Raw genomic sequence first — 56,171 nt, 5'->3', positions numbered from 1 at the left:
TTTTTTTTTTTTTTTTTTGGTGTGTGTGTGTGTGTGTGTGGTTCTGGGGATCAAACCCAGGGCCTTGTGCATGCAAGTCAAGCATTCTACCAACTGAGCTCTATCCCCAGCCCTATCTTTTGCATTTTGCCCATCATTTATTTATAGTTGGTATCTGTGTGAGAGTCCGTCTGTTCAACTTTATATTCTGCCATAGTGGGACTGGAATTCCCTCTCAGTTGAATTTTTTTCATTAACAAATAAAAATTGTACATATTTATGCTCTAAAACATGATATTTTGATATATGCACACAATGTGGAATGGTTAAATGAAGCTAATTAACATATCCATTAGCTCACATATTGAGCGTGTGTGTGTGTGTGTGTGTGTGTGTGTGTCTACTGTCAGCAGGGCTATGGATGTGGCTGCTGTCGGCAGAGTAGCTTTGCAAATTAAGATTTAAAAAAGCAGTGTCATTGTAAACCTAGTCCAAGACAGGTAGAGAAACTACTTCCAAGAGTTCAGGGGCACAGAACTCATTCCAGTTCCTTCCTTCCTGTCAGAACCTGGCCAACCTCTGGACAGGCAGAAGGAACAGCTCCCACCTGGCCTGGCTTTCTACTCTCAGGTGCCCATGTTTCCTGCACTCTTTTTTTGTGGGGGAGGGGTGTACTGGGGATTGAACTGAGGGGCACTCGCCCACTAAGACACATCCCCAGCCCTGTTTTGTATTTTATTTAGAGGCAGGGTCTCACTGAGTTGCTTAGCACCTCACTTTTGCTGAGGCTGGCTTTGAACCCACAATCCTCCTGCCTCAGCCTCTGGAGCTGCTGGGATACAAGCACGTGCCACAGCACGGGGCTTGTTTTTCTGCACTCTTGCCCATCATGTTCCTAATGTTTTACCACAAGTTCTCCATAAACTTATGGTTTCACCTCCCCCTTTAAGTATTTCACCTGCAGTTCTCACTGATGATATGACCGTCAGATTTGTTTTACTTTTTTTTTCCCCTTTTCTTTTTCATTCACTGGTAAAAGAAAAATGTGCCAGGTGCAGTGGCGCATGTCTGTAATCTGTAGCTCAGGAGGCTGAGGCAGGAGGATTTCGAGTTCAAAGCTAGCCTTGCCATTTAGTAAGACCCTAAGCAATTTAGCAAGACCCTGTTTCAAAATAAAAAATAAAAAATGCTGGGGGCATGGCTCAGTGGCTGAGTGACCCTAAGTTCAATCCCTGGTACCCCAAAAGAAAAAATCAATCAGTAAAAGAAAAATGCCCCAGGCATAAAGAAAGATAAAAACAGGTACCCTGTAGTAACTCAAATCACAGGTGTCGAATGCCTGTAATCCCAGTGGCTCAGGAGTCCTAGGCAGGAAAATTACAAGTTCAAAGCCACCCTCACTAATTTAGCAAAGCCTTGAGCAATTAAGCGAGATCCTTTCTCAAATAAATAAATAAATAAATGATTTTTAAAAGGGGGTACTGGGGATGTGGCTCAGTAATTAAGTAAATAAGTGCTCCTGGGTGCCAAAAACAAACAAACAAACAAAACAACACACTACACACTACAAAAAAAAAAAAAAAAGAGGAGACAGAATAGGATTATCTTCCAGGCTATTTAGGGGGCAGGGCTGTCAGAGAAGTTGCTCAGTGAGGAGACTGGGAGAGGCAAGGGGAAACCTGCAGTTTGTAAGGAGAGCTGCAATGTTAGGTAAGAATTACAGCTCCCCGCAGGTGTAGTTTTAGGACTACACTGAAACGCCATAGGAATGCAATCTTAACCCCTTCTTCACCAAACTCTCCAGTGCAGTCTATTTATTTAAATAAATGATAATGGAAAAGGTGATCACTTTATCATAGCTAACTTTATACCCAACTAGTATTTCAAATACAGCATAGGAAAGAGAGCTATTTAGAAGAGCTCGTGAGCCTCTCTTTCTCAGACTCATTACAGAACAACTTAAGGTACCTCCATGTTTGGTTTGTTCAAACATTTAGTTGTAGATATCACAGAAAGCAACCCTGAGAACCATTCTCACAAAATTTCCTGCAGATAAATAAAAACCATCTTGGTCCCTAAGGAGAAGAAAGGCCTGGAGATGAGAAAGTCCTGTTTGGTATTGGTTTCTGAGAGCCAGGGTAGGTGTTCAAATACCTGAGGAGGAAGTAGAATAGGAGAAGTACCAGTGAGGCGTTGAGTAACTTCCCACAAGACTGAAGTTGTGTTATTCAGAATGAACAGACTCAGGGATAAGATTAAGTCTTTAGAAGAAATAGCTATATTAAGTAGATGAAAATGCAGATGACCCTGATTGATCATTACACATTGTACACATGTATGGAATTATTACACTGTACCTCATAAATATGTGCAATTATTCCATGTTAATTAAAATGCTTATTCACTAAAAGAGGAAAAGGAGAAGAAACCTACTAGTGAAGACTCAAGAAAGTGGGTATCTGGGCTGGGTTGTGTCTCAGCAGTAGAGCGCTTGTCTAGCATGTGCGAGGCCCTGGGTTGATCCTCAGCACCACATAAAGATAAATAAACAAAATAAAGATAATGTGTCCAACTACAAAAAATAAATATTAAAAGAGAGAGAGAGAGAGAGAGTAAATATCCCAACTCTTTGAGAGTAAAAGAAAAAAGAAAGGTAGCAATAAGAGGCATGGATGTGTTAACAAACTTGATTGTTATATCAAACTTGATGTGTATATCAAATCATCATGTTGTATACTTTACATAATGTATCTGTCAATTATACTTCAATAAAATTGGAAACAAAACCAAAAACACCCCATAATGACCCAGTGCTAAGAATGGAAGTGGAACCCCAGGCTCTGGAAAGAGAACCCGGGGCCATTCCAAAAGCTCAGATTGGGGGGAACATGGCTCCCATATGTAACCGGACAATCAAACACTTGTGGTACTATTTTGTAAGCGTTAATGCTGTTTATAAACCAGAATTATACACACAGTGACTGACCCCTGTGTTCATTATCCAAATGGCACCCATACTCTGTAGTTAGACAAGCTTCCCAGGATTAGCAATGAGGGTCAAGTCAAGCAAATCAAAGAAGAACATTTCTTCCTAAAGTGACTTAGACTCATGAGGAAGGGCCCTTTATGACACACTAAAATACACACATGCCAGAACTTCTTTCTATGAGTGTATGTCTTCTTTTTTATATAAATTATGATAAAATACACAATATAAAATTTATCTTTGCAACCACTTTTCAGCTTGCAGTTAGTTGAATGACATTAAGTGCATTCATATTGTTGTGCTATCATGTATCTTCCTTCTCTTTTGTTCATTTATTTTGGTTCTGGGGATTGAACCAGGGTCTTTATACATGCTAAGCATGCACTCTAGCTCCAGCTCTCTTATGGATTTACTTTTTTAAAAATTTTTTTTTTTGTAGTTGTAGATGGACAGAATGCCTTTATTTTATTTGTATATGGTGCTAAGGATTGAATCCAGCGCCTCGCACATGCTATGCAAGCGCTCTGCCCCTGATTTACAGCCCCAGACCTGGATTTACTTTTAAAGAGTTCATGAAGCACATCAGGGTTTTGTGATTCACATGTGATTCTCATTATTGAGAACATTAATTATGGTTACTCAGGGCTTTTCTAAGTACCTGCATGTGGAGAGTTCCTATCACTGGGTCTGGTAGGATCTGTTGCCAGCCCAGTGTTGGGCCATTGGAGCAGTTCAGTGTACATTTGTCTGAGAAGCAGTACTATCAAGGAGTTGAGAGCATGAGTCCAAAGCCAAACTGCAGGACTTGTTGCTCAGGTTGTGCCACTTACTGACTCTAAAACCTTGCAGAGTTACTTAATTGCCTGTCTCCATCTTCTCTTGATTCAAAGGTGGTAATAGGGCTGGGGTGTAGGTGTAGTGGAAGAGCACTTACATAACTTGAGTGACATTCAGATTTCTCAGTTTTCCCCAGCACTACAAAGAAAATAAATGAATAAATAAATTGGAAGTACTCATAACTGCCTTATTGGGTTGTGGGAGGATTAATTGTGAAAATGCATAAATTCCTTACAATGGTGCCTGACATGTCAGTGCTGTAAAAAAGTTAGCTGTATTATTATGAGAGGAGAAGGGAAAGGAAAAAAAGAGAGGTGAAGCGTGGAACAATGGTGAAATTTCTTTGAGACATTTCTGGAGAGAGATGGAGCCAAGTCAATACAAGAAGGTGGAGTCAAAATACAGCCAAGCCAAATCAGAGCAGAAGCAGTTTCCATGTGCTGTAGAGCAGCATTCTGTGATGCTGACCTGGCCCCAGAGGAGAGCAGGTATAGGGTCCTGCTGGCACTGCTGTGATGGTGCACTCACAGGTTGTTCCTGCGCTTCTGAAGCTAGAGACTCACAAGAGACACCAGGGGAGAGCCGTGGGTGTTCCTGGGAAGCACTGGGCCTCCCACTGGATGAGCTACTTCAGGGGTGGCAAGAGAAGTGTACTGAAGTGAAGTTACTTCCAGAAGTAACATAGGAGTAACCTCATACTACCACTTCCTGGAAAGCTAGGTTGGGCTGCAGGCTCTGCATCTGAGCATACTTTGCCACTGTTTTCAGCACAATGCACCCAGCTTTCTCCTTAAAAGACATGGCAGAATGAAAATGGTCCTTACACACATGGAAAGATAATCTCAACAGCTTGGGAGGCTGGGACAGGAGGATTGCAAGTTTGAGGCCAACCTCAAAACTGAATGAGATCCTGTCTCAGGACCAGTGAGTGATGTAGCTCAGTAGTAATGTGCTCCTGGGTCCAATCCCTTGTATCAAAAAGAAAAGAAAACATGATCAAAGTAACTCTGATGAAAAATAAAACTCTAATTTAGAGATCTTTCTCATTTAACAGAATGTCAAAAACTCCAAAGATTGTCAATACACACTGTTGGCAAGGCTATGTACAAACAGGCACCAGCACACATGGCTAGTGGAAATACAGAGCGGCACAGCTTGTTTGGAAAGGGATTTGGCAAGACCAAGCAAAAAGCAAAAACACATATACATTTGCCGTTTGGTCCAGCAATCCCTTTAGTAGGAATCAATCTCAAAGTTATACTAGAAAACAATATGAGATGACAGCCTTGCCATGCTATTTATAATAACAAAAGACTGGTCCCATGCCTACAACCTCAGAAGGAGGAGGCAGGAGGGTCAAAAGTTCAAGGCCAGGCAATTTAGAGAGACCCTGTCTCAAAACAAAATACAAAAAGGGCTGGGAATGTAGCTCAGTGGTAAAGCACCTCTATGTTTAATCCCCAGGCAAAGGGGGAGGGGTGACCAAAAAAAGAAACAAAACACTGCAAACAACCCAACTGTTCATCAACAAGCATTGCTTGAATAAACTATGGGACATCCAAACCGTGCAGTACTTTGCAGCTATTAAAATTAAATATTAGTGGGGCGCGATGGCACATGCCTGTAAACCCAGCGGCTTGAGAGGCTGAGACAGGAGGATCGTGAGTTTAAAGCCAACCTCAGCAATGGTTAGGTGCTAAGCAACTCAGTGAGACCCTGTCTCTAATACAAATAAAATACAAAACACAGCTGGGGATGTGGCTCAGTGGTGGAGTGCCCCTGAGTTCAGTGCCCAGTACCAAAAAAAAAAAAAAAAAAAAGAATATTACACCATATATTGTACCAAGATATATTATTAAGGAACAAAAATTAAAGGTGCATTTACTCCTATCTTTCAAAAAGAAACAATGGACAATAAACCCAAATTAGTAAAAATGATTCCCTGTAAAGGGAGGCAAGAAACCCCAAGAAAATGACAGGGATGGAAACTTGAACTCTGGATATATCTTTTCTCATATTAGACTCAGAAATCAAGTGAATGTTTTATATAGGCAATATTAACAATTAAGTAAAAAGCATTCTATAAAGATTAAAAACCTGCCAGGCATGGTGTTGCATGCCTGTAATCCTAGCGGCTCTGGAGGCTGAGACAGGACAATCACGAGTTCAAAGTCAGCTCAGCAACCCAGTGAGACCCTGCCTCTAAATAAAATACAGAATAGGGCTGGAAATGTGGCTCAGTGGATCAGTGCCCCTGAGTTCCATCCTCAGTACCAAAAAAAAAAAAAGGATTAAAAACGAGGTGGCATACACCTATAATCCCAGTGCCTCCGGAGGCAGAGGCAAGAGGATTGCAAGTTTTGACCTCTTCTCAAAACAAAAATAAAAAGGGCTGGGATTGGAGCTCATGAACCAGAGCACCTCTTGGTTCAATCTCCAGTATAGGGAAAAAAAAAAAAAACCAACAAAAAAAAACAAGGCTTATGTTCCTAAACTGCCTGCACATAATCAGAAATAACTGCATCTGGTCATCCTATAGTTACAGTAAGTGGTATAGAATTGAGACTATTGTAACAGAAGTTTCCACTGAAATAGCTCTGCAAAATCAACATGGATACTTGGCTAAGCCTCTTTGGTAACTTCTAAAAATAAAACATCTTCAGCAGTTTATGCCCTGTGGCCTGATATTTATTACACCATGTTATAGTCATCTGAACAACAAAGTCATTTCCTAGCCACCAGACTGAATTTTAGAAATCTCCTGAATAAATAACTTCTATGAATCTAAATGATAAGATACCAGTCCTGCCAATGCTCCATGCAATTCCTTCACAAATAAACTTGTTAGATTTTGCTTAATGCAAAAATGTATTCAGCATTTTCAGTTATTTCATTTCTAAAACTCCTGGAAAAAGATATTTATATATATGTATTGTAGAATGCCTATAGGCATGACAGCCTATGCAGCTAAGTGGTTTTGTTGTTGTTTGTTTGGAAAACACATCTGTTGTCTCAGTGTTTGTGTCCCCCTGGAATTCATAAGTTAAAATCCTACACCCAAAGTGATAGCATTAGGAGGTAGAGCCTTTGGGAGGTGATTAGGTCAGAAGATGGAGTTCTTGTGAATAGGAGGGTAATTTATTTATTTATTTATTTTAGCTGTTTTTATTTATTTATTTTATGTGGTGCTGAGGATCTAACCCAGTGCCTCACCTGTGCTAGGTGAGCACTCTACCACTGAGCCACAATCCCAGCCCAATAGGAGGGTTCTTTTTTTTAAATATTTATTTTTTAGTTGTGGTTGGATATAATACCTCCATTTATTTATGTTTATGTGGTTCTGAGGATGGAACCCAGGGACTTGCACATGCTAGGCGAGCGCTCTACCACTGAGCCACAATCTCAGCCCTAGGAGAGTTCTTATTAAAGAAAAAAAAAAAAAAAAGATCCAAGAAGCCCAGTGTGGTGATACACTCCTATGGTCTTAGCATGTAAAAGCCTGAGACAGGATATCGCTTGGGCCCAGGAGTTTGAGGCCAGCCTGGGCAACAGAATGAGACCTTGTCTCAAAACAAACAAACAAAAAAGGCTCAGGACAGATCTCTATTCCCTTCTGCCACATGAAGGTAGAGAAAGGAGGCCATCTATGAGGAAGCAAGCTTTCTCTAGATACTGAATCTGCTGGTACATTGATTTTCTACTTCTAGCCTCCTGAACTTGAAGAAATAAATGTCTGTTGTATACAAGCCACTTGGTACTTTTATAGCAACCTGAACACACTAAACAACAGCCTTAGAAAGGAATCCTGGTAGTCATGTCTGATGGGTACAGATAGTGAAGACCAGCCACAGCCTCTGGGCCTCTAATGTCGTGGCTAGAAATCGGCCCACTGTACTACACAAGAGAGCTTCTTAGAGCAGAATCCAGATCCAATCACTCCTCCTCTCAGAAAATGTTAGTTAACTCCATTCTCTGTGAAAATAGCCTAGTGTTTGGTGCTGCTTCTTATCCCTACTCATCTTCTGCTCCAGCTGGAGGGAGATGCGGCCTGTGTACCAGAGTATGGGCTTTGGAGTCAATCCAGCCTCATTAAGCTGCCATTTGGCTGTTCATTGACTATTTGACCTTGGGGAAGTCACTCATCATATTTGAGTCTCAATTTTTCATCTGTAAAATGAAGAAAGAGCCACCCAATTTTTAGAAGCTACAGGGAAACAAAAAGGAGATTTAATGAGACAACATGCATACGCTGCATCCAGCATAGTCATAAACTATTAATGTTCTCTCAGTACATACCCGTTTTCTGCTCTGTGGCCCCTTGCCCTGTAATCTTTTCCAGATTCCTGGAAAACATCCCCCCACTGCCAACCCCCACTTTGCTGCCTATGAAGAAGCTCTCAGCTCTTCTGCCCTGAGCTCACAGATCATTTGTTTTCTCAGGTGGATTAAGGGATCCTTCCTGATAGCATTTTCTCTCCATCTTCCTTACCTGATAATTACTCTTCTCAAACTGTAAATTCTTGGAATCTTCCCTTATTCTTTTCTTCCTTCTCCAAAGCATGTGATCCAGACCTTTAGTTGCTTCTGAAATTCCAAACATGTTTAACTGTGGCCATTCCTTTCGGGCATGTAACAAAAATAAATTTGGTGAAGAGTTTTTCTTATCATCTAAATATTTTAATGTTAGTGATCATCTTTGGTGGTAACAACTAAGATTATCTTGAGCTTGAAATGCAAATATTATATGAAGAAAATATTTGTGCTAGAAATTGTTTTTATGGAAAATTCCCTAAAAGCAGCCTGTAATTTATCTCATTAGGTAATAATTCTAAAAGGCATGCATTAGGTTTGAAATTGCCCCACAAGTAGTTTTCCTTACTTTCTTTCTGTAAAATTGTCAGTGATTTTATTTTACTTCAAGATGATAATATTCAAATAAAAGTGATGCCCTGTTTCTGATGCCTAAACACTGTGCAAAGCAGTGTTTAGTTTACTTGGATTTTAGAGGATAACAGAATAGACTAAAATTTCCAAAGTCACTTTGAATGGTTCAAATTACCTTCCATTTAAGCATTTTTATGCTTATGATTGACTATGGATTGACCATTTTCTGTTTCAAAAGCAAAACAAGTTCCAAAACAGGATTTCAATCTTTGCTTTTATACTTCAACCTCTGCATGATTAGATTTCACCAAGAGACTCTTGGGAAAAGTCAGTTATCTTTTATATTATTCTGTTGAGTGGCAAAATTTTAAAAATGCTTCATATCTAGAGATCTGGGAGAAAAGGTCTTTGTGGACTACTGTTGCTGGCGATGCTGAACATATGAAAGCACAATTATTCTTCAATATGTTAAATTCCAGCACATTTCTTAAAAACTTAATTAAAAAGAAACTCTGTAGTTCATTCAAATGTAATTGCAATATAACTTTAAAAACAACTCTTACAGAAAAATGCTTGGGAAAATAAAAACTAAACAAACATAGTCTACTCCGAGGGTAGCTTGGGAGAAATTTAAATGGTGTATTACCACTTATTTTACAGAGAAGTTCTCCAAAACTCTTGAGAAATCCTAGATTGTGATTTTAAATTAGAAACTGTCAATATTTTTCTGTGGGTAATCTAATAATTAGGTGAACAGATCAATGGAAAATAATGTATGTCTTTAAATTATCTCATTGAGATATCTATGGGTAACAGGGTGTGGTGGTGCATGTCTGTAACCCAAGCAACTTAGGAGGCTGGGGAAGGAGGATCATAAAATTTAAGGCCAGCCTCTGTAACTTAGTGAGATTTTGTCTCAAAATAAAAAATAAAAAGGACCAGAAATATACCTCAGTGTAATGACCCTGAGTTCAAACCAGCACCAAGAAAGAAAGAAAAGAAAAGGAAGGAAGGGAGGGAGGGAGGAAGGAAGGAAGGAAGGAAGGAAGGAAGGAAGGAAGGAAGGCAGGCAGTGAAACCTACTGATTTCTTTATAAGGTAAGTATATAAGAACTTTTATTTATGTATTTGTTAAGCAAAGAATAGTTTTTACGTCAGTTATACATGACAGTAGACTGTATTTTGGCAAATCATACATACATAAAGTATTTGGTATTCCACTCTTGCAGTTATATACGATGCAGAGTTACCCTGGTTGTGTTTTCAGTTAAAAGGTAGGAAAGTTATGATCGATTAATTCTGTTGTCTTTCCCTTTCCCCTCCCCTAGTTCTTACTTTAAAATGAGAAGTTGAATCAATGTCCAAAATCTTTTTCTTCACACACACACAAAAAAGGAGTCCTCTGTGCTTTCATGTTGTATTAGTTCCTTAGTGTTGCTATAACAAAACAGTCATTTTTGAAACAGTGGCACTTGACAAGGACGAGTTGTGAGAAATGCATTTTTAGGAAATTTTGCCATTTTTTGAACACCATAGAGTATACTCACACAAACTTTAGTTTCTATGACGTCACTATATAATCTTATAGAACCCCCATTGTACATCAGTGGTCTGTTGACTAAAACATGGTTATGGATCATATGTACCATAAACTGGGTGGTTTAACTACAGAAATTTACTGTCTCCCAGTCCTGGGGATTATGGGTCTGAAATCAAGGTGTAGGAGGAGTTGGTTCCTTCTGAGAGCTATGAGGTAAATCGACTTCGGTCCCCTCCCTCCGCTTCTAGTGGCAGCTAGCAATCCCTGGTGTTCTCTGGCTTGTGGAAGCATCATCCCCCTCTGCCTTCAGCTTCACATCGTGTCCTCCATGTGGTCAGTGACTATGGTCCCCCTTTTTATAAGGATACTATGTATTGGATCAGACGCCCACTCTACTCAAGTATGACCTCATCTTAATTATATCTGCAATTTCCAGATATTTCCAAATAGGTACTGGGAGTTAGGATTTCAACATACGAACGGGAGCCATAACTTAACCCCGAACACATGTGCATACATTTATCTTAGCAGATATCAATGAGGCATTGTATAAGGGGAGACCCAGAATCTCTAGACCTCAGATTCCTCACTGCTTAGGAAAAGTGATTGTGACTCCCCTCATTCTCAAGATGAGGAGTCTCCAGGAGCCTGAGGACTGATCTCTCTTGTTAAATATGCTGAGAAGGAAGAAGATTTGACTTTACTTCTGACCAGAGAAATACATGAAGCGGTGCTGTCCCTTTACCCGCTACCCGTATCAGTGAAGGAGTCCTTGGTTTAACTCAATTGCAGCCCTTATGAAGGAGCAGCACTCCATTGCCAGTCTGGTAGTGGCACCCAAGTAGTCCCCGCCTCCTTGCTAACATGGCACAACTCCACCTCTCCCACTCCCAGTACCTGGGCAGTTGCCATTCAGTTTCTCATTCCTGGTTTCATCATCATCCTCTGATTGAGCAGCATGGTGGCCAACTCACATGCAGGACTCCCTTTCCCAGGCCCTGCACAGTTCTCCCAAGGCCAACAAGGGGCCGGTTTTAGCCCAGGCCTTCGAACCCCCCCCCAGGCAATGGCTGCTTAACCACACATTTAACAGTTCCTCCTATCACATCTGAAACTCCAATAAACATATCATTAAAGCCATACATAATGTGTTCCTCATTCTCAGAAGGAAATTTTCTGCATTCCAACTTTTGGAGCAATGCATCTGTACAGCCAGCGAACCAGATACAGAAACATTCTGGCAGTGACTGCTCACCAACATATGCTATCAACATATCACAACATATTTACTAGAACCCAGTAGAATTCCTACACACAGACAAGCTCTCAGGGTCATGTGAGCACAGGATGAGAGAGGTGTTTAAAGGAAAAGAAAACTAAGGTGGCCTCTTAAATGTGTGATGAGGAAAGAATGTCAGTCCAGTGGGGGAATCAGTGTAAAGGCTAATTTCATGTCCACGTGGCTGGACTCTGATCCCACTTGTTTGGTCAAACACCAGTTAGATGTTGCTGTGAAGGCATTTGATTGGTGTTGTGAATAATTATGACCAGTTGACTTCAAGTAAAGATTACCCTCAGTATCGCTTCACGGAACCAGTTGAAGACTTTAAGAGCAAAAAACAGGTTTCCTGGAAATGGAGGAATTTTCCTGCAGTATTAACATGGAAACCTTGCCTGAGCTTTCATCCTGCCGTATACATTTTTAACTAACCAGCCCCCACAATCACGTGAGCCAATTTCTTAAAATATTTCTCCCTCCTTCCCCTCCTCTTTCAAGCGATAGATTATGAAATATAAACTATTGTCTATTTTTATCTAAAGAACTGTGACTTATATAATCAGATTCATTCTCTTCCTCTCTCTCTCTCTCTCTCTCTCTCTCTCTGGTACTGGGGATTGAACCTAGAGATCCTCTACCACTGAGCTACATTCCCACATTCCAGCATTTTTTTTTTTTTCAAGACAGGGTTTGCTAAGTTGCTGAGGCTGGCCTCAAACTTGTGATCCTCCTGCGTCAGCCTCCCAAGCAACTGGGATTACAGGTGTGCTCCACCACATCCAGCAGATTCATTCTTAATAGTGATCAAGATAACAGGATTAGTTGTTTGAATAAGGGATTAGCAATTAACTCATTGAGAGTTTAGAAACAGAATCAATTTTCCACTCTGGGTTGCAAGGAAAAGAGAAAGAAAATGGCATTTGACAACTCCAGGTTTGTGTCCCACTTAGAGATTTTACTGGTAAGGCAAAGACCTAAGAAGGATGTCTAAGATATTTCTTAAAGCTGCAGAGTTCAGGGCTCGAGGTGTAGCTTAGTGGTATAGTGGGTGCTTATCATGCATGATACCCTGGGTTCAACCCCAGCACCCTTCAAAGCTACATAGCCCAGATCCAACCTATCTCTACAAATAAACACTTAGAAAACTCCTATCAACAAGCTGTAAGCATAAGGTGGACTTCCCTTCCATTTATGCACAGCTTTGAAAGGATATAATAAGTAGGTTATTCTAGCCTTACATAGGCAATGAAATGAATTATGGATGACTCAATGGATGGGGGAACAGATAAAAATGTAAAACATCTGGGCAAAAAATAAGCTAATTAAATCAAAATTCAAAAGACATGCATCAGATTAGGGGGTCTATTTATTAGCAATATGGAATAGAATCAATCATCTTAATACCTAAAGAGATCATAACATCCAATAAGAAAACCCCCAACAGATAACTATGCAAAAGTTTCTACCATAGAATTCTGAAGAACAGGATAAGTAAACAACTGGCAAACATTAAAAAAAAAAATCCAGCTTCATTAATAGGTAGGAGATACGAGTCATAAACTTTATCTCATCTGCTCTCTTCTGCAACCTCAAAGTGGTATTTTTATCCCCATTTTACAGATGAAGGGGCTGGGGATATAGCTCAGTTTGTAGAGTGCTTGCTTCGTATGCACAAAGCCCTGAGTTCAACCCCCAGAACCACAAAACAAACAAACAAACAACAAAAACCCAGGTACTTCCATTTTACAGATGAAGGAGGCACAAGGTCACATTACTATGAAGGATAGGGTCAGACTAGAACCCCCATCCTCTTGGAGCACGATAGCCACCCCACCATGTTGCCTGTGCAAATGTTCGGCAGTCAGTAAAGAGGACACCTGTTAGCCATGGCCAGGTAAGTGTGTGAAGAGAAATCAGTATATGGGACATAACTTGCAGAACTGTAGCTGTAACATTAAGTTAAATTTCACCTCTGGGAAAGAGATAATGAAGGGCATGAAAAGCTTTGAACACCTTTGCATCAGTCCTGAACACATAGGAATGGAAATCGTATCTGGTTGTAACTGACATGCTGAAACTCCCCCCTCCCATTTTTAATGGGGTTAGTTTATCTTGGAAATAAGTAGCTGAAAAGAGATTTTAGTATTCCCTGATACAAAAATTAAGACCACAGGAGCTGGACATGGTGGCACATGCCTGCAATCACAGCAACTCTGGAGGTTGAGGCAAAAGGATTGCAAGTTCCAGGCCAACCAGGCCAACCGTTATGGAGACCCTGTCTCAAAATAAAAAATATAAAGGTCCAGGGATATAGCTCAGTGGTAGAGTGCCCCTGGGTTCCATCCTGAGTACCACACAAACAAAGGAATTAGGCTATAGGGACTTGCTGATATTTTAAATCATTGCAAAATAAAGGGAGGGGAAAGAAAGAGAGGAATGGTAATAATTTCCAGCACAGTGTGAGTGTCAACAGCCAGAGGTGAATTATAAACCTTAGAGTTTTCTGCTCTCTGAGTCTTTCTCCCAAGACATCACATGTCCCTTGGAATTGATAAATGGGCTTAATATGGTCTTGTCTAAAAGCAGAAGTTTATGTGTTGAAGGCTTTGTTTTGTTTTGTCGGGTTCTGATTAGGATGTTAGAGCTAGAAGAAGCCAAGATGTGGACTCCAATACAGTGTCAAGCTCCTTGGTTTTTTTTTTTTTGAAGAGTACTAGGGGCCCAAACTCTCCCAGGTGCTACTGCAATTCCAAATGCTCTTCAATCCTAAGGCTCCTCAACTAGGCATCATAAGTTGGTCTCCCAAGCTCTTGGGTCATCTCGTTATCTCACCCCAGGGAAAGACAGTCAGGGACTCTGCTGGAACCACCTTTCCACCACTGTGGCAACTAAAGGCCCTTAATTAGTGGCTTGAAGGCCTGAACTTTGTCCATTGCCTTGGTGAGCCCCTTTCCTAGCTCCCTTTTCTGCATCTTATTAAAATTGAAAAAATATAGTGTCCCCTTAACCAGCTAAGACAGAAATGAGACAAAATCATCGTTATATTGCTGATTCTAAGATTCATTCATTAATTTTAATCACAATAAAATACACATAAAACCTACCATTTTAACAATTTTTAATGCTGATGGCATAAAATACATTGTCAGTGTAGTGTGACCATCACCCCATCCGCCTCCAGAAACCTGCACTGCAGGAGGGATCAATCCGGAGGACTACTATTTTCAACTTTGGAAAGGGAGTTCCATCACACAAGGCAGAAAGCAACTACTCAAAGCAAGCTGTGGAACCGGTTTGCAGAGAGATTTGATCAAAGGTGGGAGAATGCAGAGGCTCCTGTTCTGTGTTCTGGGGAAGTCCTGGCATTATGTTGTCCTTGCAAAATTGGAGAAGTCCAATGCTAGGTTGGAACAGGAAGGAAAAGGAAGGGCTTGCCCTGAGCCTGGTATTTATAATCTGCAGCCCTGTTGTTTGACCAGAGGCCAAAAAGTAATAGGTTCAATATTGCTATAATATAAACAGTCAGAACACAAATACCAACTCATTGACAATCTGTTTGTTAAATCTGACATTGATATAGTGCAGGATTAAGATTTTTCACGTGAATTTCCCATCCAAAGAACCTCTAAAGAATGAAAGATCAGAGAAAACCAGCTGAAACCCAATGGGGTAATGCAAGTTTGTAATCCCAATCCCACTGACACTGGAGGCTGAGGCAGGAGGATCATAAGTTTCAGGCCAGCATTCACAATTTAACAAGGCCCTAAGCAATTTAGTGAGATCCCAAATAGAGTCGGGAGATGGAGGTGGAGCTCAGTGATAATGTACCCCTGAATTCAATCCTCAGTACCCCTAACCACCAACAAAGGGAAGCAGCTGAGAAACATGGCAAGTATTTGAGTTGTTCGTTGATATCAGCTCATTCATTGACAAACACTTTAAAGGGACTGGTAGGTAGTTGCACATTATAGAAGTGGCCTCACTTTGCTCTTTCAAGAACCCTCTGAGGTAGGCCTGATTGGCCACATTTTATAGGTTTAGTAGCAGGCACAGTGCTAACAGCAGCCTAGTGTGTGGGCTTTGCAGCCAGGAGGGCCTGGCCTGGCTTCATCAGTACCTGTAGGGCCACCTGCAGAAGGGACTTCATGAGCCTGCACAGTGGCACATGCCTGTAATTCCAGCACTCGGGAGGCTGAAGCAGGAGGATCATGAATTCAAAGCTAGCTTCAGCAAAAGCACGGCGCTAAACAACTCTAAATAAAATAGAAAATAGGGCTGTAGATGTGACTCAGTGGTAAAGTGCCCCTGAGTTCAATTCCTATTTCCCAAAATTAAAAAAAAAATTCAAAATTAAATAAAAAGGACTGAGGATGCAGCTCAGTGTTTAAGTACCATGTGTTCAATCCTGGACACCAAAAAATAAATAAATAATTTTTTTTTAAAAAGGAGGACTTCATGACCCTGAGTCTTACTCTCCACACTTCTAAAATGAGGCCAATAATAATATGCACTTCCTCTCCACCCTTCTGACGTTTGATAAAGTCTCTGTAGACAGCTGCTTTGAGCAGTTGTCTTCTGCCTTGTGTGAAGGAACTCTCTTTGCTCGAAGGGTGCCATTAAGCTCAATGCCCGACAAGCAGCTGGCATTCAACACACATCATGCATTATTACATATATGCACTGGTCTCACTTAACAATCCTATGAATAATACATTTTTAATATGCTCATTTTATGGATGAGAACACAGAAGCTCAGAGAAGTTAAACACTAGAAGGAGGGTTCAAAGCTGGTATTGTTTCTGATTCCAGATCTCCTCCATTTCAAAGCTGCCTATGGAGCTGCAACTCTGGTCAGGAACCCTTCATATGAAAGCTTGTTCCTCAAGAAGTCCCAGAGCAGATGCAGCTGGGGAGGACATAACAAGAGCTATGCTCAGTGCTGGGAGGTGGTTTGAGCCATCTTAACTGTGAAGCAGCAGCCGCTGGGGTACAAAACCCACACCACCAACCCAACCCACACTCACCTGCACACTCTTTTCCTGTGTCTTCACACCCTTTTCTCCATTTTTTGGCCCCTTTCACTTCTCTGATCCTCTGTTTTCCTATCCACAGCCACATTCTCCCTCTCCACTTATCTCTAACTTTTATCTCCTTTTTTTGCTTAAATTGGAATAGAATTCAATATTCATTCTGCATTTATTTATTTATTGGTACTAGGGATCAAACCCAGGGGCACTCTACCACTGAGCTACATCCCCAGCTCTATTTATTTATTGGTTTGTTTACTGATTTATTTAGAGACAGAGTCTCCCTCTATTGCTTTGACTGGCCTGGAACTTGCAATCCTTCTGCCTCAGCAACGTGAGTTGCTGGGATTACAGGCATGGCCACCACATTATGCTTCATTCTGTGTTATTAAACAGGTGTTAAATTCTGAAGTTTTGAAAGCAAGTGAATTGAATATGTAAGCCAGGCTTTTTAAAAAGCCTAAAGAAATCAATGGCTTGGATCGATGGAAGGATTTGTTATGAAGGAAGCAAATCTAGCAAAATTTTCATTGTGGAATCTAAGTGGTGGATTGATGGGTGTTTACTGAATGATTCTTTCAACTTTCCTGTATGTTCTAATTGGACGCTAGCATGCCCAGAACCAATGACTTTATATCTGTCATTTTCAGGTAGCTTTTGTATTGAGTAGCTTCAATATAAAAATATTTTTTCCTCCATCATGGCAGAGAGCATTTATGTTGAGGGGGTGCAGGGAGGCAGGTTCTCAGTGTTTCATTTGGAAGGGGAAAAAATCACCGAGAGGTTCGCCCAGGGCTGGCAATCAAGCAAGGCTTCTTCAGACAAAGCCAGGCAGAAGCAGGCTCTGGGGTTTTCTGGGAGGAACTGCTACCCTCACCAGAAGCTTTGATGTCAGTGAGAGAACGTGAGAACTGAACTGAATTAAGTTGCCCAAGCTTTTGCACACAAGAAACAGCCATAGGCAGGTACCTCAGAGAACACCAGCCATCCCCACACACTGCTCTGGATCATAAAGCTGGGCCTCCAGCCACAAGAGTTGCAGAACCAGTCTTGTACCCAGGGACTGAAGACCTTTCTGGAAAAGATGATAGTAGCACCTTTGGCCAGAGATGGTGGAAAAGCTCGCTGTGTAGTCACTGCTGCTGGTGTCAATCAGTTAAGCTGCTTCTGGATGTTTTTTTCTGAGCTGTATCTCCACTAATCCTACGAATTCTTTTCTGACTACAGCCCTAACAGGAAACACCCGCAGTAACATGTGCCTTGATGGCTGGGGGAGGGTATGCCATAAACTAGCCTCTCTCTGCCAACACACATGAAATAAGAGATTTCCAAGGGGTTTACAGGGCACTGCAATAAAGACATATGCATGGCTTTTTGGAGCTTCAGAATTGAAATATAAAAATGGCAATCAGAGGGAACTGGTTAGATCAATTACAGCACATTTCTACAACAGAAAACTGTGCGGGCCCCTTAAAAAAAAAAAAAGGAAATGGGAAAGGAAGAGGGTTGGAGGTAAAACTCAGTGGTAGAGTATTGTCTAGTATGCTTAAGGCCCTGGGTATTTTTTTTTTAAAGGAAGAAAAACCTAGGTGCTTTAAGTATTGATAAGAAATAATCTCCAGGCTATACTGTTAATTAGAAATAAAAAGAGATCATAACAGCAGTGGGTAATCTGTAGTATGTGCCTATCTGTGTGGTTGAATGTGTGTGTGTGTGTGTGTGTGTAGTTATAGATGCAAGACTATCTTTGGCTGAATGCACAAGAAACAGGTTGGTTCAGGAGAAGGGGACTGAGTCAGGGGTAAGATCATATTGGTTGGATACTTTCCACTTTCTGTGCTTTTTAAACATCTTTTCATGTGCATGCTTTCTATATTTTAAAAAATAAATTATTTGTAAAAAGTAGAAACAAAACTAGACTGAGTGCAAACGGCATGAAACTATATGTGTGTTCAGGTCTACCAAGGTCACTGTTCTGTGTGAGATATAAGTCCCAAGTAATTAATCCAACACTGGGTAAGGAGGGTGGAGATCAGCTCCTGTCAGGGAGTGGGGTGTGCTGGGGACATCCCACCAGCATGCACAGGTCTATGCTGGAACTTTGTCCTCTCTTGCTCTGAATCTCCACTACTACTACCAGTACCTGCAGCAGCTTCCCTTGGACATTTGCAGCGCTCAGAATTTCAGACATCTGGTTTGGTAAGAAGGGAGAAAAAGAAAGAGTGAAATACAGCCAGATTGGAGTTTGCAGTGGAAGTTTTGGTCACATTCATAGTGTGATGTTTTCAGGTGTTTCCCTGGGGGTTAATGCCCTATTGTCTCCCAGGACTCTGGCTCTTGGGAACGTTAGGCTCTAGACTTCGATGCCAAGCTGCCTGGGATTTCCATACTGGCTCTACCATTACCTCTATGTGAGTGTTGGGACACGATAAATTTTCTAGCTGAGTGCAGAAGGAAGCTTGTAATTCCTGAGCCTAGGGAGGTTGAGGCAAAAGGACTCCAAATTCAAGACCAGCCTGGGCAACTTAGCAAGACTGTGTCTGGAAAGAAGGAGGGATGGATGGGGATAAGAAGAGATTAATGCTACTAAGGTCATATGGTCATTGTTAAAATTTAGCTTTCAATAAGTGTTGCCTCGTTTAATAACATCATGGATTCTGGATCCAGACTGCCTGCATTTAACTCACGACTCTACCATTTTACTAGTTTTGTGACTTTGGGAAAATTACTTAGTCTGTGCCTCAGGTTATTCATCTGTAAAAGCAATAGTCCCTATATCATAGGGCATTTATGAGACGTAAACAAGTTAATACTCGTTAAATGCTTAGAGCAGTGCCGGGCACATAGCAATTTTGAGTGGCATAAGGCCTTAACCCAACCTTTTATTTTTAATGATGAAAAATGTGGTCTAGAGAGAGATTTGCTCACAAGGGAAATGTTGACTAGTGGCAAAGTCAGAAACAAAACCTTGTAAGTCTCCCAACTTGCAATCTAGAATATTTTCCACTGTTTACTTCCCACAAAATTATTTTCTTGCATTGTGGCATAAAATTAGAAAGAAGTGAAGAAAAACCTGGTTTGGAGTTCAAAGTCAGCTCAGGGGTCATAGCCAAGTTTCCTAAACCAAAAATCTTCTCTCTTCCTTAGGAATATGTTGAGGACAATAAAATGTACTTTGGCACTGTTGTGGTAAGTAACCTTATGTATGTAAACTGCATGGAAAACAATTTTTCTCAATAAACAGTAATAACAGTAATGCTAATTAACAATAGGTGATGGTGTGGTTACAATTAAGATTCCCACAACTGATCCCAGCAATTTGGAAGACTGAGAAGGATTCCAAGGCGAGGCCAAGTCTGGGCAATTCATCAAGATCCTATCTTAAAATAAAATCAAAAGTGCTAGAGCACTTGCTTAACATGTGCAACCCTGTTTTCTATCCCCAGTACCACACACACATACGATTCCCATATCTGTGAATAGACAGATTCTATTCCTCTCTTTCAGAGGCTTGCAAACTAACTTGCCAAATCATGACATGGATAATATGAACAATACTTTCAGATTCATTTGAGTAGTAATTATGCTATAATAAATGGTAAGTATAAGTTCAAACTTTCTAATATTAGGAGCAGGAATTTATGAAATGTGACTAGGAAATATTATGGTAAATAAGACTAGTTTCTAAGTTGAGAAATTATATTTCTTTTTTTTTTGGTGGGGGAGGGGGTATTGGGGATTGAACTCAGAGGCACTCAGCCACTGAGCCACATCCCCAGCCCTATTTTGTATTTTATTTAGAAACAAGGTGTCAATGAGTTGCTTAGTACCTCACTTTTTGCTGAGGCTGGCTTTGGGCCCTCAATCCTCCTGCATCAGCCTTTCAAGTCTCCGGGAGTACAGGCATGTACCACCGCACCTGGCGAGAAATTATATTTCTGATTAAAGGTTAGGTGTGGCTGGCCTGGTGCTGTGTTGCATGCCTGTTGTCCCAGTGGCTCAGGACGCTGAGGCAGGAGGACTGAGAGTTCAAAACCAGCCTCAGCGACTTACTGAGTTCCTAAGAAACTCAGTGTGACCCTGTCTCTAAATAAAATACAAAAAAGGAGTGGGGATGTGCCTCAGTGATTAAGTGCTCCTGAGTTCAGTCCTTGGCATCAAAAAAAAAAAAAAGTTTAGGTGTGGTGTCATCAGGAAAATACAAATGAGAACCAAATCCACATTTACTAGAAAGGCTAAAATGTGAACGAATTGGCAATACAAAGTGTTAGTAGAGTGAAACATCTAGAATCCTCAAAGACTGTTGGTAGAAGGGCAAAATGGTAAAATTGTTTTGGAAGCAGTTTTGTAGTTTCTTGTCAAGTTGACCATGATTGTATTATATTTGTCATGAATTGTGCTTTAAGAGTATTTAATGGCTTAAAATACAACTAATTTCTTTCTTTCATCTCTTATGGTTTCTGTGGGTCAGAAGTTGAGACAGGGCACAGTAGAAGGTAGTCTCCGCCACATCTGGGCAGAGCTGGAAGACTGTGAAGCTGGAGGAATTGTCAGAGGCTGTTCATTCACAGGACTAGTAAATTGATGTTGGTGTTGGCTGGGGGCCATCATCTGAAATACCCGTATATGGATGTTTCATGTGACCAGGGCTTCTTCACAGCACAGTGCCTGGGTTTGCTAGGCAGGATTCCACAGAAAGGAGCAAGAGGAATGGAAAGATGCGGGCAGGGGGCAGGAGAGAGATCTCTGAAGGCAGGGATCATGTGTTACCCATTTTTAAATCATCACAATGTCTTCAACCTTATAAGCAATCCTATTGTTTGACTAGCACATTTTTCAAAACAGGTTTGTTAGTCTGTGTTATGATTAATTTTGTGTGTTGGACCACAGTGTCTATATATTGGGTCAAACATTATCCTGATTGTGTCTGTGAAGATGTTTTTGGATGACACTAACATTTAAATTGGTGAACTATGTAGTAAAGCAGACTACCCTTTATAATGTGGGTCAGCTTCATGCAATCACTTAAAGGCCTAAATAGAACAACACCCCCACCCCCACCCCAGGCCAGAGGGAAATTCAGGCATTCCACCAGCACAAGTCTTTTGGGCTTGAAGGACAACACTGGCTCTTTTCTGGGTCTCTAGCCGGCTAGCATACCCAGGAAATTTTGGACTTGTTACTTTTCACAATCACAAGTCAATTCCAGAAAATAAATCTCTTTATAGAAATTTATACGTCCTATTGGTTTTGTTTCTTCTAAGAATACTAATGTAGTCTAGTTTCCCAGTATCACCAAAAGCACGAGCTTCTTGTCTAGAAGTCCCTGCCCTTGGTTGATAACTGCAAATGGGATTTTCATGTAAAATAGTTCCCACATTACTTCTTCATAATAGACAATGTGCCTCTAATCTACAGCATTTACATGTTGGTCTTAAAGCCTTGCAGCAAGGTGGCAGTTCCCAGCCGTTTTCTCAGGAGGACGTGAACAGGAGCCATTACATGGCTCATCAGTAATCTGTGGCGAAGAAGCTGGGCTCATCAGCGCAGAAGTAAATCTGTCATTACTGGAGAATGTGAATCAACTCAAGTGAAACGGGGTTCTGTCAGCTTATAAAACTTAATTATGTTTTTAACTTCATAAATTAGTTCAGGTACAGACGTTCGAAAATACCCAATTTCCAGCTTGAACCAAGAGAAAATTAATTGCCGAAATGCAAACTTCTAGTGAGTTAAGAAATCATTGGAATTTCTCAACTGTGTCTCCCAACCAAGGCTTGTGCTTTAAATTTGTGTGTGTGTGTCAGTTCTGGGTTAAAGTTGCTCAGTTTCCTTTTATACAACACACCCCAGAAAATTCTACATTTTCAGAATAAGGAAATCTACCAGGAGAGGAAAAAAAAAAAAAAACCCACTCCAATACGTGGCTTAAGTTTCTCACCCTGGCGGAGTTAAAAAAAAGCACTTCGGCATAAGGACAAAAGCTCCCTTGTTTAAGCGCTTTGCCAGCTGCACTTCAACTAAATATATCCTGGACACAGTGTTTTCATTTCTCCACCCCTCTCCTGAGCCAATCACATGGTGACAAACAGCCCCGAGGCCTCCGGGGACTGGCACTACAGAGGTACGCCTTGGTTACAGGGCTCCGCACTCCTTCCCCAGCCCCTGGCTGCTCCCGGCCGCCCGCTTCCCCGGGCGGGAGTTGGAAGCCCGCGGCAGGCGCACTGCGGCTCTGCTGGGAGAGGCCTTCAGGGGTTAAACTCAGCCGCCTCTGTCTGGAATTCATGCACCACCTGGGCCGACAGCATGAATGACTCATTGTTTCCCCCTTCGAACAGGCTGAGCAGTGCTTTTCCGTGTCAATAACCGAGGCAAAGTAAAATTGTTTTTTTTTTTTTCCTTTTCTTTTCCCCTTTCAACATAACCAGTTTTTAAAAACTGAATATAGAAGTGGGAATCTGGAGAGTGTATTTTCTTGTGTGGCAACTGTAGCCAAGGTTACTGCCTTTGAGCTGGTCTGCGGGGACAAAGGATTTAAATTTACTGTCTACAAACAGAAAGGGACCCAAGGCGCCTTTTATTGATGGCTTGTATCACGATTCTACAAAATGAAGTAAACTTAGTTTAAACCCTTCGTCTGTCCAAAGCTGTGGTCTGGTCACCATTAGTGTAAATAAAAATTTTGAGCAATAAATTTCCCATAGCTAAATGTAAGGTATGCATCAAAGTCCATAAGTGAATTTTCCACATCCCTATTTCTAAAGCCGTGGATTAATAATCATGCCTTAACGCAACTGAGGGCTTGGGGAGGGCATCCTTCCTTGTTTTTAGCTACTTTGATATTCCAAGAGAAATGACTGATTGATATTCCTGGACTATGGGATCTTTTTATTCGCCTGGGGATGGAACCCAGAGCCTCACATGGGTTAACAGAGCTATACCTGCTGCCCAAAGGGATCTTTGCCCTTGCTTAAGTGCATCTCAGTCCAAAAGCCTGAAAACCACAACTCTTAAAAGATATTTCACTACCTTTCTGCAAGGGTGTTTTATATCACCCACTTTAAATGCTCGTTTCTTTGACCTCTTCCTTTAATTTGCCCACAGTTTTAGGTGTTTAAAGAAAAAAATATATTAAAAAGAAAATTGTGGGGAAAAAAAGAAATAAACGCAAAAGAAAAGAAAAAGAAAAAAGTCCTGTGTGGATTTGAGACCTCAGCTATTTACTCAAGTCTGGGAGGTTAGCCTACAGCAGAGTACTATCTTCATCAAATTAGGAAGAGCCCCAAATAGATTCTACATCACTCTGACTTTGAATATGGACAAGGACAGTGATATTGAAAAAGAGAGTAGACACAGGACATGGAGATTAAATAAGGTGCTTAATAAAATGGCAGCCAGATTTCTTTATTTTAATTGATATCAGTCAGTTCATGCAGACTTTAAATTTATGCAGTAACAGGAGACTGATTTGGCTTTGGCTGGTTTCATGTGATAGAGGGATCTATTCTACCCCATAAATGGAAATTCATGCTGATTCTGAATTAGAAAGACTCAAAATAACAAAAAACATTTCCCTGTCTTTCAAATTCATGCTATAATTTAGCAAATTGAATATCTTTCTTTGATTGCCAATATCTTTAAAATAAAATCAGGTATCAAAATATTTGCATTACCATTTTTGAAGCTAATGAAAACCTCCAAAGATCAAACATGACTCTGTTTTTGTAGGACACAATTATTGCAGCATGCCTACAGAAGTGACAATGTTCAAAGCTTCAATTTCTCACATCTGACCACCAGTAAATGTGTGGTTCTCTTTTTCATCATATACAACAAATCTATCTGCCAGCCAGGCACACTGGTGCATGCTTGTGATTCTAGCAACTCAGAAGGCTGAGGCAGGCGGATCCCAAGTTTGAGGACATTCTGGGGAATTTAGCAAGACCCTGTCTCAAATTAACATATAAAAAGGACTGGGGATTTAACTCAGTGGTAGAAGCACCATTGGTTCAATTCCCAATATTAAAAATAATAATAAATAATAATTTAAAAATTTATTTGCCCGAGTCCTTGTTCTTTCTATCACAGTGGCTCATGCCTTAATCCCAGCAACTCTAGAGGCTGAGGCGGGAGGATCTTAAGTTTGAAGCCAACTTCAGCAATTTAGCGAGATCCTAAGCAACTTAGTGAGACCCTGTTTCAAAATAAAAAATATAAAGGGCTGGGATGTGGCTCAGTGGTTAAGTGCCCCTGGGTTCAAACCCCAGTGCCAAAAAAAAAAGAACACAATCCTACTATATGCAATATGGTCTAGAAACCAGAATTAAATTTTGGCCAGCTGCTAGGCTCTTAGAGAGATGCCTTATTTCCATTTTCTTTTGGTCAGTAAGGCTCCTTGCCCTTCCTCCCTACTGCGTCTTTTCATTGAAAGGAAGCTCTCAGGATTCTCACTTTGCTTGAAATCCTTTTCTTGTGAGTGATGGTTTGCTTTCTCAAGTCGAAAGTAAAGGTGATTTACATGGCTGAAAGTTCTTTCTCCAAGTGAAAGAACTACTTCACCACAAGATTTTATTTTTGGTACCGGGAATTGAACTCAGAGGCACTCAACCACTGAGCTACATCCCCAGCCCTATTTTGTTGAGAGACAGAGTCTCACTGAGTTGCTTGGTGTCTCGATTTTGCTGAGGCTGGCTTTGAACTTGCTATCCTCCTGTTTTGGCCTCCCGAGCTGCTGGGATTATAGGTGTGCTCCACTGCACATGTCTCAAACAGGACTCTTGTTCAAACAATGTAAATCTAAGCTATGAGAATTTAGGGGGAAATCATAATTTAAAAATTCTTCGATGAAAACAAAAGATTGACCAGCCATAGTAGCACATGCCAGGAACTCAGGAAGCTGAGGCAGGAGAGTCGCATGTTCCAGGGCAGCTTGGGTAACTCAGCGAAATCCAGTCTCAAAAACATGGGGGAGAGGCATGGGGAATGTAGCCTAGTGGTAGAGCACACCTGGGTTCAATCCCCAGTACCAAGAAAATCAATTAATAATAAAAAAATGAAAAAAAAGCTTTATTAAACGAATCTCTGAAATTAAAAACAATGTAACTTCTGACATTGTTTTGGGTTTTTTTTTTTTTTGGTCAATTAATATTCTGCTTTGCATGTGCACCTGTATTACTTATCTCACTGGTGTTTAGAAAGATAGTATTTATTTAGATGGTAATTTTGGTTAGATAAGCATTGATAGCAACAGGACTAATGATTTTCTGGCTTGTAAATTGGGCAAAAAGGTTTTGGTTCTACACAACAAACACCTAACACATACACATAAATTGCTGTGACCAACAATGAAAAACTGAGTTATCTGCGTGAACTGAGCTTTGAATCCATGCATTCTATTCCTTTGGTATCCTTGGGAACAAAAGGCAAACATGAACTTACTGCACTGATTTTGCCCAAAATTGTGGCTATAAAAATCTGAGTATTGAGTTGGACACAGTGGTTCACGCCTGTAATCCTGGGGGCTGAGGCGGAACGATTGTGAGGTCAGAGCCAGCCTCAGCAAAAGTGAAGCGCTAAGCAACTCAGTGAGACCCTGTCTCTCAATAAAATACAAAATAGGGCTGGGGATGTGGCTCAGTGGTTGAGTGTCCCTGAGTTCAATCCCTGGTACAAAAAAAAAAAAAAAAAAGAATCTGAGTATTGTGTGCACACCCAACCAAATGCACCAAAGATTAAAAAAGATGTTCAGAGTGAAATTGAAGGGTTTGACTAATGGTGGTAATATGGGAAATTTGTTTAAGTAGAAGGTTTGGAATCAGCCATTTGGTGAACTTGTTTTTCCTTCTACCCACTGCTGCTCCTCAAATAGTTTTGGAGTATCTGCCTTAAAGCCAAAACCTCAAATATCTGTACAGTGCAGGAAGATAATAAGCAAAGCAGATGAATTTAAGAAAAATGAAAATGCACATTTTATATGCCTAATACACAGAGACAGTTCCTCATTTTCAGTAATAAATGGGTTCCCACCCATTATTCTTGAAAGATGCTTTAGTCTTATTCTCTCTCTCTCTCTCTCTCTCTCTCTCTTTCTCCAAGAAAAATATTGTGCAAACTCAATATAAATGACACCTCATCCCAAGTATCAATCCGGGAGCAGTAGGGAATGGCAGAGGATGTGACAAAGCAGAGAGCTCGTGTCCCATTTAAAATGGCAGCTCTATCTCTGTATCTGGTGCCTGCTGCCACGTGGAAACAGGCCCTAGAGTTGTTATATCTTATTCATCAAGAGAAGCTGAAGTCCTTGACTTAAAATACAATTGCTGAAATTGGACTCAAGTTTAAAAAGAGCCAATCAAACATCAAACAGATGGCAAGCTGGACTAATCCTGTGGGTTACCAGTTTGAGATCTCAGATCTACCAGCTGTGGTGGGTCTGAGGCAAGAGGATTGCAAGTTCAAGGCTTCCTTTAGCAATTTAGCAAGACCTTTAGGAAGTTAGCAACGCCCTGTCTCAAAATAAAAATTAAAAGGATCAGAAATATAGGTTGGTGGTAAAGTACTCCTGGGTTCAATCCCCAGTCCTAAAGGAAGAGAGTGAAAGAGAATCTCAGATCTACTCATATATGTACCCTGTTGTAAAGTACTGAGAACCCAAAGATTAAACAATATAAGATCTTTGACTATGAAAAAAAGTTTATGAACTAGAAAATTAAACATGACTAAACACACAGAACTATGTGTGTGCTATAATGGAGTAATTACCAAGTGATCTGAGAGCCCAGGAGACACCAAATCAGTTGGTGGGTGACCAGGGAGGTGGGTCAGGGAAGGATCCAGCTCAACTGTCTTGCTAGTTGAGTCAAGCAAGCAAAAACTGTGGAGAGAGGTGGTCCAGGCAGATTATCAGCATTTGCTACAACATACGGCTTGAGTCTTTTGGCAAAGATGATAAGGTGGGATGTCAGAAGCAAAGGTGTCTGAAGGTCAGGATGTGATGGGGAGAAGAGGTCCCCTTGTCAGGCATCCTGAGTCTGTAAGTGAAGTGGGAGGACTAAAGAGTGAAGACTGAACTCAGAAGAATTTTGAAAACCTTCCCTGTTTGGCATTTCTTAGATGCATTCTTGTGGTCTGGTGCAGCATGCAAATTCACTTCAGCATCTGCTAGAAATTAGGTTTAGTTTCAAAGAAACCAAGAAGTGAAAATGTGAATCAAAATAGAGAATTTAACCCTCAGCCTTTGGTTATACACTTCTCCTGGCTTCCTAATATTTGATTCATTATTGCATCCATGGAAAGGGTGGGTCATCAAGGTGCAAATTTGAGTTTGGAAGAGCTGGTCTTTGTATTTTACAGGAAATTTATATTAATAACAACAATCTAATAACTGTCCCTTATACAGAAAGCGGGGGGGGACTTACCACTCTTCCTTTCAGCATTTAGAAAAAAAAAATTAAGTGTAATTCTTTCTCTTCCCCTTTGAGAAGTATATAAATCTTTTTAAAGGCTAAATAAGCCCCCTGCCAGCTTTACAATCTGGGGATGACTATCTTAGTGACCCAGAGGCTTTCTCTTTGAAATGTAATCACCAGGAAGGTGGTGTCCCTATTTCCCAGCTCTCAGGAGAGGTAGGATCCTAACTTAGAAGGGTGCTTTGCCCTAAGTTACAAACCTAACTTCTGTTATAAAAATGTTTATGTTTCCTTTGTGTAAAGCTAATTACCTAATGTAAAACACCAGCTACCAATTACCAGGTGATCCCCCCACCCCCTGCCCAGTACTGGGGATTATTGAACCCAGACCTTTGCGCATGCTAGGAAAGCACTCTACCACTGAGCCTTCACCTCCTCTCACCCTACCAGGTGAATTTGAATGAATTGTGGGGAACAAATGGTGCTGTCAAGTCCTCTTATTTGGGGATTTGATGGTTTATCTCCAGAATGTGTGTGGCAATAGTATAGATATGCTTAGGTATGTGAAAGTGTGAGATTTGTTTCTGTCTTTGCAATTGGATGGCTAGTGTGTGCCTCACATGTTGCCTTAGTACTTACTTGATTTTAAAAAACAAAAACAAACAAAAAAATCTGTTTTGTTTTACTTTGTGAAGAGGCTTTTGAGGTTGGCAGAAGGTTTATTTGTTTTGTTTTGTTGTACTGGGGATTGAACCCAAGGGCACCACTAAGCTACATCAGAGAGATTCACCCAGCACCACCACTGCCGCCTCTGTGGTACTGAAGATTGGACCCAGAGCTCCTAGGCAAGTAGCTCTACCACTGAGCTACAACGCCTGTTCTTTTCATTTTATTTTGTGTAAGGGTCTTGATAAATTGTCCAGGCTGGCAGGCTGGCCTCGAACTTTAGATCTTCCTGCCTCGGCCTCCTGAGAAGCTGAAATTATAAGTGGGCACCACTGAGCTAAACTCAGGAGATGTTTTCACATACTTTTACCACTGATACCTAAAAAGTCTGTTTTCAACAAAATTCTGTATACAAAGAGGGGCATATCATAGGTAAATATACTTTTACATGCCTCACTGAAAGTGCTGCACTTAAGACATCATGTACTCCCTGCAATATTTAGAGAGGCAGTACAGTATAGCACAAGGGCAGCCTTACATGGGAGCCCTCAGTCGGCTGGTTCCACTGCTTACTAGCTGTAGTACTTAAGGCCATTACTTTATCTCCTGGTTTTCTATCTTATAGACAGAATGGGGGAAAACCAGGTCTCTATAGCACAGTGTTTGACAGAGTCAAAAACCGTAGAAGATATTAATTAGTATATTTATTAACATTATTTGTGGTTTCTTACAAGCAGAAACTCATCTGGGATATAAAAATGAAAACAAACTTCCACGGAGCACAATAGAGTAGGCCTATAATCCCAGTGACTGGGGAAGGCTGAGACAAGGAGAATGCAAACTGGAAGCCACTCTCAGCAATTTAGTAAGACCCTGGTTCAAAATTTTAAAAAGAAAGAAGAAAAGGCTGGGGATATAGCTCAGGGTTAGAGCATCCCTGGTTTCAATCCCCAGTGTTTGTCTCTCTCATGGTTCGTATCCTCAAAGGAATAAGCAACCTAATAGTAACTAGAATAGTACAATAAGATCATATCTGGGTATAAACTATCTTTCAAGAAAAAGAAAAATCAACAGGTATTTTTAAAAGGTGGGTGTACACAACCAGGGCACCATTAAACTGACTGAACTCCGTGTTAATTATATTATTTTCTATAAACATAACCCAGGTTAAATCTCAAGATTTCTTTTTGGTACTGAGGATTGAACTCAGGGGTACTCAACCACTGAGCCCCAGTCCCGTCCCTATTTTTTTATTTTATTCAGAGTCAGGGTCTCACTGAGTTGCTTTGCCCCTCGCTGTTGCTGAGGCTACCGCGCCCAGCTCTCAAGACTTCTTTTTTGAACAAGAAAAACCAAAGTTCTTATCAAAAGAAAAGACGGCTGGGCATGGTGGTGCACACCTGTAATCCCAGCAGCTAGGGAGGTTGAGGCAGGAGGATCAAGAATTCAAAGCCAGCCTCAGCAAAAGCGAGGTGCTAAGCAACTCAGTGAGACCCTGTCTCTAAGTAAAATACAAAATAGGGCTGGGGATGTAGCTCAGTGGTCAAGTGCCCCTGAGTTCAATCCCTGGTAACAACAACAACAACAACAACAGCAACAACAACAAAAAAAACACCCAAAGTTATCACAAATTTGAAGCCCAAAGCCCTGTCACGCAAAGGCTGAGATCATGGCTAACACACCTTGGGGCACACCCCTGAATTTTCTCCCAAACAGAACATAACTGAAAGGACTTTTGTAATGTTATAATACTAAGTAAATATTGACACTGAGCACACTTCAGGCCAGCCACACAATTCTTGCTTTCTGCTAAGCTCAATGGCGTGCAACTGGCTTTGTTCCTGGCCTACTAAAACAGAACTTCGAGGCCATCTTGAAAACAAAACTCTGGGCTATGGGGGCGGGGGAGGTGGTATCTAGGCAACAGAGGCGCGCCGCACCGCGCAGCCGCAGTCTGCCGCGCTCCACCGCCTGCTGCGTCGGCTGGGCTGACTGCGGCAGTGGAAAATTACCACGGATTCCTCTTAAAGGAGCCTGAGCGTTTCCTGCGCAAGGCCCGTGTGCTCGCTCTTGTGTGCAGCTCCTGGGAAACCAAAAGGCAAAGCCGAGTCAACCATTTATCTTCCTAGAGGAAATAAATTTCACTTCGAAGTCGGTTTCCAGGGCAGCCCTAATCTATAACGGCAAATAGTGTTGGAATGCACAGGCTTACTTAAAAAAAAAAAGTTAAGAAAAACAAACAACAACAGAAAAACAAGACCAAAAAACCCCAAAAGAACCCAAAATGTCAATTCTGGTGCAGAAAAGACAGCAGCTGAGCACAGGAAGGAGACAAAAGGAACATTTCACACTGCAACAGGGTGAGAATGAATGGATTTTGAGGAAAGAAAACTCATTTTGACAGATGGGTTGACAAATTTAAGCATACTAAAAGTTATCAAAAAAAAAAAAAAAGCATAAACTTCACAAGTAGAGCAGAATCAGAAAACTTATTTTTTCCTAATGAATTAATTTTTACAGTAGGATAAATCCATAATTTTTTTTCTGCCCCTTAGTAGTTAAAAAGAACTTGCTTCAAGTTGGAAATTTTTATGATTTACAAGTTAAACGGTAGTTTTTGCTGTTTTACTTTTCTAAAAGAACAAATAACCCAGTGTTCTGAATGTTTGCAATGTGAGCTAGCATCCAGGATGTATTTCACTGCACTTCGTTGTTTTGGAATTAATCTCCTTACCAAACAAAATTTACTGGAAGCCCTCCTTGAAATAAAATAAAAAAGAAGTATCTGTCTCCCAGAAGTAAATGTCTTGATACATTTCCAAAGATGAAAGATCGTCCTTCGCTCCGTTCCTCCTCTGACGGTAAATGTATCTTGTAAACAGCCATCAGGCATACCCTGTATTCTGCATCCTCGGTTTCAGGATGGATTCTCATGGAATTTGGAGGTGATGTTCTAGTCTTATCATGACCCTAGCAAACTGACTTTCCATTCCCGGACTAGGCCATATTTCCCCATGCTTCTCAGCCACATTAAGCCACATTACATCTCTTCGCTAACCCTCCTTTTTTCTCCCTAATGTAAATTCTCTGAAATTCCAATTGCCACTTAGTAAGTTCTGACGTTTGCTTGATAATTTTCAGAATGCAGGGCTGTGTTATTTGAGTACTAAGCAAATATTTTGCATGTGTTTAGACACCTAGGACAGTGCCTAAACAGTGTCTAGCCTGTGATTTTCAAGTTTGGATGTTAAAGAAGGGAATATATATACATACACACACACACACACACACACACACACACACATACACTTTCTAGAACCCTAGGGAAAATTAATTACGGGTAACAAGAAGTGTGCAGAACCGTCACCCTGTTTGTAGCTTCAGGGGAATGATAACTGTGCCTTTGAAACAAAAATACAGGCAGCAGTTGGTGCCTGCATTTTTTTTTTTTTGGCCTACATTTGCTAAAAAAAAAAAAAAATACCCCCAAAGATGAAAACGCCTCCTTTCACATAAGATGGTGTTTCTAACTTCTAAGCAGTCATCTTGTGCAAAGCTTAGTCTCCAGTATTAGGCAACGGCTGCTGAGCTAGGTATTGCATTTAGTGGTATGTATTCTTATCATTTTTCCTCTGCAGGGGAGGGGCATTTTATAGGTCTGTAGGGTTCCTAATAGCCCAGAATAGCCTCTCATCCTGGGAGAATAGAGATAGAAAAAAATAATAATAAAAATAAACAGACAATTCAGATGAACTTACTGGAATCCTCCTTCTCAAACCCAATTCTGTTAAGTACTAACAGACCAAATTACTATAATTCAGAATCTAACTCTGATGTTTAAAATATAATAAAAGAATATTCAAAGAGAGCAAAATGCTTAAATATATGTTAAAAATTTTAGCAAGCAGTTGGGTATGGTGGTGCATGCCTGTAATCTCAGTGAAGGGGAAGCTGAGGCAAGAGGATCCCAAGTACAAATCCAGACTCAGCAATTTAGTGAGGTCCTAAGCAACTTAGTGAGACCCTGTCTCTAAATAAAAAGAAAAATAATTAAAAGGGTTGGGGATGTGGTTCAGTGGTGAGTGCCCCTGAGATCAATCCATGGCACTAAAAAAAAAAAAAAATTACCAAGCAGCTGGGTGCAGTGGCACATACCTGTATTATCTGTGAGACAGGAGGATCACAAATTTGAGCTCAGTCTTTGCAATTTTATGAGACTTGGTCTCAAAACAAAATTAAATACACAAAGCAAAACCAAAGAGGTAGGGTATAGCTACGTTGTAGAAAGCTTCTGGGTACAATCCCTAGTAAGGCAAAAAATAAATAAACAAAAAAATAAAAAAAATTAGCAAGCAGAGTTGGGAGACTTTGATATCTATGTAATAAAGATGATAAATTGCACTGTTCCCAGAATTTTATAAGAAGAATTTCTGAGTCTGAATGCAGGAAGACATGGTTTGGAAATTCAGCCTTTAGGTAGTATTGCCAATAAAACAGTGTCAAATTTGGATTTCTGGTAAACAACAAATAATTTTCAGTATAATTAGTATTGGGAAATTCTCATGCTAAAAATATTGCTTGTTATCTGAAATTCAAATTTAACTGGGCAACTTGTATTTGTATTTGTAAAATGTGGAAATCCTACTTTGAGGGCTTAGAGAAGGCACCTATAATTATGGTTTTCCATCAACCTTAGAGTGGCAAATACCAAAAAGCTTCCAGTTCAAGGTTCCAAGCTGAGAAGTGAATGTGACAAACACAGCACACAGGTATGTTGCCCCCAATAAATAGTGGATGGCTTCCAAGTGCAGCGCAGCAAAATATTACATGCACTTACTATTAACTTGTTCATTCATCCATTCATGCAACAATTATTTATTGAGTGCCTGTTATGTGCCAGGCATAAGTTCTGAGAAGAGTTATGATAAAGTAAAAATCCTTGTCCTTGAACAAGGGCACTTCACTTTCATCTTGTGGACTAACATGTAAAGTGATAAATTGTCATAAATGATATGTGATCACTCAGTTTGCTCAGAGAGCCACGGGGCGATCAAATTGACCTGATCCGACTAAGGTTGGGAGTGGGGACAGAAAGGGACTTTGATGAGCTAGTCTCAAAGGAGACTAAGCTGGCAGAGAAGTTGGGAAGGACACTCACAGAGCGAACTGCACATGCAAAGGCAAGAAGAGTTTGAAGAAATTTTGAAAAAGAAAACAAGACAAAACAACCATCAACTGCAAAAACAGTGAAAAGTGAAAGGTAGAAGTTTGCTGGAGACATCTGATAATATAGGATGGGGTCATATTATAAAGGCCAGTCTACAGAGCCACACTCTTGCGTGGACAAGGATAGGGAAAATGGGAGAGACCAGTAAGAGACATTTTCAGTGTTTTTTTTTTTTTTTTCTTTTGTTATGGGGACTTGAACCCAGAACACTGTGCAGTGAGCTACATCCCCAGTCCTTTTATTTATTTATTTATTTTTAAAATTTTAAGACAGGGTCTCACTTAAGTTGCTAAGGCTGGCTTTGAATTTGTGATCCTCCTGCCTCCTGAGCTGCTGGAATTACAGGCCTGCACCACCACAAAGGCCATGGGGAGTCTGAGAGTACAAGGAGGAGAAAGGAGGGCCAGCCAAAACCCCCATGGGAGGAGATGCTGGAATTTAGATATGTACAGGTTTTTTGGGAGGGGGCTATTTTTGTATAGGGGATGATTATTTTTTTTTTTAATATTTATTTTTTTAGGTATAGATGGACACAAGACAATGCCTTTATTTTTAGGTGGTGCTGAGGATCGAACCTTGGTCCCGCTCGTGCTAGGCTAGCACTCTACCACTGAGCCACAATCCCAGCCCCTTAATTTATTATTAAACAATAAATACTTTATGCAAATGGTTAGACATTTTCCCCAGAAATACAAAATAATACAGTGAAGAGCAAATCTTTCCTCACCCAAACCATTGGTTGTCCATCAGAGGCAACCACAACCATCTAACTAATATAATTATATTTTTTCTTTCTCTCTTATTGATTTAGGGTATTGGGGATTGAATTCAGGGGTCCTTAAACACTCATCCATATCCCCAGCCCTTTTTATTTTGAGACAGGATCTTCTTAAGTTGTTTAGGGCCTTGCTAAATTGCTGAGGCTGGATTTGAACTTATGATCCTCCTGCCTCAGCCTCCTGAGCTGCTAGGATTACAGGCATGCACCACCATGCCTGGCTTGAATTTAAATTTTTGCTGGTGGTAAAATTCCTCTTCAAAGGTTTTATATAAGTTTACACTTTCATCATCAGAATAGTAAGGTTTGAGTTGAGTTTTGATGAGATAGGTAGAAGTTTACCAAGCAGATAAAGAGAACAAGGAGTATGTTTAAAGGGGAGACTGACAGAAGGAACAGAAAGCAGCTCAGGGAACTAAACCAGAGGCTGGAAACCAGTTAGGAGGCAACTGACCAAAGGTAAAGGAGGCACTTAGGGCCAAAGGATTAAGGAAGCAAAAGATTAATAACCACTACTATCAACTAGCCGCGGTGGCACACACCTATGATCCCAGATACTTGGGAGGTTGAGACAGTTGAATTCCAAATTTGAGGCTCCCTTGGCAATTTAGTGAGACCCTGTATCAAAATAAAAAGGACTTGTATCCCAGTGGTAGAGCACATGTCTAGCAAACAGGCGGCCCTGGGTTCAATCCCCAGTTCTGCAAACAAATAATTAAAGCATAAACAAAGAACAATCATTACTATCTATTGAAAACTTATTATGTCAGGCATTTTGCTAAGCACTCGATACTGTTCATCATCTAATCCTCATGACAAAGAAAGAAATTTCACCATTTTACAAAGAATCTGAAGCCCAGACACTGACTTGTCAGAAGTCATATGATTTAAAGGTAGAGCTGGTAGAGCTAGAAAGCAACTCTGGCTTTTTCTGACTCTTAAGCCCCATTTGTTGTTGTTGTTTTCATGACATTGAGGATAGAACTCAGGGCTTCATGCATGCAAAGGCAAGGATTCTACCGCTGAGTCACACCCCTAGCCCTGTCCCCATGCTTAACCACAGCTCCACAGGGCCTTCAGAGAACCAGGGGCAAGGCTGTAGGACTATACGGTATGGGGAGGAGGGAGAGATCTGGGGAGACTAGAGGTAAGATTGTGAGCCCTGACCCTGCTGGAATGTGCCCCAGACTTGCCAATTTACCAGCCAAGACTTTGAGGTCTGAAGTGCAGGATATGAGACAACCTAAAGATTGCCTCTTTCATTTCTGGCAGGGCTGAGATAAGGGACAAATCTACAAGACCTTTTCTTTTCTCTCCTCTGTTGTAGGGACAAACAAGGCAAGGCACCTAAGATAGCAGGAAACAGTTTTATTTGGCTGCAGCCAGGTTCAGAGGGTACAGCCTTTGCTGTAATCAATCAATCCCCTGAACCCTAAGTTCAGGGAGTTTCAGAGTTTTATACCCAGCATGTAAGGGGAGGGGCTCAGAAGTTCACAGTCTGCAGAAGTTCACATAAAAGCAGCTTTTTCTTTCACTGTTCTGGGCAAGTTAACTCTTCAAGGACAACACCTGAGAAGGGGAAAGCTTCTTCTCCCCTTTCTTTCCTCCCCCTGCCAGCTGTTACCAGGGAGCCCATTTGTAACTTATCTTAAAAATGTAGACATCTCTGTGAAATCCCAGCTCAAGGCCAGAGGCCTTGTTTGCACATTTCTTCAAAATACTATACTGGATACGTTTGTGAAAACTAGTAAGGGGGTGTCCAGCACCTGGAGTGCTGGTATCTTTTCGGCCAGTGGCCAAGTAAACAGGGCAACACGAACTCTATCTACACTGGACTCTTTCACAGAGACTCTTTAGCTGAAAGTCCTAAAATCAGCCATGGTGAAGATTTCTGGTAAGGCCCAGTTAAGATTTTTCAGTTGAGAAAGACAGTGCCACTTCACCTCTTTTTTTTTTTTTTTTTTTTTCTTTTAATTTACATTTTTTTTCATTATTGTTGTTATGATGGACAAAGTACNTAAACAGTCTCATTCTACAGATATACAGCAATAAACATGATATACAATCACATCTACATATAAATGAAATAGTTAAAAGGAAAAGAGGTTCTGTATTGTTAATAGACTGAACAATAAAGAGTCTTTTAAAAATACTTGAGTTAACATCTATGTCTGATACTTATTGAACATATACATCCACATAAAAAAATAGTGCAACAAGGGCTGGGGTTGTGGTTCAGTGGTAGAGCATTTGCCTAGCATGTGAGTGAGGCACTAGGTTCAATTCTCAGCACCACATATAAACAAATAAATTAAATAAAGGTCCACCAACGACTAAAAACAAAACAAACAACAACAACAAAACAGTGCAACAAGAATAGATAATTTACAATTTTCAAAAACAACAATATTGATTTTTTTAGAAGAGTATTGGCAATCAAAATTGGGTAGAATTGGACCTAAGATGGATTGCTGATTTGCAATTATTAGAAGGCTCCAGTTAGAAGTTTCCATAATTAAATAATATGGAAAAAGCAAAATATACCAAAGAATCTATAAAAATTCAGATTTCTTGTGAACTTTTTTTATAGAAACATGTTAAAAACTTTTGTACTGAGTGTTCATGTAAACTTTATAAGAGTGAAAAATGGAAAATTTGGTATCTAATAGTAAGAGAATATTTAATGGTTAATTATGATATATTGATGTGCTGTTTCTAAAAATCATGAAGTTTCTTTTTAAAAAAATATTTATTTTTTAGTTATAGGTAGACACAATATCTTTATTTTATTTTTTGGTGCTGGGGATCAAACCCAGGGCCTTGTGCATGCAAGGAAAGCACTCTACCAACTGAGCTATATCCCCAGCCCAATATCTTTATTTTATATGTATGTGGTGCTGAGGATCCAACCCCGTGCCTCGCATGTTAGGCCTCTGAGCCACAACCCCAGCCCCATAAAGATTCTTGTTGACATACGAAGATGTACATTATATGTGACTAAACACAAAATTTGGGTTCTAAAATTATGTATTGTATTTTAAGGACATATGGATGGGCTAATCATTTTTTTAATAGTGGTTAATTCCTAGTAGCGGCATTTTGGGTGCTTTTTCCTTTGTATATTTTGTGTTTGGAGCATACTTTGCTTTAGTAATATTAAATAAAACTTTTTTTTTTCTTTTTCATTTTTTTGGTGCTAGGGATTGAACCCAGAGGCACACAAAGCTAAGACCCAGCCCTTGACAAAATATTCTAAACAGTTAAGGTACCAAATGTACATGTGGCATGAATTCTCAAAACTAAATCTACAATGAAGGCCAAGTATCTCTGAATTATTAGAATATGGTTGCTTTTAGTTTTCTTTAATATATCTGGTTTTCTTTTCTTTTTTTAAACTAAATTTTCTATAAAAAAATATATATATATATATATATATATATTTTTTAAAGAGAGAGAGAGAATTTCAATATTTATTTTTTAGTCTTCCGCGGACACAACATCTTTTGTTTGTATGTGGTGCTGAGGATCGAACCGGGCCGCACGCATGCCAGGCGAGCGCGCGGTAGTGCGCTAATTTAAGCGGTAGTGCGCTTGCCTGACATACGTGGGGCGCTGGGTTCGATCCTCAGCACCACATAAAATAAAATAAAGATGTTGTGGGCTGGGGTTGTGGCTCAGCAATAGAGTGCTTGCCTAGCATATGCAAGGCCCTGGGTTCGATCCTCAGCACCACATACAAATATATAAACAAAATAAAGGTATTGTGTATGACTAAAAATAAATATTTTAAAAAAGATGTGCCCACCGAAAACTGAAAAATAAATATTAAAAAATTCTCTCTTCTCTCTTTAAAAAAAATAAATAAAAATAAAATAAAGATGTGTGTCCACCAAAAACTGAAAAATAAATATTAAAAATTTCTCTCTCTTCTCTCTCCTCTCTAAAAAAAAAAAAAGTGCACCCCCCGCCCCCACTTTTGGTACTGGGGATTGAACCCACACTAAGCTAAATCCTGAACTCTTTTTTTACTTTGAGTAAGGGTCTCACTCATTTGCCCAGCTGGACAGGAACTTGTGATTCTCCTAACTCAGCCTCCCAAATCTCTGGGATTATGAGTTGCTGGGATTACAGGAGTGCAATACTTGCAATGGCCCATTGTCTCCTTTTAACAGACAGCCTGTGCTAATGAAATTCTGGAGATGAACATCTAGTGCCCCTATATATCACTGGCATTTTCAGAAAAAGTTGCCCAAGATTCTAACTAAACCCAATGTACAAAATCCCCTACCCACAGTCACAGAGGTAATCACTGGAAAATACAGTGACTCAAAAGTCCAGCCTCATTTAGAGTAAAAGTTATAAAGGAAGCTGCATGTTTTTTTTTTTTTTTCTTTTTTTTGGTACTGGGGATTGAACCCAGAGGCACTTTACCACTGGGCCACATCCCCAGCCTTTTTTGTATTTTATTTAGAGACAGGGTCTCACTGAGTTGCTTAGGGCCTGGCTAAATTGCTGGCTTCCAACTTTCCATCCTTCTCCTGCCTCAGCCTCCCCTGCTGCTGGTATTACAGGCATGGGTCACCACTGGTGGAAAGCTGCATTCTTTTCTCAGCATGAGGGTAGGAAAGATTCCAGACCTCTCTAAAGATCCCTTAGAAACTCCAGTTGATGAACCAACCAGTCTGAAGTGAAGCCTCAGAGGGCATGGTACCCAAAGGAGTGGCTCCACTGTTTAGTAGGGAAACAAAAACAACCCCAAACCAAAGAGGAAAGGCTGCAAATCTCTCAAACCTCTGCTTGGGTGAAAAATGCACATTTATACCTTGGCGGAGGGGGGGGGGGAGTTGACTGTCCTTCATCATACCATTCATTCTTAGTTCCATCATATAACAATGCTTCTTCTTCTTCTTTTTTTTTTTTTTTAAACTGGGGATTGGACCCAGGGGCTCTTAATTGCAGCCGTTTCACCAGCCCTTTTAATTTTTTGAGACAGGTTCTCACTAAATTGTTTAGGGCCTTACCAAAATTGCTCAGGCTGTCCTGAAATGTGATCCTCATGCCTCAGCCTCCCTAGTCACTGGGATTACAGGCCTGCGTCACCTCGCCCAGCCCAGTGCAGTTTTGATCATGGCAAAAGTATTCATCCCTAGAGACTGACGAAACCCTGAAGGATCGGATCCTTCATGAATGTCTGTAATGTCTTTAATAAGCTATCACTGCAGTATGCCCTCATACTTTAAAAATTTTGTGTTGATTAAATCTCCCAAATCTTTGGGAACAAAAAAAAAGTCACATTACTTCAGAGATATGCCTCACAAATTAACAAGAACGGCACAAAATCCGAATTCTATTTTATTTTTCGAATCCTAATTCTAAGATGAATGTCTTCTTTATTCTAAGCCTACACTCCTTTGCATTTCTAAACTCATGTAAAACAAAACGGTGCCTAGGAATAAGGTCCAACATGATGAGGAAGCTGCGGGCTTGTTTCCAACCGCCAAGAACACTGGACGATTTTGCTTTTTTACTGCATTTTATTGCACACAGCAACTGACATTTAAAATTTTCTTTTCTGCAAAAACGGTCGAGTGGTTGATATAGAATAACGAAATCTGAACTCTGACACACTCGTGGACACAGGGCACCTGTCCACAAGTTAAACAAAATTCCAACAATATTTGGACAGGGTGGAAACACTGACGTCTTTCCCTTCGTTTGGAGGGGGTAGCTCCAAACCCTTTGATCAAAGGCAGGAAACAGTAATAAAACTGCTGCAAAGAGAAGGGACAAAGTATTTCGATTCGCTCCCAAGGCGGAGGACTCGCCCTGCTCTATTTTGCGGCAATCTAATCCCTCCCTCTGAAAACAAAACAAAACGCCCCCAGGAAGACGTGTCAGCCATCCACGTCCTCGGGGACCAAAAATGAGGGGGGGGGGGGGCGGGGAAGCAGGCGGCGGTTTCGAGCGAACGCGGTGACTCAGCAGGTGCTTGGAGCCAGCCCGCAAGCTCGGACCAGGCGGAGGGCACCTAGCTTCGCGCAGCTTTTCCTACCCAAGTTGGAAATGGCCGCCTCCAAGGACTAACTGATGACTCTCCAACCCGCATACCCACCAACTCCTCCCCCTCTACCCCTGGAACACCATCTTGTAAGGGGCCCTACCACAAGAGCTCCTTGTGGACCCGCCCCCGCCACCATCTCGTTGTTTTCTCCAGTCTCTCCCAGCCACGTGGCCCATCGCCTCGGAAGCGANCCTGGTGGCCGGCTGCGGGGCTAGGGCCCCACCCTGCCTCGCCCGGGGTTTCCGCCATTTCCTTCCTTGATCGCTGCACGTCCGCTCTTCGTTGCCATCCCCCGCGCATCACACAACGCCTCCAGAGACTGGGTGGCCCCTGTGCCATGTCTGTGAACATTTTTCAGTCAGGGGCAGCGAGGCGACAAGGGGCATCTGCAGCATTATACACATTTTAGCTTAAGCTGTAAAGTGCGTCTGTCGGATCGGGCGGGAGGCGACGTGCGTGGGTCGGTGTTACGGGAATGCAGCGGCGGTGGCGCAGCTTCGGGAGTCCGGCCCCTCCCTCGCGAGGCCGCCCGTTTCGGGCTTTGGCTTGCGCCCTGCGTTCTTAGCTGGTCTGTTCCCCTTTCCCGTGGAGCCCTTGGGCAGTATCGTTTCTGGAGCGTTTGTCGTGGGCTAGGCCCGTCTGTGTGCTTTACCTTAGAAATTTTCACAGCTGCCCCGGACGTGAGCACACTGAAGCAGAGTTGAGTGTCAGGGGGTGCAGCCTGCGGGGGAATCTCGGGCATCCAAGTTTCCACCTCGAGGTTGTAAGTGGCCCTCTAGCGGGCGACATCTGCAGCATGAGGAAGCTGTTTGAGAACAAAGATACCTGGACCTTCTGAGTTTTAAATTACGGGGGTGCGGGTGGGTACGCCTGAGAATCCGACTTAACAAGCGCCAGAGTGACCCTGAGACACCTGGAAGACCCCTGAACCTCCTACGTGTTTAAGGGGAGTAAAGGGAAATTTCCCTTACTGACTGCTAACTCCGTGCAAGGATCAGATTTACCCAGTTTTCACAACTCTTGGCAGTCATCCACCCCACCAGGGTTTTATCGCTTTCTTTTAGCCAAAAGGAAGCTAACTTTCTCAAGAATGTAAAATGCAGACATTGGTGTAAGATAGTTCAAGGTTATATGTGCCGTTTGCTTGTGCTGTATGTGCACAGAGATGCTTCTGCTGAGATATCAAAGTGTTAACATTGTTTAATGTCTAGGGAGAGAGGTTGCTAGAGCTAATGAGAGTTGGGGGAGTTGTGTATGGGAGAGGCAAAGCCTCATCCTTATTTTTTTATATAGGCTCATTCTGGAAGACATGAGCAAGGAACAGGACCCTAAAAATTGCAGAGCTGGGGATTGAACCGAAAGTGCTCTACTAAGTCCCTCCCCCCCCATAGTTCTTTTTAATTTTATTTATTTATTTATTTAGGTATTGGGAGTTGAACCCAGAGGCTTCTCAACATTGAGATAGATCCTTAAGCTCTTTTTATTTAATTTTTAATTTTTAATTTGTTATATATGACAGCAGAATGCATACAATTCATATTATATATTGAGCACAATTTTTCGTATTTCTGGTTGTACACAAAGTAGAGTCACATCCTTCATGTCTTCATACTTATACTTGGGGAAATGATGACCATAGCATTCCTTCCTACCTCTAAGCTCCCTCTCTTCCCCTCCCTCCCCTTTCCCCCTTTGTCCTATCTAGAGTTCATTTAATCCTCCCATCCCCCTAGTTTTTTTTTTTTTTTTTTAATTTTGAGACAGGATCTTACTTGCTTAGCCTGGCTGAGGCTGGCCTTTAGCTTACCCTCCTGCCTCAACTTTTGGGATGTCTGGATTACAGGCGTGCACCACCATTCCTAACTTTAATTTTTATTTTGAGACATTGTCTCTGTGAGTTGCTCAAGCTGCTCCTGTATGCTGAATAGTGGGGTTTACTGGAATGAGCCACTGCCAGCACCCGCCCAGATTTTTTTTTTTTGTGTGCACTTTTTGAATTTGAGCCATATTAATCGATTACTTATTCCAAATGAGGTTAAAGTAAATAGTTAAAAATTATAGTAAAACTAGAAATAGGTCCAACTGTCTCAGCATTCCTTGTCTTGTATTGACTACACATGAAAAATCTATCTTGCCAGGTGTGGAGGTGCATGCCTCTAATCCCAGTGGCTTGAAAGGCTGAGACAGGAATATTGGGAATTCAAACCCAGCCTTAGCAATTTAGCAAGGCTCTAAGCAACTCAGTGAGACCCTGTTTCTAGATTAAAAAAAAAAAAGGGCTGGGAATGTGCCTCAGTGGTTGAGTGCACCTGGGTTCAACAAAACCAATAACCAAACCCCCAAATTATTAGACATTCAGTTCCTGACTTAAACTTTTGAACAATTAATAACAATTTGATATTAATTGTGGTCTGTACATAGCACATTGTATGATGCATGAAATTAGTCAATTTCTTTTAGAAAATCAGGTTTATTAACATCACACAAGTCCTCCCAGAGCCCTCAGCTCCTGTGTCTGATGGTAAAACAGGCTGGAGATGCCTGGTGCTTGCCTTGTGTCACAATTTTTTTTTTTTTTTGTACCAGGAATTGAACCCAAGGGTGCCTAACCACTGAACCACATCCCCAGCCCTCTTTATTTTTGAGATAGGGTGTCACTAGGTTGCCTACAGATGCTCTAAATTGCTGAGGCTGGATTCAAACCTGTGTTCCTCCTGCCTCAGCCTCTGGAACCACTTGGATCACAGTCGTGTGCCACCATGCCTGGCCACGTGTGCAATTTTTAAGGGCCTGTTTCTTGCTTATATCTTACAGAGTGAGACTATAAAAAAGTCAGGATTTCTTTGGCTCTGCCTCTCCCATTTTTTTTTTTTAATTTGACTGCCATGCCTCACCCACAAACCATAAAATTATTCTTTTTTTTTTTAAATATTTTTTTTAGATGTTGGTGGACCTTTATTTTATTCATTTCTTTATATGTGGGATGAGAATCAAACCCAGTGCCTCACACATGCTAGGCAAGTGCTCAACTACTGAGCCACAACCTGCAGCCCTTGTTCTTGTTTTCATTACTAACAATGGCTACAAAGTAGTCATAAAACAAATCATAAATAAAATGTATAAATATACTTAAATAGTGCTTTTTATTTTTATACAGAATCTATATCTCAGAAATGTGAGGAATTTCCTGGGTTGGGAGTTGCCATTTTTTCTGCTACTCTCTATGGGGACTTGCAAAGGCAGTTCAGGGCTGTGTGACTGTGGGCATGTTACTTAACCTCTCAGTGCTTCAGTTTTCTCATCCGTAAAACAGAGAGAAAATACTTGCCTTAGAGGCTTTTTGGGAGCATGAGTGGAGTCATTGTGTGCATAGTTGGCCTTCTGTACTTGTATCTACAGTTTATATATCTGAGGATTCGGTCAATAGCACATGAAAGATAATTGAAAATAAAAGTGTACTGAACATGTGTAGACCTTTTTTTCCTGTCATTAGTCCCCAAACATAAAATTATATTAGATTTTATTAAGTATTATAAATAATCTAGAAATGTTTTAAAGTATATGCAAAGATGTGCCTTATTTATATGCAAATACTACAACATTTTGTATGAAGAATTTGTGTATTGGGAGTGCTTAAATATCACCTTTAAAAAAAATCAAAAGGGGTGTAGAAATAAAAGTTTGATGACTGGTCAGAGGATAAAACAGTTCATTTTGTTCTTCTAGAACGTTATTGCTGGAAGGAATTGTGAAAGTATTTGACATTTGTTCCCAGTGGTAGTACTTGGTCCCCAAAATTAGGAAATTGACTCTATGTAGTGATCTTTAAAAGCTATATTGTCCAGCTCCTTTTCCTGCAAATTCTTAGTGAAGATTGACAGGTGTTTTTTTTAGGTCAGTGGAGCTGCTATGGTGTGCTGCAGTTGGCTAGTAGGAATGATTATTTTCATCTCTTCCCAAGTCTGCTGGCAGTGACATCATGTTGGTAGCTTGAAATTGGCTCTGGTGGGTGTACTTAGCCCACAGTTTGCATATCTGAGCCTTTCCCCCTTGGAGATTATGTTGTTAAGCAATTACCAGCATACTCCTGCCTGTTACTTCACAGCAGGAGCCCTACTGGGCAGAAGCCAGAAAAAGTACCCAGGTCTCTTGAGATTTTTTTAGTGTTCCACTGTGCCTGGATTCAAGAGTTCCTCCCAGAGTTCCTGAGGTCAATTTCCAGTACTGGAAGAAAAAAACAAAACAAAACAAAAAAACCCCCAAATTCCTCAGTGGCCTCAGGCTGAGATATTTCAACAACCTAGTCTCTTAATAAAATTGTAAACAAAAGGTGAGTCAGTTACCAGTTGTTCCTGATTGAGTCAGTTCAGTACTGCAGAAGCATTTCCAGGGGCAGTGGGGGAAACTGGGCTGGCTGGGGAGCCTTCTAATCCCAATGAAGATTAATGCTAAACTAAAGGGAAGAGCATACTCATTTCTGATGGGAATTGTATTTTGAATGTCAGAATTCCAAAATCTATGTTTTTTTTTTTTTTTAAGTCCTTTTTAGGCTTTGAGTCAATGTGAGAGAGAGGGACTTCGCCAGGCATTGTGAGGCATGCCTGGAATCCTAGCTGCCTAGGAGATTGAGGGAGGAGGATAGCAAATTACAGTCTGGTCTCAGCAATTTAGTGAGACCTTGTCTCAAAATAAAAAATTGAAAAGGTCTAGGAATGTAGCTCAATGGGTAGAGTGACCCTGAGTTCAATCCCCAGTACCAAAGGGGTGGGGGGATTGGAAAGGGACTCTGTACAATTCCTCCTCCTCTAATTTTCTTGATGGTCATGTCAAGTCAATAGTGAAGGAACTGGGAGATAGGGATTTCCACAGAAGAGGAAGCTATTTGTTTATTCATCCATTTACTATTAATTCAGTCAACAAACCTATAGTAAGTCTCCATCTCAGTGGTTTTCATAGCTGCACTAGAATTATATGGAGAATTAAAAATTCACCTCCCTTTCCTATGGAGTTTGGTATGTGTTAGGCTGAATGATGCCCCCTCAAAAACAACTTAATCCCTGGAAACTGTGAATGTTACCTTATGGCAGGGGAGAACTTTACAGATGTGATTAAGTTAAGGATTGTGGATAATCAGGGTGGCTCCTAAGTGTCCTCACGTGTGTGTTCATAAGAGGAAGAAGGTGGAAGTTTTGAGTAGACGCACAAAAGATGGTCATTGAACTTCAGAGGCAGAGATTGGAGTGATGCGTACACAAGTTACAGACCTCTGATTGCTGGCAACATAAGAAATTAAGAAAAAGGATGGAACATATTCTCTCCTAGATGGTTCAGAAAGAGCATGGCCCTGCTGACACCTTGATTTCAGACTTGTAGTCTCCAGAGCTGTGAGAGAGTACATGTTAACCACCCTGTGTATGGTACAGTAATCCCCCCTCATCTGTGCTTTCTCTTGTTGCTATTTCAGTCACCCAAGGTCAACTGTAGTCCAACAATATTAACATGAAAAATTCCATGTTTTGAGAGAGAGAGAGAGCACACTCACATAACATATTATAACACAGACTTGTAATTCTTCTATTGTATTATTAGTTATTGTTGTGGTCTCTTATTGTGCCTAACTTATGAATAAAACTTTATCATAGATATATATGTATAGGAAAAAACAGTATATAGGGTCTATATACTATCTGCCGTTTTAGGTATCTACAGAGGTGTGGACAATGGAGGCTAATTTGTTATTGAACCCATGGAAATGAGTGTAGGGTAGAATAAGAGGATTTTGTTTGGAAGCGTCGTAGTAACACTTCATGTATGATTTAGCAAATGTCGACTGTCCACGTTAGAGATGAGGGGTAATACTGACAAGATCACAGCGGTCCTTCCTTGACTTGGTCATTACTGTACACAAACCAGAAACATTTTTGCAGCAGATCTGGGGCCCAAGAATCTACTGTAAGGGACCAGCTACCACCGGAGGAAGAGACCACCAAGAGACTGACTTCATGCAATAAGCAGAAGGGGATTTATTGAGATTCCAGCGTGCTGGGGCTCCGTGCCCACTCGAGAAGGGAGAGCAGCCCAGAGCCCAGAGCAGGGGTTGAACAATGCTTAAGTACACTTTTTGGGGAGGGCGGGGACTTTACATACATCATAGTCTCCTTTAACAAATCACCATACACTGTGGGAAAGTCAAACAACAATTCTTAGACTTGATTAGTACATTCATTGGCGGGAACAGGGCAGGCTGGAGTGATAGGTCATTCCTAAGGAGGGGGTTGTTTTTACAGAGCAACCAGATGGTTAGGGGAGATTTCAACATACATTCCAGTGGCTTTTCTGGGAGTTGTTTTTAACTTCTACATGAATTGTAGGTTCCAGGAAAACAGAACTTAATTTCACTTCAGGAAATTGCAACTTAGCAGAACTTTAAAAACTTCACAGAACTTAAAACAAATCTTAATCTTATCCTTTACATTTTAACTCAGGCTTTGCAGCTTAGAAACTTTACCCTTTCACTACATTTTGAAATAAAAACAAAAAACAAAACCAAAATAAGCCCATATGTGATTTCAGATATATGGTATTTGTAAATTCATCCATGTACCAGGTATGATAGAAGTCAAGATGTCAAGGAGAAACAAACAAAACCGTGCCCTGTCCTCAGGGAGGCTGCCGTCTGACAAGGAAAGGATGCAGGAATGAGATAATTTAGTGGAGATTGGTTAAGTGTGCAGTCTGTAACAAATGGTGGTTGAGTTGTTTCTTCATGTTAAGTAGAACACAGACACCATCTCTTACCGTCCTCACTCAAAACCTTCCAGGAGGAAAGGTAAGTCCTCATCTTAGAAATGAGAAAAACTCCAGACAGAATAGTGCTCCAGGGTCCCTCTCAGTAGCTGGGAGAATCCCGCAACCTTGGAGCCTTGGGTGGAACAGTGAAGGGTAAATGTGCAATCCAGTGGGGCCTCAGTGTTTCTCCCCAGCATCCCTGTGGTTTTCTGCACCTTGTGGTTGGTATGCCCATTGGAAGGGATTCCCCAGCTGTCAGGCTCCTCAATCCAAAGAATTGTGCAAATCCTCCAATTAGTTATCAACCTCTTTCTTTCTTTCTTTCTTTTCCTCCCTTTCTTTTTCTTTTTCTGTACTGGGGATTGAACCTAAAGGCATTCACCTACTGAGCTAAGCTACATCCCCTGAGCACTTTTTATTTTATTTTGAGACAGGGTCTTGCTAAATTGCTGAGGCTGGCCTCGAATTTGATATCCTTCTGCCTCAGACTCCTGAGTTGCTAGGATTACAGGCGTGGACCATGCACTTTGTTTTAAGAGGAAAAAAATTTCAAGTTTATATCTTGTAAATCTGGGGAGAAACTACCCCCAAGGGCAAAGAGGCTGATGAATACATGTTGGAAGAGACTGAGGGGGAAAAAAAAAAGAATTTACCAAACAAGAGAACTGTGTGGTGACACATCACATATTTTTCACTCCATGGGGAAACCTTGTTTTTAAAAATGTATTCTTATGAAAAAAAAATACAATGTATGGAGGTAGAAAACAATATCAGTAAGCCCCATGTACTTGTCATCTAATTTTAATGATACTCAGTTTCTGGCCAATCTTATTTAATCTATGTTCATGCCCACTTTTCCCATCAATTATATATTTTTCTATATACCTACAAAACGTTTTATTTAGGAAATTGTAAGGTCTACTGAAAAATTACAAGAATAGCACCATAAGTATTCATATCACCTAGACTCACCAGTTGTTAACCTTTTGCCACAGTTGTTTTAAATTTCCTCTCTTTTTAAATTTATATGAGAGACAGTTGCAAAGCATCACTATTTAATTTTTTAACTTTTTTTGTGATACTGGGGATTGAACCCATGGCCTTGTGCATGCATGTGCTCTACCCAGCCTCCCTATTTAATTTTAAATTTACTTATTTGTTATTTTGCAGTGTTGAGGATTGAACCCAAGTCCTCGAGCATGCTAAGCAGGCTCCTACCACTGAGCCGCATACTAGCCAACGCTATTTTAATTTTAGAGAAACCAGAGTTTATAGGGATAAATAATTGCCCAGGTTTCTCACAGTTTGTAGTGGAAAGAGGTGGAATTTGAACCTAGATCTGTGTGTGTTTCTACTACCTCTCCTGGAAAAAAATCAGGGGTCAAGTTGACTGTACTTTGAACTGTTGAAATAGGGATAGATAAAGGACATGTCTCTCAATGAAACACCCTGCTTCTGAGCAGCAATCTCCTTTCACAACATGTAAACTGAAGATTGTATGTGTATGAAATGTCAATTAATGCTGGCACTCAGCCAGGTGCCATGGCACATGCCTGTAATCCCAGTGACTAGGAGGCTGAGATAGGAGGATCACAAGTTTGAGGCTAGCCTTAACCACTTAGTGAGACCCTGTCTCAAAATAAAAAAGATCTGTGGGTGTAGCTTAGTGGTGAAGTGCCCCTGGGTTCAATCTTTAGTAACTAACGCACACACACACACACACACACACACACAAAAGAACATATAAAATGCCAGCACTCAGGGTTCTGGATCAGGTCATTGAAACAGTCCCTGGAGTGACTGGAGCCAGTGAATGGAGTGAACAGAGCCATCTCCTTTCTCTGAGGGGATTTTGATAGTGAGAGCAGTTTGCTGGAAAAAAAATCGAGGCATTTGCTTTTTACAATCCCATTATCTTCCTTTTTTTTTTTTTTTGGTGTGTGCATTGAAAACTTTCTTTCTGTTCTTTCCTTTCTCCTTCTCCTTCTCCTTCTCCTTCTCCTTCTTCTTTGTGTCAGGGATTGAATTCAGGGGCACTCAGTCACATCCCCAGTCACATCCCCAGCCCTGTTTTATATTTTATTTAGAGACAGGGTCTCACTGGGTTGCTTAGTGCCTCGCTTTTACTGAGGCTGGCTTTGAATTCGAGATCCATCTGCCTCAGCCTCTGGAGCTGCTGGGATTACAGGCATGCACCACCGTGCCTGGCTTTGCTTTTCTTTTTCAATTTTTTTGGTACAGGGGATTGAGCCGAAGGGTTGCTCTACCGCTGAGCTATAGCTTCAGCACTTTTTATTTATTTGGAGGTAGGGTCTTGCTAAATTACCTCAGTCTTCCCAGCCATTGGGATTATAGGTTTTGCCACCACACCCAGCCCCTTTATTTCTATTCCGACTTATATTATTAGGTTTTTCTTTCTTCTTTTCTTTTCCTCCTTCTGTTGGTGCTGGGGTTGAACCCAGGGCCTTGCCATGTTGAGTATTTGCTCTACTACTGGGTACAACCTCAGCCCCTATTGTTGGCTCTCGCATATCTTTCTTTTTTTGTGTGTGCTAGGGATTGAATCCAGGGCACTTTATCATCTAGTTACATCCCCAGCTCTTTTAATTTTTTATTTTGAGACAAGGCCCCACTAAGTTGCTGAGGCTGGCCTCAAACTTGAATCTTCCTGTCACAGCCTTTCTGAGAATACAGGCATGTGCCGCAGTCCGGCTGCAGCAAAATAACCGGGGGTGACGAATAACTTGTGTACGTTGATACAGCAGGAGTGGGAGCCATTTATTGCAGGACAGGAGCAGTATTTATACATTCCACACAGCTTATCTAATTAACATAAACTAGATACATCAGTCAACCAATAAGGAATCTCCACACTTAATGGCTTGCTTTTGTTACTTCTCAAACCACTCCCTCTGGCATTTTGCCAGGCACCATCCAGACTTGTTTACGAACTCTAACATTCCCCTGGCAAATGCCAGGTGTTATTTTGACTTGTTTACAGACTCTAACAGGCATGTGCCACCACTCCCTGCTCTAGTGTATCTTTCAGTGATCATTTGTTGCATCCCACTGTGCAAACTGGCGATCTTTATCCCGGTGGCCTTGCTTCTTTATTTTCAGTTGCTTGTGGGGGCCTCATCCTCACCTAGCTCTAATGGTGTTATCTTGGAACTCTCAACGCAAATGTTCCTTTGTCTTCTAGACATTTCCATTTGGATATTTCAAAAACCCCTCAAAGTCAACATGTCTGAAATGAGCTCATGACTTTCTTACATCCAAGTACCAGTGAAGACACCCTCCCTCCATTTTCCATCCTGACTCAGACATTGAGAGCCACGTCTGGTGCTTGGCTGGGTCTCTCCTGCCCCACCCACTGGCTGTCAAGTTCTGGGACTCCCAGGCCCATCTTTGGGTGCACACACACTCTCCCACTCAGCTGCACTCCTAGCTTGACTTTCTTTTTTCTTTTCTTTTAATATATTTTTTAGTTGTAGTTGAACATAACAACTTTATTTATTTATTTTTCTATGTGGTTCTGAGGATCAAACCCTGTGCCTCACACATGCTAGGCAAGCACTGTAAAACAACCCCAGCCCTCCTAGGCTGACTTTCTCTATTTCTTGACATGGACTCTTTTCTTTGATCAAAACTTTAGTTAGGCTGGGCACAGTGGTGCACGCCTGTAATCCCAGCTACTCAGGGGGCTGAGACAGAAGGATCACAAGTTCAGGTCAGTTCTGGCAACTTAGTGAGTCTCTGTCTCAAAATAAGAATTAAATAAATAAAGGGCTGGGGATGTGGCTTTGGTAGTGGAGTGTTTGCCTAATATGCATGAGGCCCTCAGTTCAAGTGTACTATACATGCACACAAAATAAGTAAACAAGATACAGATCCAAAACAAAAACACAAACAGCAAAAAACTCTTTAGGCAGTTTCCTCTGAATCCTCTGCTCTACAGTGCCTCATCTGGGGCTTCTCCTGCCAAGTCAGTTTAGTGATAATCCTCCACCACAGATATCCTGTCACCTTATCACCTGGTCTGCCTTCAGAAGGAATCCTATCAGCTCTGTTTAGCCAGAAACCTCGTAATTTTCCATCCACTGGCCCCTACCCTGCTCCTTGGTTGTAAATCTCCACATGATTTATGTCTGAGTTGGAGCTCAGTCTAGTCTCCCACTTGAGAGCCCTGTAGCATTGGTCCCTACACCTGACTCCAGAGTCCCCTTGAATAAAGTCTGCCTTATCATCTTTAACAAGTGTCACAAATAACTATTTTTCTTTAACACTTGCAAATCCTATTCCTTCATCTCCTTTACCCCCACCCTAATCTGAGACACAGGCTTTCTCCAATGACCTTTTTTTAAAACATCCACTTACTTGGCCCCCTCCTCTGTGGAATCCAGATATGTCAATGCCTTGCAAGTCAGGCCTTGTGGAATGCACCTCTGTGACGCCACCTCCATGATTTTGCCCATTCTGCTCCCCAGTTCTACTCTTCTGAGGTCTTCTCAGGCGCCCCCCTTCCATCCTGTGCCTACCAACTCCTGTTCTTCCTCCCTCAGCTCCTTCAATTTTTTCTCTTCTCTTTCTCAGGGACTCTTTCTTCCTACCAGACCAGGCTAGTCTAGTTGCCCTCTTATGCACTCTCACAGCACTTATTGTGTCTCATTTCTGTCTTTTTTTTTGTAATGGGGATTGAACCCAGGGCTACTTTACCACTGTGCTACATTCCCAGCCTTATTTTGTTTTTTATTTAGAGACAGGGTCTCACTGAGTTGCTTAGAGCCTCACTTTTGCTGAGGCTGGCTTTGAACTTGTGATCCTCCTGACTCAGCCTCCTAAGTCACTGGAATTAGAGGCTTGTGCCACTGCGCCCAGCCCTTTTTATTTTTTATTTGAGACAGGGTCTTGCTAAAGTTTTTCAAGCTAGTCTCAAACTTGTGATCCTTCTGCTTCAGCCTCCAGAGCCACTGAGATTACAGGTTAGCACCACTGTGCCCAGTTTTTCAATTTGTGTGATTCTTTTGTCTATTTCTCCGCCTAGAGCCTGAGGCCCATGCGGGCAGGGACTGTGTCTTCCTTTCCTGATCCTGTACCCTGACTGCTTATTTTTGTGCCTGGTACATAGTGGGAATTGCATAAATATTTGCTGATGCATGAATAAATGCTGGGTAACAGAAATAATGCTTTCTTAGTTCTAAGGCCTGGTCTTAATAAAAGCCAGTTACTGTATTTAGCACCATCATTGCCATCTAGTGGTGACTGATGTTATAACACTGGACCTATTATCAATGACTGCAAGATCTGTTAAGCAGTTCTCCTGGCAGAAAAGGGAGTCAATACATAAATGATAGATGTCTGTTGAGCCTTTGCCTTGCTTCAGGGACACTTGCAGGAAGTTTGCAACACTGTCTACTACAGGAGTAAAGGAAGCGAATTGGCCTTCACAAGGTTACATGAGATAGGGAGGAGACATCAGAACACAGTTTTGTTTTTTGTTTTTTAAACTATACCAAATTGTTTATGCTACTTATTACATGAAATGTACCTATTAGAAAACTGGAATTGATACAGTAATTGCAGAGAGTCAGAACAAAACTCTCCTTGTTGGTGGAAAATATATTTCCTACCCAAGGAAGGTAATATGTGGCTCCTTGACTTTCAGTAAAATGTTCATTCTTAGTTATACTACAACAGGGGACCAGTAAGTGCCCTTGTCTTGAAGGCCCCCGGAAAATTGGGTGTGCAGGATCTGTGCATAGTTCATGGCTAGTCTTTCTTGGTTTATATTTCTCTGTCTTTCTAGGCTTTTTGACTTTGTGGCCAGGAAAATTCCCACCTTCAAGTTCCTGCAATGTTCCAGATCTTCTATGGATTAAAAATTTGAACAAAGTGCTTTTGTGATCCATATACATAAGCTACCTTGAATATTTATTTATTTGTTTATTTATTTTGTTCTGGAGTTGCACCCAGGGGAGCTTCACCACTGAGCAATAGATTCCCAGACTTTTTTTTTTTTTTAATTTTTTAAAATTTTGAAACAGGGTCAAGTTCTTAGGGCTTCATTAAATTACTGAGGCTAGGGCTGGAGATGTGGCTCAAGCGGTAGCGTGCTCGCCTGGCATGCATGTGGCCCAGGGTTCGATCCTCAGCACCACATACAAACAAAGATGTTGTGTCCGCCGAAAACTAAAAAATAAATAGTAAAATTAAAAAAAAAATTACTGAGGCTAGCCTTGAACTTGGGGTCCTCTTGCCTCAGCCTCCTTGTAGCTGGGTTTGCAAGGGGCAAGAGGTGCACCACCACACTTGGCTAAAAGTTTTTCTTTTCTTTTCTTTAGTACTTTGGATTGAGCCCAGGGCCTTGCACATTCTAGGAAGTGTTCTACCACTGAACTACTCCAGCTCTACCACTAAGTTGTAACCTCAGCCCTTTAAAAAAATTTCTTTTGATAATAAATTAAGCTATGTGGCCCATGTTGGTCTTGAACTTGTAATCCTCTTGTCTCAGGTCCCCAAATTGCTGGGCTTACAGGCCTGACCTGCCTCACTATGCCTAGCTCTTTCCTTTTTTTTTTTGTATATTTCCACTGGATATGTGCCCTTATGTTCTTTATGTTCTTATTTTGTTGTTGTTGTTGTTTGTTTGTTTAGAGCTTTATAGTTATACATTTTAGGTGGGTTCATCCTGGTAACTCTTTTCAAGACTGAATACTATTCCATTATATGCATATACCACAATGTAATTATCTATTCACCCAGAGAAAAAATATTTTTTTGGGGGGATATTTTAAAAAAATTTTTATTAATTTTTTTTAGTCATACATGACAGTAGAATGCATTTTGATATATAATACATACATGGAATGTGCATACATCAATCATAGACAATATGATTGATGAGAATAAATATTTGTACCAGCATTTAAGTAAGCATTATTTGACCTAGCAAAATACTAGGGATCAGTTAAATGAAATAGGCACCGTTCAATGGAGTACCCTGTAACAGTGATCAAGGTATTGGAAACTTCAGAGGGATACTTTGTGGTCTGCAAGTAAATATTAACTCAGTAAGGAAAAAATAATTAAACTCGGTTTGCTAATTTTCTTGACTCAGTAAAAATTAACCATTTACCTGATTTTTTGACCACTGCAGAGTTTTTTTTTTTTTTTTTGTGTGTGTGTGTGTGTGTGTGTGTTTTGGTACTGGGGTTGAACCCAGGGGCACATAACCACTGAGCCACATCCCAAGCCCTTTTTCTTTTTTATTTTGAGATAGAGTCTCCCTGATTTGTTTAGGGTTTTGCTAAGTTGCTAAGGCTGGCCTTGTACTTGTGATCCTCCTGCATCAGCCTCCTGAGTCACTGGGATTTGGTGTGTGCCACCATGCCTGGCTACTCCAGGAGTTTCGTTGTTGCTTGTTTTGGTGGTGCTGGGGATTGATCCCAGGGCCTCACACATACTACAACATTGCTCTATCATTGAACTACACGCCCAGGCCCTTTCTCCAGGGATTTTAAATAATTGAATCTTATTAATAATATCAGATCATTCCAGTGTTCAGCGATTCCCTGAAAATGTTCCATCTGCATCACTGTATCAAAGACTTTTTACACTGTTCCTCCCAGCAGGTGTTTAAGCATAGGCTTTTGAGGTTCTGTTCCTCCTAAGGGGAAGGCAGCCTAAGAAATTACAAGATTATTGTGATTGGCTTTTCCTAATAAATGCTTATCTAGAACCAAAGGGGCCATTGTGTCCAGCTCAGGGGTGATGGATAGCCTTCCTATAGGATGAATATTTGTTGATTACTGAAGTATTTATTGAAGCTAATCATTATCATTTTTTTGAGGGGCACTCAACCACTGAGTCACATCTCCAGCCCTATTTTGTATTTTATTTAGAGACAGCATCTCACTGAGTTGCTTTGCACCTCACTTTTTGCTGAGACTGGCTTTGAACTCGTGATCCTTCTGCCTCAGCCTCCCGAGCTGCTGGCATTACAGACATGGCACCACTGCATTTGGTTTATCGTTTGTTTTTGTTTTACTTTTTGTATTATTGGGCATTGAACCTAGAACTTTGCACATGCTAGGCAAAGGCTCTATCACTGAGCTACATCCCCAGCTCCTTAATTACTATTATTTGTATGATAGTCTTACTGGCACCTGAATAGTGCAACAATATCTGCTCATCTTTCAACTGGGTTTCAGCCCATTAAAATGTGTGAGATGATCAAATTATCCTTCCTCCTCTTGCTTAGATGACTGACTGTAAAAATCATGCTGGCATACCAATATCATGACAGACAGGGAAGTGAATCATGTGCATCCTGGACATTTGTGATACATAATTTTTCTGTTTTAATTATTCCAATTTAACAAAAAAAGATAATTCTCATTATGTTCCTGTTTCCTGAAAAAAAATCCTGCTTGGGAATTCTACCATATAATCAATGGAGCAGCAATGACTCTGAATGCCACTAACAGTGGCTAACATTTCTAACTCCTTCTCAATTACTTCTCATTATTCTCAAACATCTTACCAGGCACTAATGGTTTTCAGGATCTGATCCTTATTCCAGCTCTCTGCTCTTATTTTTGCAACAGCCACACCTTAGGAATGACTTAAGATTCCTAATGATTTTGTTTTCTGAGCCTATTGTAATTTCTCTTCTTTCTTCTTCCTTTTTTTTTTTTTTTTTTTTTTTTTT

The 56,171-nt window shown here is 40.9% G+C and overlaps 1 long non-coding RNA gene across 1 annotated transcript; it reads left to right on the top strand.

Annotated features, from left to right (window-relative positions):
* The first annotated feature begins 11,693 nt into the window (after nucleotides 1-11,693).
* LOC107148452 lies at nucleotides 11,694-24,656 on the top strand. The gene is made up of 4 exons (XR_001504267.2): nucleotides 11,694-11,953; nucleotides 13,255-13,399; nucleotides 19,680-19,721; nucleotides 21,004-24,656. It is a non-coding gene; the product is annotated as an uncharacterized LOC107148452 (long non-coding RNA).
* Nucleotides 24,657-56,171: the final 31,515 nt, after the last annotated feature.

This window comes from Marmota marmota, unplaced genomic scaffold, assembly GCF_001458135.2.
Source record: "Marmota marmota marmota unplaced genomic scaffold, marMar, whole genome shotgun sequence".
NCBI classification, from domain to species: Eukaryota; Metazoa; Chordata; class Mammalia; order Rodentia; family Sciuridae; genus Marmota; species Marmota marmota.
This window is presented reverse-complemented; position numbering and strand designations above follow the sequence as displayed.